The sequence below is a fragment of the Salvelinus fontinalis genome, chromosome 23, assembly GCF_029448725.1.
Source record: "Salvelinus fontinalis isolate EN_2023a chromosome 23, ASM2944872v1, whole genome shotgun sequence".
In the NCBI taxonomy this organism is placed as follows: Eukaryota; Metazoa; Chordata; class Actinopteri; order Salmoniformes; family Salmonidae; genus Salvelinus; species Salvelinus fontinalis.
Genome location: NC_074687.1, coordinates 21,260,355 through 21,328,249, shown reverse-complemented (window position 1 = coordinate 21,328,249; position 67,895 = coordinate 21,260,355). Strand labels below are relative to the sequence as shown.

The 67,895-nt window shown below is 45.5% G+C and overlaps 1 protein-coding gene across 2 annotated transcripts; it reads left to right on the top strand.

The window, feature by feature from the left end:
• The first annotated feature begins 27,290 nt into the window (after window positions 1-27,290).
• Window positions 27,291-50,574, top strand: LOC129821007 (atypical chemokine receptor 3-like). 2 transcript variants are annotated; one of them, XM_055878206.1, is made up of 2 exons: window positions 27,291-27,463; window positions 47,671-50,574. In XM_055878206.1, exon 2 carries the CDS (start codon window positions 47,721-47,723, stop codon window positions 48,855-48,857), a length of 1,137 nt encoding a protein of 378 aa, XP_055734181.1. In that variant the 5' UTR covers window positions 27,291-27,463; window positions 47,671-47,720; the 3' UTR covers window positions 48,858-50,574. The 2 variants fall into 2 exon arrangements, with proteins under 2 accessions (XP_055734181.1, XP_055734180.1); XM_055878205.1 differs by having other exon boundaries at window positions 27,291-27,489.
• The last annotated feature ends 17,321 nt before the right edge of the window (window positions 50,575-67,895 follow it).

Genomic DNA, 67,895 nt, shown 5'->3' with positions numbered 1-67,895 from the left:
AAAACACGTGTAGGTAGGAACTCTTTTCTAGGTGCGTCAGGCGCGCGGAGGACACCGACCTACTGTTTTTCCAAGCATTAGTGTAGCCAGTTATATTTCTCAGGTCATGTTTCTACTCGTTATAGGAGTTAAAAACATCATAAGGTAGTTAATTTAAAGCGTTTTATAGCAATTTATATCCGTTTAGTGCGATTTTGGGACATTTATTTCTGAGACACTGTGAATCTCTGGGCACCATTCCAGTTCATGCCGAATGCAATGTACATTTCTACATGGCAAGAGGACAGCTTTCGACCAAAAGACGATTAGACCCAAGAAAGGATTCTTTGACCAAGATTCTGATGGAAGAACAGCTCAAAGTAGGAACAATTTTTTATGATAAATCGTGTTTCTGTCGAAAAATGTTAATGGCTTAGGACGCCATCTTTTTTGACGTAGCTTCGCTTGGCGCAAACTGTATTGAAAAGTAAGGATAATTTAAAAAATGTAAATCCGCGATTGTATTAAGAATTAAATTGTCTATCAATCGCTGTCCACCCTATATTTTTTAGTCACGTTTATGAGTATTTATGTATACGACTAGATCACTGTCTAATGTGGCGCAGGACATTTTCTGACCAGCTGGGCTACTTTTCTCATTGTCTAACCATGATTTTGGTGGCTAAATATGCACATTTTCGAACAAACTGTATATGTATGTTGTAATGTGATGTTACAGGAGTGTCATCTGAAGAATTCTGAGAAGGTTAGTGAAAAAATTAATATATTTTGGCGATGTTTACGTTATCGCTCTCTTTGGCTAGAATCAATGCTGGTGTAATGTTTGCACATGTGCTATGCTAATATAACGATTTATTGTGTTTTCGCTGTAAGACACTTAGAAAATCTGAAATATTGTCTGTATTCACAGGATCTGTGTCTTTCGATTAGTGTATGCTGTGTATTTTTACGAAATGTTTGATGATTAGTAGTTAGGTAAACACGTTGCTCATTGTATTTATTCTAGTCCATTTGTGACGGTGGGTGCAATTGTAAACTATGACATCTACCTGAAATATGCACATTTTTCTAACAAAACCTATCCTATACCATAAATATGTTATCAGACTTTCATCTGATGAGCTTTTTTCTTGGTTAGTGGCTATCAATATCTTAGTTTAGCCGAATTGGTGATAGCTACTGGTGTTGGTGGACAAAGAAAAGATGGTGGATTATGCTAATGTGTTTAGCTAATAGATTTACATCTTTACATATTGTGTCTTCCCTGTAAAACATTTAAAAAATCGGACATGTTGGCTGGATTCACAAGATCTGTGTCTTTCATTAGCTGTATTGGACTTTAATGTGTGAAAGTTAAATATTTAAAAAAAATATTTTTTTTGAATTTCGCGGCTCTGCCTTTTCAGTGGGGGTGGTGGGGGTCCTAGACAGGATAACTATTGCACTCCACACTGCCCTTTCCCAGCTGGACAAAAGGAACACCTATGTGAGAATGCAATTCATTGAATACAGCTCAGCGTTCAATACCATAGTACCCTCAAAGCTCATCACTAAGCTAAGGATCCAGGGACTAAACACCTCCCTCTGCAACTGGATCCTGGACTTCCTGACGGGCCGCATCCAGGTGGTGAGGGTAGGTAGCAACACATCTGCTACGCTGATCCTCAACACTGAAGCCTCTCAGGGGTGCCTGCTCAGTCCTCTACTGTACTCCCTGTTCACCCACGACTGCGTGGACAGGTACGACTCCAACACCATCAAGTTTGCAGACAACACAACAGTGGTAGGCCTGATCACCGACAACGACAAGACAGCCTATAGGGAGGAGGTCAGAGACCTGGCCGGGTGGTGCCAGAATAACAATCTATCCCTCAACGTAACCAGGACTAGAGATGATTGTGGACTACAGGAAAAGGAGGACCGAGCACGCCCCCATTCTCATCGAGAAATACCAGCAACAGTGTGTGAAAACCTTGTGAAGACTTACAGAAAACATTTGACCTCTGTCATTGCCAACAAAGGGTATATAACAAAGTATTGAGATACACTTTTGTTATTGACCAAATACTTATTTTCCACCATCATTTGCAAATAAATTAATTAAAAATCCTACAATGTGATTTTCTGGATTTTTTTTTCTCATTTTGTCTGTCATTGTCACGATCGTCAACAGGACTGAGAGAGGACCAAGGCGCAGCGTGTTGAAAATACATCTTCTCTTTTATTTTTAAGAAGAAAAATGAAACAAAACAACAAACAGACGACCGTGAAGCTATAAATCTAGATAGTGCTGACACAACCACTACACCTAGACACAGACAATTACCCACAAAAAGCTAAAGCCTATGGTTGCCTTAAACATAGCTCCCAAGCAGAGACAACAATAACCAGCTGTCTCTAATTGAGACCCAATTCAGGTAACCATAGACTTTCCTAGACACCTACACTGAACACTAAACCATCTCCTCTACTAAACCCCCTAAAACATACAACACCCTAGACAATACAAAAAACACACAAACTTCCCCATGTCACACCCTGACCTAACTAAAATAATAATGAAAACAAAGATAACTAAGGCCAGGGTGTGACAGTAATAGTTGAAGTGTACCTATGATGAAATTTACAGGCCTCCCTCATCTTTTTAAGTGGGAGAACTTGCACAATTGGTGGCTGACTAAATGTTTTTTTGCCCCACTGTACATACCCAGCGTCCGACAGAGCTGCAGGAGTGGTCACCCATTTTTGTTCAAATCAAATGTATTTATAAAGCCCTTCTTACATCAGCTGATATCTCAAAGTGCTGTACAGAAACCTAGCCTAAAACCCCAAACAGCAAGTAATGCAGGTGTAGAAGCACGGTGGCTAGGAAAAACTCCCTAGAAAGGCCAGAACCTAGGAAGTAACCTAGAGAGGAACCAGGCTATGAGGGGTGGCCAGTCCTCTTCTGGCTGTGCCAGGTGGAGATTGTAACAGAACATGGCCAAGATGTTCAAATGTTTCTAGATGACCAGCAGGGTCAAATAATAATAATCACAGTAGTTGTCGAGGGTGCAACAGGTCAGCACCTCAGGAGTAAATGTCAGTTGGCTTTTCATAGCCGATCATACCGCTCCTGCTGTCTCTAGAGAGTTGAAAACAGCAGGTCTGGGACAGACACGGCCAAACAGGCAGGATATTCCCCAACCCACTTTGCCAAAGCACAGCCCACACACCACTAGAGGGATATCTTCAACCACCAACTTACCATCCTGAGACAAGGCCGAGTATAGCCCACAAAAATCTCCGCCAAACCAGACAGGAAGATCACGTCAGTGACTCAACCCACTCAAGTGAAGGACCCCTCCTAGGGACGGCATGGAAGAGCCATGGGTAAGCCAGTGATTCAGCCCCTGTAATAGGGTTAGAGGCAGAGAATCCCAGTGGAGAGAGGGGAGCCAGCCAGACAGAGACAGCAAAGGCGGTTCTTTGCTCCAGTGCCTTTCTGTTCACCTTCACACTCCTGGGCCAGACTACACTCAATCATAGGACCTACTGAAGAGATGAGTCTTCAATAAAGACTTAAAGGTTGAGACAGAGTCTGCGTCTCTCACATGGGTAAGCAGACCATTCCATAAAAATTGATATCTATAGGAGAAAGCCCTGCCTCCAGCTGTTTTCTTAGAAATTCTAGGGACAGTTAGGAGGCCTGCGTCTTGTGACCAAAGCGTACGTGTATGTACGACAGGACCAAATCAGAAAGATAGGTAGGAGCAAGCCCATGTAATGCTTTGTAGGTTAGCAGTAAAACCTTGAAATCAGCCCTTGCCTTAACAGGAAGCCAGTGTAGAGAGGCTAGCACTGGAGTAATATGTTACATTTTTGGGGTTCTAGTCAAGATTCAAGCAGCCGTGTTTAGCACTAACCAAAGTTTATTTAGTGCTTTATCCGGGTAGCCGGAAAGTAGAGCCTTGCAGTAGTCTAACCTAGAAGTGACAAAAGCACGGATTAATTTTTCTGCATCATTTTTGGACAGAAAGTTTCTGATTTTTGCAATGTTACATACAGTAGATGGAAAAAAGCTGTCCTTGAAACAGTCTTGATATGTTCGTCAAAAGAGAGATCAGGGTCCAGAGTAACGCCGAGGTCCTTCACACTTTTATTTGAGAAGAATGTACAACCATCAAGATTAATTGTCAGATTCAACAGAAGATCTCTTTGTTTCTTAGGACCTAGAACAAGCATCTCTGTTTTGTCCAAGTTTAAAAGTAGAACATTTGCAGCCATCCACTTCCTTATGTCTGAAACACAGGCTTCCAGCGAGGGCAATTTTGGGCCTTCACCATGTTTCATTGAAATGTACAGCTGTGTGTCATCTGCATTTATTCTACGGGACAAAACTAGGTCCAGAGTATGACTGTGGCAGTGAGTAGGTCCGGATGTCACGTTCGTCATAATGATTGGACCAAGGCGCAGCGTGGAATGTTTCCATCCTTTTATTTGGAATAGAAAACTCAAAGGGGAAAAAACAATAAAGCAAACAAACTAAACGCTCAGAGTAGTGCACACAGGCAACTATACCTAGACAAGATCCCACAAAGCACAATGGGAAAATGGCTACCTAAATATAATCCCCAATCAGAGAAAACGATAAACAGCTGCCTCAGATTGGGAACGACACCAGGCCAACATAGACATACAATTCCCCTAGATAACACACCCTTAATCACACCCCAACCTAACCAACATAGAGAATATACAGCTCTCTATGGTCAGGGCGTGACACCGGAGACATGTTGGACAAAACCCACTGAGTCGATGATTGCTCCAAAAGCCTTTTGGAGTGGGTCTGTGGACTTTCCATGTGAATATTAAAGTCACCAAAAATGTGAATATTGTCTTCCATGACTACAAGGTGGGATAGGAATTCAGGGAACTCAGTGAGGAATGCTGTATATGGCCTAGGAGGCCTGTAAACAGTATCTATAAAAAAGTGATTGAGTAGGCTGCATATATTTCATGACTAGAAGCTCAAAAGACGAAAACATATTTTTTTTGTAAATTAAAATTTGCTATCATAAATGTTACCAACACCTCTGCCCTTGCGGAATGCGCGGGGGAAATGGTCACTAGTGTAACCAGGAGGTGAGGCCTCATTTAACACAGTAAATTCATCAGGCTTAAACCATGTTTTAGTCAGGCCAATCACATCAAGATTATGATCAGTGATTAGTTCATTGACTATAACTGCCTTTGAAGTGAGGGATCTAACATTAAGTAGCCCTATTTTGAGATGGGAGGTATCACAATCTCTTTCAGTAATGTCAGGAATGGAGGTCTTTATTCCAGTGAGATTGCTAAGGCGAACGCCGCCATGTTTAGTTTTGCCCAACCTAGGTCGAGGCACAGACACGGTCTCAATGGGGATAGCTGAGCTGACTACACTGACTGCTAGTGGCAGACTCCACTAAGCTGGCAGGCTGGCTTTGTGGAGCTAGGGGAGTTAGAGCCCTGTCTATGTTCGTAGATAAGATGAGAGCACCCCTCCAGCTAGGATGGAGTCCGTCACTCCTCAACAGGTCATGCTTGGTCCTGATTGTGGGTGAGTCCCAGAAAGAGGGCCAATTATCTACAAATTCTATCTTTTGGGAGGGGCAGAAAACAGTTTTCAATCAGCGATTGAGTTGTGAGACTCTGCTGTAGAGCTCGTCACTCCCCCTAACTGGGAGGGGGCCAGAGACAATTACTTGATGCCGACACATCTTTCTAGCTGATTTACACGCTGAAGCTATGTTGCACTTGGTGACCTCTGACTGTTTCATCCTAACATCGTTGGTGCCGACGTGGATAACAATATCTCTATATTCTCTACACTCGCTAGTTTTAGCCTTAGCCAGCACCATCTTCAGATTAGCCTTAACGTCGGTAGCCCTGCCCTCTGGTAAACAGTGTATGATCGCTGGATGATTCGTTTTAAGTCTAATACTGCGGGTAATGGAGTCGCCAATGACTAGGGTTTTCAATTTGTCAGAGCTAATGGTGGGAGGCTTCGGCGTCTCAGACCCCGTAACGGGAGGAGTAGAGACCAGAGAAGGCTCGGTCTCTGACTCTGTTTCTGTCGGCTGAATGAGCGACACCGGTTGAGCATTCCTACAGCATTTCCCTCCAGAAGCCATGAGAAAATTGTCCGGCTGCGGGGACTGTGCAAGGGGATTTATACTACTGTCTGTACTTACTGGTGGCACAGACGCTGTTTCATCCTTTCCTACACTGAAATTACCCTTGCCTAACGATTGCGTCTGAAGCTGGGCTTGCAGCACGGCTATCCTCACCATAAGGCGATCGTTCTCCTGTATATTATGAGAACAGTAACTGCAATTAGAAGGCATAATGTTAATGTTACTACTTAGCTTCGGCTGGTGGAGGTCCTGTAGAATCATGTCCAGATAAAGTGTCCGGAGTGAAAACGTTGAATGAAAAAAGTTGAGCGAGGGAAAAACAAAAAATATAAACCGTAAAGTTGTCAGGTAGCAAAGTAAGGTTAGCAGCATAATGCTGGTTATGTTGGTTATGTTGTCGTAGTTGTGTCTAGGGGGGCATGTGGGGGAGGGAATGCTGTCACCTCCAGGTAGGTGTTTGTCCCCCTGTGTGCTGAGGGTGTCAGGTTCTTGTCCAGTTCTCGCATTTAGGTCCCCGCAGACTAGTACATGTCCCTGTGCCTGAAAATTGTTGATCTCTCCCTCTAGGGTGGAGAAGCTGTCATCATTAAAGTATGGGAATTCTTTGGAGGGATATAGGTAGCACCCATGAGGACATTTTTCTATGTTGAGATAATTTCCTTATTCTTTTTTAGCCAGATGTAAAATGTTCCTGTTTTGACTAATTTAATTGAGTGGGTTAGGTCTGCTCTATATCAATTTAGCATACCCCCTGAGTCTCTTCCCTGTTTCACACCCGGTAGTTTGGTGGATGGGACTACCAGCTCTCGTAACCTAGAGGGAAACCAGTGGGTCTGTCTCCTGTATACCATATTTATTGTAGGATGACAATGTCTGTCGTTCCAATTTCTTTGAAGTCTGGGTTCCTGGTCTTTAGGCCAAAGGCAGATGACCTCAGACCTTGTATATTCCAGGATGATATATTTAAAGCTTTGTGTTCCATTGTGTCTAGTGTTGTTTTAGTGTGGTTTATGCCCGGACCTCTCTCTCTCTCTCTCTCTGTCTCGTTCTCCCTGTTTATCTCTGTCTGTGTGCCAGTATCTCTCTCTCCCTGTTTCTCTCTACATGTCTGTCTCTCTTCTCTCTCCCTGTTTCTCTGTCTGTTTTTCTGTCTGTCTCTGTCTCTCTCGCTGTTGGTCGGTCTGTCAGTCTGGCTATCTTTCTCTCTCTCTGCTTATGCAGATCACAACATAGTATAAAACCACAAAACACTACGTTGTCCGTCATATCTTCTTTCTGTGAGTAATGGGTGCACGGTGGTATTACTGTATTTACAATGCAACATAAGTGAAGCGCTTTTTTATATACAAGCCCAGAGGGAGGAACGGAGAGAACAGGGAGGATGGATGGATGAATGGGAGTGTTAGCTTTCCTATCCCACACTAGGAGCTCCAGGCACACAGGGATCGACTCCAGATGGAGGTTGGGTTGCCACATCCTGGAAGTAATGCCCCCATAGCGCTGCGTTCGCCCAGTGTGGACCATAAGAGGATAAAACCATGAATGGGAACTAAATGGGATGGAGAAATAGCCATAGGTAATTTCCCATCGCGTGATGTTACCCTGGACTAGATTATTCTGAAAACTGTTATTAATATAGGTTTGGGTCCAGCTGTATGATCCGTCCCCATAGCTGGGTGTATACCAGCTGTATGATCCATCCCCATAGCTGGGTGTATGCCAGCTGTATGATCCGTCCCCATAGCTGGGTGTATACCAGCTGTATGATCCGTCCCCATAGCTGGGTGTATGCCAGCTGTATGATCCGTCCCCATAGCTGGGTGTATGCCAGCTGTATGATCCGTCCCCATAGCTGGGTGTATGCCAGCTGTATGATCCGTCCCCATAGCTGGGTGTATACATTTCTTTATGTTATTTCTTCTATCCAGCTGTTCTGAGCCATGTAGGTTTATCCTGTATATCCTATTATCCTTCAGTGTTTTTATAGTCTCTATGTTTATGTCTGCTGTTGCTAAACTTTCTGTTTGAATAAGGAATGTCCCGATTCACATCTCAAAGATGAGATGGTCTCTTTGTTTGTACTTAGACAACATTCTGTTTAGATGCCTGTGTAGATGTTCATAACTCACCAGTGACTAGTTAGTTTATCCAGGCAATGTAACACAACCTTGAGCCCTCTGGGCTATGGTGACACGGTATCTGTGGCTGTGAGCAAGGCTTATTTTGTTTCTTCTGTCACTGTCAAGACAGCACATTCCAGTTAAGTCCTGAGGTGGTTAATTTCTCATTCACTGTTTGACAGCACAAAAGAGCCACCTTATCCATGAACTCTCTCTGTCTGCAACATGGAAAGGAAAACTGTCTTTCTCAGGGGCAGACATCAGGATTAGGGAATTAGTGCCGTAAGTGTATGAGGAACGGTGTTTGAGCGTACTCCATGTCCTGTCCTGAGTCTGTCTGTTAGCGCTCACTCACTGATCCATCGTGGATACAATCTGAGTCCTCAGGGAACACCTGTCCATGCCCTATTATCTACATGGGCAGGATACTATATTGAGTTACAGATCATAAAGTTGTGTGTCTGTGTGTGCTTGTGTGTGGTGTGCATATGCGGGGGCAATAAAGGGTAGGCGGGTCATTCCACCAATTCGGTGCCTTTTGAGAAGTGTAATTTAGTCATAATTTAGTCACCTAGGGCTGTTGCGGTGATAGTATTACCGCCACACCGGCAGTCATGAGTTGTGGCTGCAGTCAAATTCCACTTGACTGTTGAGTCACAGTAATCTCCTCTTATGCACTCTGGACATGTGTTGAAAGGACCCAACTCACTAATGACCGTCCGGTCGCTAATGGCCTGGTACTCAACACTCTATTGTCCCTCTAACCACTCTGACATTAATGCAAATGAAAAAGTCATCAAAACACTACCATGCTTTTAAAACTCACCTCACTGTGATTGATCAATTTGAAGAAAGAAGTTCAAAAACAGGATGGAACTAAGTGGAAAACATGGTCGTTGAGGATGTTGTTTCAAGCCAAACAATGAAATGGACAGCACTTTCTAAGGTGATGATTCATTCAAAACACCCATACACATATTAGAGCTTAGGCCTATATATGACCCCAAGCCCAAAACCCCCCAGAATTAAAGTCATGATTGTGCCATTATACAATACATGCCTAGCACATACAGTGGCAAGAAAAAGTATGTGAGCCCTTTGGAAATACCTGGATTTCTGCATAAATTGGTCATAAAATCTGGTCTAATCTTCATCTAGGTCGCAACAATAGACAAACACAGTCTGCTTAAACTAATAGCACACAAACAATTATACATTTTCATGTCTTTATTGAACACACCGTGTAAACATTTACAGTACATGGTGGGAAAAGTATGTGAACCCTTGGATTTAATAACCTCAACCAAACGTTTTCTGTAGTTGCGGATCAGACCTGCACAACGGTCAGGAGGAATTTTGGACCATTCCTTTTTAGAAAACTGTATCAGTTCAGCAATATTCTTGGGATGTCTGGTGTGAACTGATCTCTGGAGGTCATGCCACAGCATCTCAATAGGGTTGAGGTCAGGACTCTGACTGGGCCACTCCATGGGGTTGAGGTCAGGACTCTGACTGGGCCACTCCATGGGGTTGAGGTCAGGACTCTGACTGGGCCACTCCATGGGGTTGAGGTCAGGACTCTGACTGGGCCACTCCATGGGGTTGAGGTCAGGACTCTGACTGGGCCACTCCATGGGGTTGAGGTCAGGACTCTGACTGGGCCACTCCATGGGGTTGAGGTCAGGACTCTGACTGGGCCACTCCATGGGGTTGAGGTCAGGACTCTGACTGGGCCACTCCATGGGGTTGAGGTCAGAACTCTGACTGGGCCACTCCATGGGGTTGAGGTCAGGACTCTGACTGGGCCACTCCATGGGGTTGAGGTCAGGACTCTGACTGGGCCACTCCAGAAGGTGTATTTTCTTCTGTTGAAGCCATTCTGTTGTTGATTTACTTCTGCGTTTTAGGTCGTTGTCCTGTTGCATCACCCAACGTCTGTTGAGCTTCAATTGGAGGACAGATTGGCCTAACATTCTCCGGCAAAATGTCTTGATAAACTTGGGAATTTTTCCATCGATGATAGCAAGCTGTCATGCCCTGACGCAGCAAAACAGCCCCAAACCATGATGTTCCCTCCACCATACTTTACAGTCGGAATGAGGTTTTGATGTTGGTGTGCTGTGCCTTTTTTTCTCCACACATAGTATTGTGTGTTCCTTCCAAACAACTCAACTGTAGTTTCATCTGTGCACAGAACATTTTGCCAGTAGTGCTATGGAACATCCAGGTGCACTTTTGCAAACTTCAGACATGCAGCAATGTTTTTTTTAGACAGCATTGGCTTCTACCGTAGTGACCTCCTATGAACACCATTCTTGTTTCGTGTTTTACGTATTGTAGACTCGTCAACAGAAATGTTAGCATGTTCCAGAGATTTCTGTAAGTCTTTAGCTGACACTAGGATTCTTCTTAACCTCATTAAGCATTCTGCGCTGTGCTCCTGCAGTCATCTTTGCAGGACGGCCACTCCTAGGGAGAGTAGCAACAGTGCTGAACTTTATCCATTTATAGACTATTTGTCTTACCGTGGACTGATGAACAGCAAGGCTTTTAGAGATACTTTTGTAACCCTTTCCAGCTTCATGCAAGTCAACAATTCTTAATCTTAGGTCTTCTGAGATCTCTTTTGTTCGAGGCATGGTTCACATCAGGCAATGCTTCTTGTGAATAGTAAACTCAAATTTTGCAAGTGTTTTTTATAGGGCAAGGTAGCTCTAACCAACATCTCCAATCTCGTCTCATTGATTGGACTCCAGGTTAGCTGTCTCCTGCCTCCAATTAGCTTTTGGAGAAGTCATTAGCCTAGGGTTTCACATACTTTTTCCAACCTACACTGTGAATGTTTAAATTATGTATTCAATATAGACAAGAAAAACTACGCATGGATTTAAGATGTCTTTGGTACATAATTGGTTTAGCCCATATTCCATAATTAAACAAATTCTAGTAATTACCTTTGAATGTGGACTTTATTATGCATACTGGATGGACTGGTTACCTTATGCTACGTTCTAAACTTTCTATCCATGAGTCTGTGAGAGAAAGCAGGCAATGCTGTCCTTACAACTATAGTGAATTTGTATTTGATTTTGAATAGGCTAGTAATAGGGCATTTTTTATATTTTCATAATGAATAGGCTGACAAACTTTAGCTACAGAATATCTCACCACTGTGCCTTTATATCTCCTTTCTCTCCTTCATTCCTTTTTCGAGCGTGCAGAGAGAGAGGCGGTGAATAGTTTCATGAAATATATTTTCGTGTGAGAAACAGATTTGTTCCTGAACTTTGTACCCAAACTAAACCCTGGATAGCTGCAGGAACAGGGTAGGAGAGTCCATGGCATACAACGTTTGGGCGGAATATCCAGCTAGGTCACCTGTGACACAAGAAACATGAATTAATGTCTAACTCTGCCGTGAGACTTTCAGAGCTGGTAGCAGCATCACCTGTGCGCAGTGAGGTGACATGCTCCTCTAACAATGGTTGATGCATGGTGTGAAATAAGTGTTGTTATAAGCCCAGACATTTCTATATGCAATCCTGTGTGAAGAGTTTTGATGGTTTCCACTAAAAGAGGAGGATCCCAGCCGTCTACTGCTACAATATTTATTTCTCAGCTTTTGATATTAAATCAAATCAAATGTATTTGTATAGCCCTTCTTACATGAGCTGATATCTCAAAGTGCTGTACAGAAACCCAGCCTAAAACTACAAACAGCAAGCAATGCAGGTGTAGAAGCACGGTGGCTAGGAAAAACTCCCTAGAAAGGCCAGAACCTAGGAAGAAACCTATAGAGGAACCAGGCTATGAGGGGTGGCCAGTCCTCTTCTGGCTGTGCCGGGTGGAGATTATAACAGAACATGGCCAAGATGTTCAAATGTTCATAAATGACCAGCATGGTCAAATAAAAATAATCACAGTAGTTATCGAGGGTGCAGCAAGTCAGCACCTCAGGAGTAAATGTCAGTTGGCTTTTCATAGCCGATCATTAAGAGTATCTCTACCGCTCCTGCGGTCTCAAGAGTTGAAAACAGCAGGTCTGGGACAGGTAGCACGTCCGGTGAACAGGTCAGGGTTCCATAGTCGCAGTCAGAACAGTTGAAACTGGAGCAGCAGCACGTCCAGGTGGACTGGGGACAGCAAGGAGTCATCATGCCAGGTAGTCCTGAGGCATGGTCCTAGGGCTCAGGTCCTCTGAGAGAGAATGAAAGAGAGAATTAGAGAGAGCATACTTAAATTCACACAGGACACCTTATTAAGCATTGTCCCGCTATAAAACCAGAGGAGTCTACCAGCCTCCATTCACTATTCAAGTGCATATGGATGGCGTGTATTTTTTCCCTACACCTATTCTTGCCCATTTGATAATGGGCCATTCTAAATCAAAACTAATTTTATATATTAAATAGTTAATTTGAGAATTGTTGTATGGGGAAAAATATGATCGCTTGATGAGAAAACAGCGTGTGCAGCCTGAGGAAAGAGTAACAGTATTGCTTCAAGTCTCAGAGCAAGTGATGTCCCCGATTTGAAGCGCTATTAGCGTGCACCCCGCTAACAATTTCACACCGTTTACACTCACCCCCCTTTGACCTGATCCTTTTCCGCACCAACCAGTGATCCAGGTCAACAGCATCAATGTAACAGTTTTGCTTCCGTCCCTCTCCTCGCCCCTAACTGGGCTCGAACCAGGGACCCTCTGCACACATCAACAACTGCCTCCCACGAAGCATTGTTACCCATCGCTCCACAAAAGGCACGGTTACACAAGGAACAGAGCGCAAGCCTTTTTTAAACTTTTTTTATATCAATGGCTTATAGTCACATCATGCAGCCCATATTAGTTTTGATTTCTAAGACATTCCAGAGTTTGTAGCATTCACAAATACATTTGCCAAGTAACTCTAAATCTGGAGTATAGGACCCGTTTCAAATTATGACTTTTATGCACAATATAGTTACTTCTTAATTAACCTAAACCGTAATGGACCAGTTTCAAATGATATACTTTTACGCTCAACATATAGTCTCTTCATATGCGCACTCGCTCCGGAATGGGAAAAATATTATTTATATTTTATTCAGCTATGTTCAAGTATATTCTTCATACTATAAAGTCATATAATATATTAATTAATGGCACGGGACTTATACGCATACCTTGTCTGCTAAGTAAACTAGCCTACAGCCTATGGCATGGCGCATACAGTAGCCAGCATAGCCAGCTAACATACAGTTGTCTGACTCATATTCTGTTCTTCTGGAATACATTTCTTCATATCATAATGTTTCTTTAGACCAGTGGATGCGCCTCAGAGGAGGAGGGGGAGGACCATCCTCCTCAGACAACTTCATAAAAATAAAAATGGCAAAACATTAAAAAAGTTATCCTTTTTAGATACAACTATACTAAATAAAAACATGTTATGCACTGCAGTTCTATCTAGTACTGAAAGCTTATACTTTCAGTACTAGATTAATTCTCACCTTCGACTGAGTGGACAACATGTCAGTTCATGCTACGAGAGCTCTGATAGGTTGGAGGATGTCCTCTGGAAGTTTTCATAATTACTGTGTAAATCTATGGTAGGGGTTGAGGACCATGAGCCACCTAGGTTTTGTATTATAGTCAATATAATCAGAGGGGGACGGTAGTTACAGTAGCTGTCCTCCGGTGACACAATGGTGCTACCGTATAGAGTGCTGTTGAGGCTACTGTTACCTTCATTGCGAAAGTGTGTGTTTTAATCAATTATTTGGTGACTTGATTATATTTGATTTATTTAACCAGGTAGGCTAGTTGAGAACAAGTTCTCATTTACAACTGCGACCTGGCCAAGATAAAGCACAGCAGTGCGACACAAACAACAACACAGAGTTACACATGGAATAAACAAACATACAGTCAATAATACAATAGAGAAGGTCTATATACACTGTGTGCCACTGAGGTAGGATAAGGGGGGGTGGGGGGGGTGATGCAATAAATAGGCCATAGTGGCAAAATTATTACAGTTTGTCAAATTAAACACTGGGGTGATAGATATGCAGAAGATGAGTGTGCAAGTAGCGATACTGGGGTGCAAAGGAGCAAAATAAATAACAGTATGGGGATGAGGTAGTTTGTTGGGCTATTTACAGATGGGCTATGTACAGATGCAGTGATCTGTGAGCTGCTTTGACAGCTGGTGCTTCAAGCTAGTGAGGGAGATATGAGTCTCCAGCTTCAGTGATTTTTGCAGTTCGTTCCAATCATTGGCAGCAGAGAACTGGAAGGAAAGGCGGCTGAAGGAGGAATTGGCTTTGGGGGTGACCAGTTACATATACCTGCTGGAGCGCGTGCTGCGGGTGGGTGCTGCTATGGTGATCAGTGAGCTGACGTAAGGTGGGGCTTTTCCATAGCAATGACTTATAGATGACTTGGAGCCAGTGGGTTTGGCGAACGATATGAAGCGAGGGCCAGCCAACGAGAGCATACAGTTCGCAGTGGTGGGTAGTATATGGGGCTTTGGTGACAAAACGGAAAGTCGTATGGCATTGAAGCTCGTCTGGAGGTTAGTTAACACAGTATCCAAAGAAGGGCCAAAAGGATACGGAATGGTGTCGTCTGCGTAGAGGTGGATCAGTCTGAGAAGTAGTTGGTGAACCAGGCGAGGCAGTCATTTGAGAAACCAAGGCTGTTGAGTCTGCCGATAAGAATGGTGATTGACAGAGTAGAAAGCCTTGGCCAGGTCGATGAATACAGCTGCACAGTATTGTCTCTTATCGATGGCGGTTATGATATTGTTTAGGACCTTGAGCGTTGCTAAGGTGCACCCATGACCTGCTCGGAAAACTGATTGCATACCGGAGAAGGTACGTGAGTAGTTGACTCAAAGAGAGAGAAAGACAATAGTTTAACAGTTTTGAACAAATTAATTTCTTCCAAAATGAAGGATAAGCAAGATAGAGATAGAGTAATTTTTTCCCACTTTCTGTTTCACTTACTTAGCTAGCAAATGCAGCTAGCTAGTTTAGCCTACTCAAACACCCAGCTCAAACAGAGGGATGCTATGTTAGCTAGCTGGCTATGATTATCCAACACCGGAACTCTTCCAAGTCAAGGTAAGCTTTTGGTTTTACTAATTTATTGCCACCGACATGGCTGAAGAATTGCAACATTTGCCTAGAACTAACGCTACAGATAGCAATACTGGGTGATTTGAAAAGCCATAGTCAATCAATCAATAAAATAATTATTTTAGCAAAAATGTTTATTTTTAATTTACAATCTGTAGAAGCTATGAGAATAGGAAGGTTAAATTATTTTGTGAAACAGCACAGTTGAGAAATATATGGCAAATAGAAATACGAAATGGATGATGTTGAGAGATCGATGGGAGGGGTTGAATGGAGCTGAAGGGTGGGACTAATAACAAGATAAACAATGTAAAACATACGGGATCTGTAAAATGTATATAGGTTTGGAACTTTTGTGAAATAGCACAGTTACAAATAGAAATCAAACTGGATGGACATCAGAAATAGAGAAAGGACTAAGAACAAACGAGTGAACTATTGTAAATTAGACTGTCTGTAAAATGTGTATAAGATGTATAAATTGAAGGTAAAAGCAGAAGTGTTTATTAGTTTACTCCAATTGGGGGATCGGTGGTAGGGTTTGCGGGGAATAATAATAAAGGTATATTCTTTAAAAAAAGTATGTATGTGTATGTGTATGCATTCGTGTATGGATATATTGACCAAAAAAATATGGGGGATTGGAAATGATGCAGACAATTACATTGGAAGCAACATTCTTTCCGCAATATTAAGCTGATCCACCCCTTTAAAAAAAGAAAAAAAGAAAAAAAGAAAAAAGAAAGAAAAAATAAGGAAAAATAAAGATTGTTTTTTTTTTTGCAACCGGGGCCCACCGGAGTAAGTGCTTAACTACTTACACTGTAACTTGACTGCATGATTGTAGTGGGTTTACTAATGCGTTAGTTCTATTAGCTATGTTTACTATGACGTTATTTTAGCTAATACATTTACATTTACATTTAAGTCATTTAGCAGACGCTCTTATCCAGAGCGACTTACAAACTATCTAGGCTGTGTGTAGCGGTTATGATATGGTTTGGATTGAAAGGTTTTTTCGCCTGGTCACATACAGTTGATGTAAGTCCACAATCGAAGGGAAAAAGTGAGAGGAGGAGAGTGCATAGATGCGAGAAGGCATACAACGAGGCTGCTATGAAAGTGAGCTGTGTTTACCCATGATCAGGGGTGTATTCGTTCCGCCGATTCTGTTGAAAAACGTTTCTTAAACGGAAGGAAACAATTTTTTGCAACTGTTGGAGTACTGATTACACCCTATATCAGCTAGGCGGTATTGAATGTGTGTGCAAGGCGGTATTGAATGTGTCACTGTCTGTCCATGCATCACTGTCTGTCACCTTCGTGGTGAACTTTCTTTCATAGGCTAGGTTGTAGCATGATGGGAATAAGGAAAATGTGTGTATCATGTAGTAGCCTAAACCTATCACTGTTACATTGAACTGGGTGAATGGAATATGAATGACAGTCATCCAATATGCTGTAATAGAAATAAGGCCATGCTCATGAAAAAATAAAACTGATTTAGACCTGCCTAAATAAAACAATGGATTTATGATGATGGTGTAGGGCAGGCTATATTCAATGGATTTATTATACTTTTTTAAATGAAGCTGTTCCAAAGTTCTGCATCAGCGGCTTGTGTGCATGGAGGCCTGGAGATGCTAAATGTGTTTATGCTCATTAATAGGACATTACCATGAGACCGGCAGTCATTTGCATAACAATCGCCAGCTGACAAAATGTAATGACTGCCAGAGCCATAATTTCACTTAATTTTAACATTCTGTTATAAAAAAAACTAGTTTTCCCATCTCAAGAAAATAATGAATATAGTAAGTGCCAAATAAAGTAGCTAGGTCACCATAACAGGGTTTTCTATTTCTTCTTAAATCAGCCATAAACCCCTAGCTAGTGACAGGGGAAATGGAGGCTTGCTATGTGAAAAAGAGAAGGGCAATGGAATACAAGCTTGATTAAAAAAATAAATAATGTTAAAACATTTTTAGCCTGCTATCCTCGACTTGCTCAGTTTTCCACCAGAAAACACCAGAACATTTCCAAAAAGAGTAGAACCAGCTCACCTGCTTTTATATTTTCAATGTTCTTTTTTTAAAGGAATAGTTTCACTATATTAAAATGAGAGTTCATGTTGGGGTTGACCTTAAAATGAGTGACAGACGTAAATGAATCACTAATTACATCTTCAGAAATGACTTTGTCAAAGCAACAAAATAACTAGGGCTTTACAATGATGGTGAAGCGGAGGGACAGGTCAAAATGCTGGATTTTGGCAGTTTAGCAAGCCTTTATTCGCATAAAAATGTGAATGCTGCATGTGGTCTACAGTATGTTACATCATTTAATATATAAGGCTTTTGAAATTCAATGTTGGTGCACAGTTTCTACTTAAATTATCAAAGGGATGCAAAGGCACTCTTTCCGTGGAACGATCCAGGAAAAGCCAGGTGAACCCTCATTCGTAGAGGTCATACTCAGGTGAATGAAGCTCGAGACATAATGTCTTTTCTCCAGTTATTAAACTGTGATGGTAGAATGATAGACATCCTCAGGCTGGATGAGATGTGTTCAAGATTACAGTACATATGGGCTCTGAGTGACTGAACAAGTGAGCACTACTGGAGCGGGAGAAAGAGTGAGAGAGAGAAGAGAGAGAATGCGAGATAGGGAAAGACAGAAAGAGAGAAAAAGTTGTCACTGTCTCTCTTTCGCTCTAAGACATTTCAAGCGAAAGGTAAACTGAGAAGAGGTAAGAAATAAGTATTTCACACCTGTATACCTCCATAACAAAGCGGCTTGGTAAACTCTGGCCTTTCCTGCATGTTTGACATTTAGTCATTAATCAGGATTCAACTGTGGTCTATTCATGGTCACTGTGAGGGACACAGTCAGTGTATGGAATGTCTTTATGACCGTGCTACGTGACAGGAACACACTCTCTCTGCCAAACATACACCTGCATGAGTCTGACCCAGAGACACAACATAAGATCACATGACTCTCCTCCTACACACACGCAAATCAACAACAGGAGAGTGTGTCACGTTTTCTTATGACACACACAACAACATGACATCCACAGAAATACAATTTCTACGATAACACCTGATATCTCTTCACCACACAAAAGCATGTAATTACGTATGTTGTCTCATCTCTAGGAGCTAGGAGTTGAGGAGGGTGAGAGAATATGTGGAGAGTGAGAGTGGGGGTGTGGTGAGAGGACAGAGGTAGAGAGGGGGTGAGGTTGTGTGTAGCAGGAGGGGGGGTTGTACAGTGGAGACAGGGTTGAGATGGTGAGGAGTATGGGGTTGAGGAAGGTTGGGGAGTAAAAGAGTGGCTCAGGGTGAATAGAGTACATGGGGTTGAGGAAGGTTGGGGAGTAAAAGTGGCTCAGGGTGAATAGAGTACATGGGGTTGGAGAATTGGAGAGGGACCCTCTGAATGGAGATTTGTACCTCTGTCTCAGCCCCCCTTAATAACTCTTAAGGATATTTTTTTCAATTTTCACCTAAAATGACATACTCAAATCTAACTGCCTGTACCTCAGGACCTTAAGCAAGGAAATGCATATTCTTGATAATATTTGAAAGGAAACACTTTACAGTTTGTGGAAATGTGAAATTAATGTAGGAGAATATAACACATTAGATCTGGTAAAAGATAATACAAAGACAAAAAACATGCGTTTTTTTTTTTGTATACCGTCATCTTTGAAATGCAAGAGAAAGGCCATAATGTATTGTTCCAGCCAAGGTGCAATTTAGATTTTGGCCACTAGATGGCAGCAGTGTATGTGCAAAGTTTTAGACTGCTCCAATGAACCATTGGATATCTGTTCAAAATATTATATCAAGACTGCCAAAATGTGCCTAATTGGTTTATTAATACATTTTCAAGTTCATAATTGTGCATTCTCCTCAAACAATAGCATGGTATTCTTTCACTGTAATAGCTACTGTATATTGGACAGTGCAGTTATATTAACAAGAATGTAAGCTTTCTGTCCATATCAGATCTGTCTATGTCTTGGAAAATGTTCATGTTACTTACAACCTCATGCTAATCACTTTAGCCTACATTAGCTTATTAACCGTTCCGTGGGGGGGACACGGATCCTGTAGAGCAGTGGATCCCAAACTTTTTATAGTCCCGTACCCCTTCAAACATTCAACCTCCAGCTGCGTACACCCTCTAACTCTGCAATGTTGGGTTGTATTGGAGAGTCTCAGTCTTAAATCATTTTCCACACACAGTCTGCCTGTATTTAGTTTTCATGCTAGTGAACGTGGTTGCAAAGGGCATCAGTGTCTTAACAGCGCAATTTGTCAAGGCAGGATATTCGGAGCGCAGCCCAATCCAGAAATCTGGCAGTGGCTTCTGATTAAATTCAATTATCAATGAACCGCTTGTTGCAATTTTGATGAGGCTCTCTTGTTCAGATATTGGTAAATGGACTGGCGGCAGGGCATGAAAGGGATAACAAATCCAGTTTGTGTCATCCATTTCGGGGAAGTACCTGCGTAATTGCGCACTCAACTCATTCAGGTGCTTCGCTATATCACATTTGGCATTTTCTGTAAGCTTGATTTCATTTGCACACAAAAAATCATACAATGATGGAAATACCTGTGTGTTGTCCTTGATAATGCAGGCAGAGAAGAGCTTCAACTTCTTAATCATAGCCTTAATTTTGTCCCACACATTGAATATAGTTGCGGAGAGTCCCTGTAATCCTAGATTCAGATCATTCACGCGAGACAAGGCATCATCCAGATAGGCCAGTCATGTGAGAACAAGAGTTCAGGGGCCTTGCTTTAACAGAGTTAACCATTTTCACTGTAGTGTCCAAAACATCTTTCAAGATGTCAAGCATTCCCTTGGCAGCAAGAGCCTCTCGGTGGATGCTGCAGTGTACTCAAGTGGCGTCGGGAGAAACTGCTTGCACGCACGTTACCACTCCACTATGTCTCCCTGTCATGGCTTTTGCGCCATCAGTACAGATACCAACACATCTTCACCACCAAAGTCCATTTGATGTCACAAAGCTGTCCGGTGTTTTTAAAATGTCCTGGTTTCCAGTGGTTTGCAGAAGAGGATATCTTCCTTAATTGACCCCCCATAAATGTAACGGACATATACCAGGAGCTGTGCCAGGCCCGCCACATTTGTTGACTCATCCAGCTGTAACGCATATAATTCACTGGCTTGTATGCAAAGCAGCAATTGTTTCAAAACATCTCCTGCCATGTCACTGATGCATTGTGAAACAGTGTTGTTTGATGAAGGCATTGTCTGTATAGTTTTTTGGGCCTTTTCCCCTAGCATTGTCCCAGTCATATCCGCGGCAGCAGGAATATTTAAGTCCTCCACAATAGTATAGTCCTTGCCTGTCCTAGCCACTCAGTAGCTCACCATATAAGACGCTTATAGTCCCTTTTTATGGTATCTGTTGTTTTTATACATGTCTACTACTCGAAAGTCCTCTTAATTCTCGCTCAAAAACCCACGTGGCTTATTTTTCATATTGATATGTTTTGTTCTAAATGTCTGGGCAAGAGTGAAGGTTTCATTGAGTTGTGAGATAGTACTTTTGCACATATAACACACTGTGGCTGAGGAAAGGCCCTACTCCCAATATAAGTGAACCCCAAATCAATGTAGTTCTCATCATATTTGCGCCTCTTTGATGGTCCAACGTCTCTGTCTGTTGTTCGGTGCTTTCCCGGGTAAGGGGGCAGTAGCTCTTTGGCTGCATCAGATTCACAACTTTCAGTGTCCATAATAGCTGGGCTAACAACAAATGTAGAATTACTTTTGCTAGCATTGGATGTGCTCGTGGAAGCAAAACAACTTGTGTCTTTGACAGGTGCAGGTGTAGTACTGCTGCTAGTAGTAGCACTACCAGTAGAGCTGGAATGTGTCTCTATGGACACGGTCCTTACTTTTGTAAACTATTTATCCATTTTCGAGCAAACGGAATGAGCATCAGCTACGTTTGGCTACATTTGGCAGTGAAACGAGGCTACTCAGGCACGAAAAAACCTCACCCAAATGTATAGCTCCGTTCGGAAAATATAAATGAACATTTCGAAAATGTGAAGAAAAATATAATAATATATATATATCTTTAAAAAATAAAGATTTGTATTTGGCGTACCCCCGACGGCATTGCGCGTACCCCTCTATTGTAACACTCTCTCAGCCTCCTCTACTGCACCTCTCTATCAGCCCCTCTATTGTAACTCTCTCTCAGCCTCCTCTACTGCACCGCTCTATCAGCCCCTCTATTGTAACTCTCTCTCAGCCTCTTCTACTGCACCGCTCTATCAGCCCCTCTATTGTAACTCTCTCTCAGCCTCCTCTACTGCACCGCTCTATCAGCCCCTCTATTGTAACTCTCTCTCAGCCTCCTCTACTGCACCGCTCTATCAGCCCCTCTATTGTAACTCTCTCTCAGCCTCTTCTACTGCACCTCTCTATCAGCCCCTCTATTGTAACTCTCTCTCAGCCTCCTCTACTGCACCGCTCTATCAGCCCCTCTATTGTAACTCTCTCTCAGCCTCCTCTACTGCACCACTCTATCAGCCCCTCTATTGTAACTCTCTCTCTCAGCCTCTTCTACTGCACCTCTCTATCAGCCCCTCTATTGTAACTCTCTCTCAGCCTCCTCTACTGCACCGCTCTATCAGCCCCTCTATTGTAACTCTCTCTCAGCCTCCTCTACTGCACCGCTCTATCAGCCCCTCTATTGTAACTCTCTCTCAGCCTCCTTTACTGCACCGCTCTATCAGCCCCTCTATTGTAACTCTCTCTCAGCCTCCTCTACTGCACCGCTCTATCAGCCCCTCTATTGTAACTCGCTCTCAGCCTCCTCTACTGCACCTCTCTATCAGCCCCTCTATTGTAACTCTCTCTCAGCCTCCTCTACTGCACCGCTCTATCAGCCCCTCTATTGTAACTCTCTCTCAGCCTCCTGTACTGCACCGCTCTATCAGCCCCTCTACTGTAGCTCTCTCTCAGCCCTACTGGTATACAGGGTGGGAGGACAATGCCACGCTGAAGAGGGCTTAACATGAAGGATTCTTCACTCCTTCTCTTTCTTGTTTCTTTCTCTCGCGGTCTGTCCTCCATCTCTCCCTGTCTCTGTCTCTAAACCATCATGACCTTGAGCAGTGCCATATGAGGACAGTTTACAGTGACCACCCTGTTCACTGTTGAACATTACTAAACTACAAGATTGCAGATAAAAACAGCTCCTGTTGAACAAGTGTATAAGTAAACCCAAACTGAGAGAGAATGTCTTGTATGCCAGTTGAGAAATAAACAAACCCGCAGGCCAACAGAAACAGGTACCTGGGCTTAGACTGAGACACTACTTTGGATTTCCTTCTGTCTCCTTCTGTCTAACTCTGTCTCTAACTCTAACTCGGTCTCTGTCTCTAAGGTTGCATATTTTGGGGAATATTCAGAGGTGGAAACTTTTCTTGGGAATTAACGGGACTATATGGGAATTAACGGAAATATATGCAAATTAATATTAATACCATTTAAATGTAGATGGTTTTTGCATTGGATATATTTACCATATCATATGGAAACAGAAACATAAACCTTTTACCTTATCATAAGTAGACATAATTGCAAATGATTACGAAATTAAGTTAAAGTTAAATTAGTTCACACTTCACATGGGATGATTTCATTGAACAACAAAAGAAAGGGAATATTGAATGATCCCCAGTGATCCATCGCACCTCCCAAAAACATTTTCAACATACATCTGTAAAATGATAGTCTAGAAACTAAAGCTTTGGTTGTCTTCCTCTCGGGTATCCATGTCTTCTCCCTGGACCTCTTTAATGTCCACCTCTTGGACATCAGACTGAGACCTCATCTTCACTGTCACTTTCCAACCTTGTTGAGGATGGCTCGTTGTCAGGCTGAAAAAGACCAACATTTGCCCGGATGGCTCCAATTTTTCAACCCTTGTATTGGTCACCTTGTTCCGTGTTTTGGTGTGTGTGTGTGTGTTCCCAAACAAGGACCAGTTGCACTCTGAGGCAGCTGATGTTGGTGGGATTTGGAGGATGATGGATGCAACAGGAGAAAGAGCCTCAGATCCACAAAGTCCCTTCCACCAGGTGGCTGATGAGATATGTTGGCACGACTGACATATCATATTGCATCTCCATCCCAAAGCCCTGGCTTGAAAGTGTACTTCGCCAGACTGCCAAGAACCTTGCCCTCGTCCAGTCCAAAGTGGCGAGACACGGTAGTGATGACACCATAGGCCTTGTTGATCTCTGCACCAGACAGGATGCTCTTGTCAGCATACTTGGGGTCTGTTCTATCAGACCCCTCTACTGCACCGCTCTATCAGCACCCTCTACTGCACCGCTCTATCAGCCCCCTCTACTGCACCGCTCTATCAGTCCCCTCTACTGCACCGCTCTATCAGTCCCCTCTACTGCACCGTTCTATCTGTCCCCTCTACTGCACCGTTCTATCTGTCCCCTCTACTGCACTGTTCTATCTGTCCCCTCTACTGCACCGTTCTATCTGTCCCCTCTACTGCACCGTTCTATCTGTCCCCTCTACTGCACCGTTTTTTGCCAATTTTAACCGCACACTTGTTGTTTGTGTACATGGATTTTATAATGTCGTATGTTTTACCCCCAACACCACTTTCCATCAATTTGTATAGCAGACCCTCATGCCAAATTGAGTCGAAGGCTTTTTTGAAATCAACAAAGCATGAGAGGACTTTGCCTTTGTTTTGGTTTGTTTGGTTGTCAATTAGGGTGTGCAGGGTGAATACATGGTCTGTTGTACGGTAATTTGGTAAAAAGCCAATTTGACATTTGCTCAGTACATTGTTTTCATTGAGGAAATGTACGAGTCTGCTGTTAATGATAATGCAGAGGATTTTCCCAAGGTTGCTGTTGACGCATATCCCACGGTAGTTATTGGGGTCAAATTTGTCTCCACTTTTGTGGATTGGGGTGATCAGTCCTTGGTTCCAAATATTGGGGAAGATGCCAGAGCTAAGGATGATGTTAAAGAGTTTTAGTATAGCTAATTGGAATTTGTTGTCTGTATATTTGATCATTTCATTAAGGATACCATCAACACCACATGCCTTTTGGGGTTGGAGGGTTTTTATTTTGTCCTGTAGTTCATTCAATGTAATTGGAGAATCCAGTGGGTTCTGGTAGTCTTTAATAGTTGATTCTAAGATTTGTATTTGATCCTGTATATGTTTTTGCTCTTTATTCTTTGTTATAGAGCCAAAAATATTGGAAAAGTGGTTTACCCATACATCTCCATTTTGGATAGATAATTCTTCATGTTGTTTGTTTAGTGTTTTCCAATTTTCCCAGAAGTGGTTAGAGTCTATGGATTCTTCAATTACATTGAGCTGATTTCTGACGTGCTGTTCCTCCTTTTTCCGTAGTGTATTTCTGTATTGTTTTAGTGATTCACCATAGTGAAGGTGTAGACTCAGGTTTTCTGGGTCTCTATGTTTTTGGTTTGATAGGTTTCTCAATTTCTTTCTTAGATTTTTGCATTCTTCATCAAACTATTTGTCGTTGTTGTTCATTTTCTTCGGTTTTCTATTTCAGATTTTTAGATTTGATAGGGAAGCTGAGAGGTCGAATATACTGTTAAGATTTTCTACTGCCAAGTTTACACCTTCACTATTACTTTCTAGCCAAATGTAAAATGTTCTTGTTTTGATGAATTTAATGGAGTGAGTTAGGTCTGCTCTATACCAAATTAGCATACCCATTGAGTCTCTTCCCTGTTTCACACCTGGTAGTTTGGTGGATGGGACTACCAGCTCTCTGTAACCTAGAGGGCAACCAGCGGGTCCGTCTCCTCTATACCAGGTTTCTTGTAGGATGACAATGTCTGTGCTTCCGATTTATTTGGTGAAGTCCGGGTTCCTGCTCTTTAGGCCAAAGGCAGATGACCTCAGGCCTTGGATATTCCAGGATGATATAGTGAAGGCTTTGTGTTCCATAAAGTGTCCAATGTTGTTGGTCGTGTGGTTTGGGCTCAGGACAGTAAGTGTGAGAAGAGCCTGCTGAGCATCTGGTACATGCCATTGGCTTGGGCTAGTGTAAGAGTGGGGGTTAGGCCTGTTTGCCCGCTCACTGCCTAGGCGTATGTGTGACTTCCATGTTGAGGCACTCTTTCTCTGTCTCTTTCTCTAACTCTGTCTCTTTCTCTAACTCTGTCTCTTTCTCTAGCTCTGTCTCTGTCTCTAAGTCTGTCTCTAACTCTGTCTCTAACTCTGTCTCTTACTCTGTCTCTAACACTGTCTCTGTCTCTGTGTCTGTCTCTGTGTCTGTCTCTAACTCTGTCTCTAACTCTGTCTCTAACTCTGTGTCTGTCTCTAACTCTGTGTCTGTCTCTAACTCTGTGTCTGTCTCTAACTCTGTGTCTGTCTCTAACTCTGTGTCTGTCTCTAACTCTGTGTCTGTCTCTAACTCTGTATCTAACTCTGTGTCTGTCTCTAACTCTGTATCTAACTCTGTGTCTGTCTCTAACTCTGTCTCTAACTCTGTGTCTGTCTCTGTGTCTGTCTCTGTGTCTGTCTCTAACTCTGTCTCTAACTCTGTCTCTTACTCTGTCTCTTACTCTGTCTCTTACTCTGTCTCTTACTCTGTCTCTTACTCTGTCTCTAACTCTGTCTCTAACTCTGTCTCTAACTCTGTCTCTGTCTCTAACTCTGTCTCTTACTCTGTCTCTTACTCTGTCTCTTACTCTGTCTCTTACTCTGTCTCTAACTCTGTCTCTAACTCTGTCTCTAACTCTGTCTCTAACTCTGTCTCTAACTCTGTCTCTGTATCTGTCTCTGTATCTGTCTCTGTATCTGTCTCTGTATCTGTCTCTAACTCTGTCTCTTACTCTGTCTCTAACTCTGTGTCTGTCTCTAACTCTGTATCTGTCTCTGTGTCGGTCTCTAACTTGGTCTCTAACTTGGTCTCTAACTCGGTCTTTAACTCGGTCTTTAACTCGGTCTTTAACTCGGTCTTTAACTCTTTTTGTCTCAGTCAACGTTTTTTGTCATATTTTTGCACATGATTTTGCCGGTGTTTCTTGACTATACCACATCCACTGCATTTGACATTGTGCTCAGGATGTCAGACAGACCTCAAAGTAATAGACAGTTTATAATTGCTATACATTTTTTTCAGTTGGTACATCTTTTAATCATATTGGGTGGTTTTGGTCTCACATGTCTGGAGAGGCTGGGTTGAGCCAATTTTTGTGGTTGCTCTGAGGGAGTGGAGGGCTGTGGGTGTGAGTCTATGGGTAGCTTTATGTTGTTGACCTCAGTTTCATAAATAGTCACTAACAGTTGAGAGGAACTGAGAGAAGACGGGTGTGGACTGTGAACTTTATTTGTGTGGAAGGGAACAATACATATTTTCATACTCACAATTGAATAACACATTTTAAATACAGTATTCATGGTATAGGGTACAACCACAAGCTTGAATTGGCAAATGCAATACATGTTAGATGGGTCTATCACCCAAACCACAAGAATGAAAATGCCAACAAAATGAGTCTAGTTGCTATACATTGAAATGAGGAATGTGCACACAAAAAAGTATAGATTTCTATCATAAACATATCTCAGATGATATATGACTACTATTAGCGTCTATCTTTGACAGTCTGCACACCAAAAACCCAGCTGTGTACAAAGCACAAACGTGTTTCAGTCTCTTGGGCAATTGTTTGTGGGATGTAAAGTGGCAGGAAATCTGACGCATTTTCCACTCTTGTAAGATACATCAATGAATGTGTTGCGGGACTTGCCTTGGAAGGCGTATCACTCACTACGCAGTATATTAACAAGTGCAGTGGGAGGTATGAGGCCAGGTTCACTATCGCTGGGAGTAGACGGGACACTCACCCACTCAGTCAAAGCCAGATAGCGGAGAGCTCACAACCACCATCTCTCCCCATCTCGGACAAAGCCTAACGTAACTGAACATCACTTCGCACTAGAGACACTGTGCCATTTCTTCGAAGAGGCCACAAGTAAGGGATTTTTTTCTCAATTACAAGTAAGGCATTTTACATAAATTGTAGTTTATTTTGCTAACCACTTGACAGGAGCATCTCCATAACAAGAGGCTGCGGACCAAAGAGCTGCACTCCTAAAATGTCGGTTCCAGAAACACTTTTTGTTTAACCAAATGCCCAATACGCAAGTTTTATGTTTCAGCAAACACTGCATTTGTTATGCCAATGGTGTATTGTTGCAGCGGAGTTTTGGGTAACATATTAGCCTAATGTGACTACTGGCCTCTGAAACTCCTCAAGTCATTCTAGCCATAGATAGAGACATCCTGTTTGGCAGCGGGGCGCGCGGATTAGCTGTGCCCATTCAATGAGCGCCGCCAGTTTACTACACCGAGTCCCCTGGCATTTGATAAGGAATGTGGTTTGTTGTCACGGCAGATTTTAAACCTGATTACAATGGGACTGAATTGAATGTGCACTCAGATAGGCTTCAGTTCGTGTGTAAAGGTGTCGTTTCACGAAATGAGTCCCTTTTGCGACCCGTTTATATTTTATTTTGTAGAAATTGTGCACCTATATTGCATTTTAAAACCCTGTCATATTAAATGTGAAGTTCCCGTTAATATTGACAATACATGGACAATTCTATAAATCAGATTTATAATATGAACAGAGACTTTATAAAGTGCAAAAATTGTCCCTCTGTGCAACCTTTGTGACTTCTAAGAAGATTTTAACCCACTCAACCCCAACATTTCTCCAATCATTTTAAAGCCCAATCATTTTTGTTGCTTTGTCAAAGTCATTTCTGAAGATTATTTTTTATTTCATGCAGTTAATGATTCATTTAAAACTGTCACTCATTTTGCAAACTGGTCTCAGTGCATTTTGTATTATTCTGTTCATACACACCCTTTAGTATGATATGCAGGGTTGGGGAGTAACGGATTACATCTAAGGGATTACAACAATTACACAATTTTTTAAAACTGTAATCCGGTACGTTACCAACAAAAATATTGTAATCAGATTACAGATACTTTTGAAAAGATAGATTATTACCTCGAGGATTACTTTTAAATTAAGAAAGGATGTTTGCGGATTTTTTTTTTTTTACACTTCTCTGTTTTCCCAATGACATTCAAATCAACATTGAAAAAAAGCGCAAATTTAAATTTGTTCCACCTGAGCGAGTCTGATCACACATCAGAGACCACTATGATGACACACCAAATGTGTTTGATGGATCGCGGGAAAATAGCAGGAACAGGCTTTTGTAGGCTACAGTCCAAGCTATGTCTTTCAATGATGCTGTTGGCATCCAAAGATGATCCAATTTGAATAAACGCTTGGAGGTAAGGATGACAGCAGTGGTGTAGTCTACGGCGATACAGATATCACTTATTATTGATATCTACATAGCGCATTGATGTAAATCATTGCTGCGCTCTCATTTAGATATTTGCACCTTACGGACTGTGGATGTTGTGGATAGCTGTTCACAAATCTAAATGTGTATTTGAAACCAATAGTCATTGAATTCAAGAAGTTTAAGCTGCCTATCATCATTGTTTTTGAAACCAGTGGACAGACAGTGAAAAATGCACTCTTGCAACAGCTGCACAGTGCAGATCCAAGTCTATGGAATAAAAGTGGGGCTTTTATTGCTCCATCTAATTCATGCTGATTAAATAAATAAATCCATAGGCCTAATGGACACAAGCTCAAACTCGCACACTTTTGATAGACTTAAAGAGGCAATCTGTAGTTGCTACATCCATTTTTGGACTAATAAATATCCATTGATTACTGAAGAATATAACTTATAAATGCCTCATGAGCTTAGTTCAACTGTCACACTCCACGAGAACCCAAAATATAAGCTTGTTTTCCTACAATGTTTGTAAACATTGTAAATGTAAACAAACACTGTATAGCCTCATAACATGGTTAAAACAATCATTTTGATATCATGGATGGTCAGTCCTCACATCCATAGCTCTGACTATTAATCTGAGAGTGGTTACATTTCTCCAGGTCCATCCCTCAGCTTTTTACCAAAACAGAGGCGGGCGACTGTTTTGTTACTGTTTCATCTGTGGATTTGCCCTTTAAACAGCTGCATATTATCAAGATATCAAAGTGTCAACAACAAAAAGATAAACGATAGACCTATAGCAATTGCAGCATATGGCATTCATTTTTCACATGTAAATAGCACTTTTCAGTAATGCTCAAAGCATACCGTTCCATGAGCGCAGTATTTATTTTTCAACTCGAATCAATGACCCCAATCAGTCCTTCATGACAACAAAATCATAAACAACAGAGTAGCGCTGGCTAATGTCCTTAGTTTTGGGGTCATTCTCAGGTAAAACTATTTGGCTAATCTATACTTCCATATTTCCAAGTCCTATTATTGAAGATCAAGGGGTTTAACATTTATTGGAATGACTGGAATTCTGATAGACTGGTTTTTAATGTAAAGATATCATTTAATTTTGTTATTATATGTAGTAGAAAGTGATGGGTTAGAAGAAACCTACATAACCAACCCATAAAGTAAAATGTAACATCCATATATGGGAAGCTATGTGAAGTTTAACATTGATTTATCCTGCAATAATGTTGTTCAATTGGTAACATACATTTGTCTTCTTCTAATGCCTCTTAAGGGGCACGTTTTGCAAATTCGTAACATCCTGTTATGTGAACTGAACTCTTGTTTTAATATGATGACACTAACCCTTATTAAAAGAAAAAATCTAAAGAAGCATTGAACGTCTGTTAGTCAAATGTAAATGCAGGTGAACTGGTTCAACTCTTTTTGGCCATTTTCTGGTGTTTTGTGGTGGAAACTGAGTGGGTTAAGCATAACATGTCAACCCTGTTACCCATAGATAGACGGGCTAAAAATGTTTGAACAAGAAAAAAACATTGAGGCTTGCATTCAATTACTGCTCGCTGTTGCACACAACAATCTTCCATTCCCCTAGTCACAAGGGGCACGTTCACATAGCACCTTAGCCCAGGACTAAGAGCTTCACCAGCCCTGGACTAAGGGAGATTTTAGTCCGTGGCTAATGCAAGTGTTCACACTTGCACATTCTAATGTGGGATAGCACCAACCCTAGCCCAGAAGCACGGTGCCAAAGTAGCCAGTGTGAAATGGGGTCAAGAACAACACATAAAATGTTCTCTGTATAATCACACACACATAAAATGTTCTCTGTCCAATCACACACACATAAAATGTTCTCTGTCCAATCACACACACATAAAATGTTCTCTGTCCAATCACACACACATAAAATGTTCTCTGTCCAATCACACACACATAAAATGTTCTCTGTCCAATCACACACACATAAAATGTTCTCTGTCCAATCACACACATAAAATGTACTCTGTCCAATCACACACACATCAAATGTTCTCTGTCCAATCACACACACATAAAATGTTCTCTGTCCAATCACACACACATAAAATGTTCTCTGTCCAATCACACACACATAAAATGTTCTCTGTCCAATCACACACACATAAAATGTTCTCTGTCCAATCACACACACATAAAATGTTCTCTGTCCAATCACACACACATAAAATGTTCTCTGTCCAATCACACACACATAAAATGTTCTCTGTCCAATCACACACACATAAAATGTTCTCTGTCCAATCACACACGCATAAAATGTTCTCTGTCCAATCACACACACATAAAATGTTCTCTGTCCAATCACACACACACAAAATGTTCTCTGTCCAATCACACACACATAAAATGTTCTCTGTCCAATCACACACACATAAAATGTTCTGTCCAACTACAAAAGCTGCACTTAATTTGCACATCCTGTGATGCGTTCCTCACACTATTTTAATAAGTCAATGTATACGATTTCATCTTTCCATCTGAGGACAAAAACCTGACAAAAAAACAAAATACTTTCGTCCATGCAAAAACATTGGTTGCTATGGTTAACAAAAACAGTTGCTATGGAGGCTGGCTGACGTCTTATTTTTCTAGCCAACTGCTCCACAAACTCTACAACTGAACGGGCAGAAAACGCTCAATTGTCATCAGTTTTCATAGCTTTTCTATTGATATTTAATTGGATATATGCTAGCAAACCATTATAATAATAATATTGTTGCATGATTTCGCATAGATCAGAAAAGTTAATGTCTCGTCCATGCACAGCATTCTCTGTACAGGAGCAACATCACATTTCAAAAGCGAAACATTGTTTCCGAGGTCTGACAGGCAGACAGGAAGGTTTATACAAACCATCGCTGTTGGAAATCGAAGTCTAGAAGCAAGAGGAAATAATGGGTTAATAAATGCCTTAATGCTTATAACATTGGTCGCTTGGTAGAGATAGAATGTTGGTTCCATGTGTGTTCGTCTGTTAGCCCAGGACGTTGGTATACAAGTGTGAATCCTTAGCCCAGGGCTAAAGTTTAGCCCAGGTTAACAAATGCTTATATGTACAGGTTAAGCCTGGGGCTATGAACAATGCAGTGTGAAAAGGCCTAAGGGGATTTATGGCTGATTTAAGATGAACTCCAACCCTGTTACAGTCAACAATGTTACTTTATTTGGCAATTAATAGGCACGTGTTATAGTCATTTTATTATTTAACCTCTTGAGATGGGAAAACATGTTTTTATGAAGTAAAAAAAAAAATCCACCAAGTTACACTACCCTCAAGGGACTCATGTCGTGGAATTACCCAAGACAATTGTGTGTTTTACTCAACATAAGTGTGTCTCACTGATTAAAATGTAGTAGTTCCCTTGCCTATAAACAATTATTTTCTGATAGAATTATAAGGCATTTATAAAATAATAATTGTGACACATGGATAATCTAATAGTATAGTAAAAATGTAATAAATGTGATTCGATTTGAGGTGCTTGTGTAACGGATGTGAAATGGCTAGCTAGTTAGCGGGTGCGCGCTAGTAGCATTTCAATCAGTTACGTCACTTGCTCTGAGACTTAAGTAGTGTTGCCCCTTGCTTTGCAAGGGCCGTGGCTTAGCCTCGGCCTTTGTGGAGCGATGGGTAACGACCGTGCTTCGTGGGCAACCGTTGTTGATGTGTGCAGAGGGTCCCTGGTTCGCGACCGTGTCGGGGCGAGGGGACGGCTTAAAGTTATACTGTTACATTGATGCTGTTGACCCGGATCACTGGTTGCTGCGGAAAAAGGAGGAGGTTGAAAGGGGGGTGAGTGTAACGGATGTGAAATGGCTAGCTAGTTAGCGGGTGCGCGCTAGTAGCATTTCAATCAGTTACGTCACTTGCTCTGAGACTTAAGTAGTGTTGCCCCTTGCTTTGCAAGGGCCGTGGCTTAGCCTCGGCCTTTGTGGAGCGATGGGTAACGACCGTGCTTCGTGGGCAACCGTTGTTGATGTGTGCAGAGGGTCCCTGGTTCGCGCCCGTGTCGGGGCGAGGGGACGGTTTAAAGTTATACTGTTACACTTGGGTACAAAAGGTTCCCAATATAGCAAATATATAACTAAGACTAAAGAGTTCCGCTTCCTCATCTCATTTTGCTTTAGCAGCTACACTATATATACAAAGTATGTGGACACCCCTTCAAATTAGTGGATTCGGCTATTTTACCCACATCTGTTGCTGACAGGTGTATAAAATTGAACACACAGCCATGCAATCTCCATAGACAAACATTGAATGGCCTTACTGAAGAGCTCAGTGACTTTCAACGTGGCACCTCTATAGGATGCCACCTTTCCAACAAGTTAGTTCGTCAAATTTCTGCCTCGCTAGAGCTGCCCCGGTCATCTGTATGTGCTGTTATTGTGAAGTGGAAACATCTAGGAGCAACAACAGGTCAGCCGCGAAGTGGTAGGCCACATAAGCCCAAAGAACGGGACCCCTTGAGTGCTGAAGTGCGTAGAGCGTAAAAATTGATAGTCCTTGATTGCAACACTCACTACCGAGTTCCAGTTTGCCTCTGGAAGCAACGCCAGCACAATAATTGTTAGTCGGGAGTTTCATGAGATGGATTTCCATGGCCGAGCAGCTGCAAACAAGCCTAAGATCACCATGCACAATGCCAAGCATTGGCTGGAGGGGTGTAAAGCTCGCTGGCCTGCACAGAGCCCTGACCTTAACCCCATCGAACACCTTTGGGATCAATATGGAACGCTGACTGCGAGCCAGTCCTAATCGCCCAACATCAGTGACTAACCTCACTAATGCTCTTGTGGCTGAATGGAAGGCTGTTACAGCAGCAAAGAGGGGACCAACTCCATATTAATGGCCATTATTTTGCAATGAGATGTTCGACGAGCAGATGTCCACCTACTTTGAGTAATTTAGTGCATATGGATGTTTGTGGGCCATCCCGTGATCCCTCTCCTTTGACTCCTTTCTTTTACACAAAAGCCTAAACCAACAGGAGAGAACTCTTCCAGCAAGAGAGACTGTCAATCTTTTATTGTCGCACCTGCAGCATTCTCTGGTCTTGGGTTAACACAGATAAACAGCTTTCATTGCTCCCTTTTTGTCTTGTATTGTAATGCATCATCGGCCCTGCATGCTGCTTGCCTAATGTGTAATCACCAGCGATAATAAGATACAGCCACCCTTACAGTGGTGCCAAATATAATAATATAATGCTCAAGCTCATACATACTGGCTTTGAGCAGGGCATAACATTTACTTTTTGGCCTTACTTACCGTGTCAGGTAGATTAAAAAATCTACCTGTCAATCAGATTTTTTACCAATCAAAATATTGTTTTCTGGCTAAAATTACACAAATGAAACACAAACTGATGATCATGCTTTGTAATGTCTCTAGAACAAGAACTGTGTTACTAGTAAGAAGTCATCTGGTATATTGTTTAATTTCATTAAAAACAACAACTTTTTAACCAAAATATATTTGTGTAATGTGTAACTCTGTGTTGTTGTTTTTGTCGCACTGCTTTGCTTTATCTTGGCCAGGTCGCAGTTGTAAATGAGAACTTGTTCTCAACTGGCCTACCTGGTTAAATAAAGGTGAAATAATATATATATATTTTTAAATCACAGATGAGACCAGCATGTTCACCTGCCCCCTTAACTGCGGGAGGTTACCGTGGTAGCGCGATTTGAGTCATTTTTGCACTTGTGAGATCGAGTCTGACTAGACTAGAGGCATTGTCTTCTCATCCGTAGCAGTTGAAACTCAAACATAGAAAAACAAACTAGCTTGTCAACAAAACAATGTAAATAGCCAAGAAACACAAGGACACAATCTCACTTCTATAGACTTTTGCTTCAAGTAAATTAGACCAACTGTTATGCCTGTGCACAGCGCTTCTAAAAATCGATCTTTCAATCAGCTCTTCACGTGTTCACAGCCGCCAGCCAGGCAGTTGTAGTGTGATTAATTTACCAGCTATGAAACAAAACGGCAGAAATACTTTGAAAACAGCTACTGAGGCATTTCTTTAACTATAAATAATCCTACTTGACTATACATGTGATCACACTTGACTATTTTTATTCACAAAATAATGTGAGTGAAATGCTCACAATGTGAAGCGCTGACAGACATCTTACCTGCCAGTGCTAAAATCTACCCGCATATGGCATGTGTTAATTTTAGGCCCTGCTAGCTCTCATGGTAGGTAGTCTATCTATGTTGTAACCAGCTCAGCCTTATTGGGTGTTTGGAGTGTGGCGAAACTAAAGGCTTGTGATCTGAATTTTCCCGTTTTGCTTTGGGGGGCAGATGAGAGGGGGAGGAAGGAGAAAGAGCAAGAGAAAAGTGTGTAGCTGGTACTATTAGGGAGAATGACAAAACTACTGTAGTGAAGGGCAAGAAGTCACGGACACCGACGGCTCGCTTCCAGACAAACTAAACACCTTCTTTGCCCGCTTTGAGGATAATACAGTGCCACCGACGCAGCCTGCTATCAAGAACTGTAGGCTCTCCTTCTCCGTGGCCGACGTGAGTAAGACATTTGGACGTGTTCACCCTCGCAAGGCTGCCGGCCCAGACGGCATCCCAAGCCTTAGAGCATGTGCAGACCAGCTGGCTGGAGTGTTTACGGACATATTCAATGTCTCCCTATCCCAGTCTGCTGTCCCCACATGCTTCAAGATGGCCACCATTTTTCCTATACCCAAGAAAGCAAAGCTAACTAAACTAAATGACTATCGCCCCGTAGCACTCACCTCTGTCATCATGAAGTGCTTTGAGAGACTAGTCAAGGATCATATCACCTCCACCTTACCTGTCTCCCTAGACCCACTTCAATTTGTTTACCGCCCAAATAGGTCCACAGACGATGCAATTGCCATCACACTGTACACTGGCATATCCCATCTGGACAAGAGGAATACCTACTGTATGTAAGAATGCTCTTCATTGACTATAAATCAGCATTTAACACCATAGTACCCTCCAAGCTCATCATTAAGCTTGAGGCCCTGGGTCTCAACCCTGCCCTGTGCAATTGGGTCCTGGACTTCCTGACGGGCCACCCGGTGGTGAAGGTAGGAAACAACATCTCCACTTCACTGATCCTCAACACTGGGGCCCCACAAGGGTGCGTGCTCAGCCCCCTCCTGTACTCCCTGTTCACCCATGACTGCGTGGCCATGCATGCCTCCAACTCAATCGTTACATTTGCAGATGACACAACAGTAGTAGGCTTGATTACCAACAATGACGAGACAGCCTACAGGTAGGAGGTGAGGGCTCTCGGAGTGTGGTGTCAGGAAAACAACTTCTCACTCAACGTCAACAAAACAAAGGAGATTATCGTAGACTTCAGGAAACAGCAGAGGGAGCACCCCCCTATCCACATCAACAGGACAGCAGTGGAGAAGGTGGAAAGTTTTAAGTTCCTCGGCGTAAACATCACGGACAAACTGAAATGGTCCACCCGCACAGACAGTGTGGTGAAGAAGGCGCAACAGCGCCTCTTCAACCTCGGGAGGCGGAAGAAATTTGGCTTGTCACCTAAAACCCTCACAAACTTTTACAGATGCACAGTTGAGCTGCGGAGCTGTGAGGGGAACGACACCTCAGTAGCTTCAGGCTCTGATCAGGCCCTACACCCAAACAAGGGCACTGCGTTCATCCACCTCTGGCCTGCTCGCCTCCCTACCACTGAGGAAGTACAGTTCCCGCTCAGCCCAGTCAAAACTGTTCGCTGCTCTGGCACCCCAATGGTGGAACATACTCCCTCACGACGCCAGGACAGCGGAGTCAATCACCACCTTCCGGAGACACCTGAAACCCCACCTCTTTAAGGAATACCTAGGATAGGGTAAAGCAATCCTTCTGACCCCCCCCCCTTAAAAGATTTAGATGCACTATTGTAAAGTGGCTGTTCCACTGGATGTCATAAGGTGAATGCACCAATTTGTAAGTCGCTCTGGATAAGAGCGTCTGCTAAATGACTTAAATGTAATGTAAATGTAATCCTGTCGGGCTGTATCACCACCTGATACGGCAACTGCACCGCCCACAACTGCAAGGCTCTCCAGAGGGTGGTGCAATCTGCACAATGCATCACCGGGGGCAAACTACCTGCCCCCCAGGACACCTACAGCACCCGATGTCACAGGAAGGCCAAAAAGATCATCAAGGACAACAACCACCCGAGCCACTGCCTGTTCACCCCGCTACCATCCAGAAGGCGAGGTCAGTACAGGTGCATCAAAGCTGGGACCAAGAGACTGAAATAAGCTGTTTATCTCAAGGCCATCAGACTGTTAAACAGCCATCACTAAGACAGAGAGGCTGCTGCCTACATATAGACTTGAAATCATTGGCCACTTTAATAACTGGATCACTCGTCACTTTAATAATGTTTACATATCTTGCATTACTCATCTCATATCTATATACTTTATTTTATACCATCTATTGCATCTTGCCTATGCTGCTCTATCATTGCTCATCCATATATGTATATGTTCTTATTCCATTAATTTACTTAGATTTGTGTGTATTTGGTAGTTGTTGTGGCATTGTTAGATATTGCTGCACTGTCGGAACTAGAAACACAAGCATTTCGCTACACTCGCAATAACATCTGCTAACCATGTGTATGTGACCAATACAAATTATTTGATTTGAGGTTGTGTGCCAGAGGTGAAGTGGTCAAGTGCCAAATAGCACTGAAAGGGGCTATCGATTGAATAGCGCCATGATCGCTGAAAGAATGAGCTAAAACCACAGACAGCCCTAACACAACACACACATCTACTGGCACCTGCTCCAGGTACATGCACTAACACACTCAGTCACAGATATCGCAGACAGCTTGGCGTGGGCAACGTGGTGTTCTGCGGTCACACACTCTCACACAGCTCTCACACACCCAGCTGCTCTAAGCGGTCACGTTTCAATGCACTTTAACACGCTGTGTCGCCCAGCGGCGCTGACTGTCTTTGACCGTGGCTGGACCGGGTCTAAAGTAGTTAAACCCCCTGGTAACCCAGTGTTTTCCAGAAGCCCACAGAGTAGCCAGCCAAATAGAAAAAGTAGCCAGCCAGGATCCTGAAAATGTATTCATTCAGTGTATTGTTTGTTTTTTGGGATATTTTCTAGGCTTTTATGATCAGGACTATTTTTTAGGTAAGACAACTTAAACCGTTTTTTGACAATTAACCTGTCCTCTCTTGAGATTAAAGTATTTTATAGTAAGATATGAATTGCCACAATTATGGCTCCCCAGTGGGTGGGCCTGGCTGCCAAGTGGTTGGGCCTATGCCCTCCCAGGCCCACCCATGGCTGAACCGCTGCCCAGTCATGTGAAATCCATATACTAGGGCCTAATTCATTTATTTCAATTGACTGATTTCCGTAAATGAACTGTAACTCAGTCAAATCTTTGAAATTGTTGCATATTGCGTTTATATTTTTGTTCAGTATAAGTGGAAAATGTACCCAGCTGGAAATTAGTGTGTAACCTGTTGTACAGCCGGCACTAGTGGCAAACACTGATAACCTGGCTCTGATGTCTCAGTCTGTGGACATGTGTGCCAATTAGGAGGAAAAGGAGAGGTTATATCACTCATGGTTTTGTCACGGTTGTCGTAAGAACGGGACCAAGGCGCAGTGGATGTTGAGTTCCACATATTTATTGCAACGTGAAACTTAAGCAAAAAAATAAATAAATCAGTAAACGAACAACGATGCGTGACTACGTGGTGCTACATGCACAATATCCCACAAACACAGGTGGGAGAAATAGCTACTTAAATACGATCCCCAATTAGAGACAACGATTACCAGCTGCCTCTGATTGCCCTTATGCTCATTCCATGATCGAACGTTCTAAACAAACTTCCTATCGGTTTGGCAATTTCCGGTCAGTCTAGTTATCGACGATATAACGTTACTACCACTGTCGCAGTTTTCTACTAGGTGTCTTCAGGACTTGCCTCAAATTAATATTAATGATGTACATCCAATTGTTACATCAGCCTCCGAGACTCCAGATAGCAAGAATTAAAAGGGGTTCAAGGTGTATATAGGAAGCTACATAGACAACTATGAAGGTGAGTACCAAATCAGTGACATATATAACGTTAGCTAGCTACAATCATTAGCTCGCTAATTTAACCTACTGTAGCTAGCTAGTTACTTCGTAAAATGACGTAACTTTGACAGACTCTACCTGAGAATGTGTGTATTTTCATTAGCTTGGTTATGCTTACTAGCTATATTTGCTAGCATAAAAATAATTGTTATTCATGTCTTCTACACAGTAACAAAGATACATTGACAGGGCAGATCACAGTGAGGGCTGCCTGTCACAGGTCCATGAGGAAGTGAAAAGCCGCACAGCATGAGAGTAGTGAAAGGTTGTAGATAGTTACTAGGGATCTTGTGTCACGACTCCTACCGAAGGTGGCTCCTCTTCCTGTTCCAGTTTTGTTACTGAAACACAATGTATTCCTGTATAGTTAAATGAGCCCCTAGTTAAGAAGACTAGACACTACTATGTTTATTGTTATTCATTCTCAATTCAGTCTTTCATCACACTTATCTTCACAGATGGTGTTAAAGCGGTACAAGTGATAGTGATCCAACGCCACTGCTCATGTGTTGCAGGAAGTGTTCTGTGTATGGAGATGAAGAGGGGGCTAGCCATGGAGCCAGTGGCTGTACAGGAGTACTGCACACTGAAGAATGTTAACTTCTTTCTGTGTGGCTTCGTAGTGCACCCAGATGCTCCGTGGTTAGGATCCTCTCCAGATTGAATCACATTTGATCCCAGTGTAAGACCACACTTTGGACTCTTAGAGGTCAAGTGCCCAAATGTACCAAGTTATGTTGACTGCCCTTACCTGAAGATACAGAATGGAGAGCTGAAGTTGAAGAGATCTCATGCTTAACTACTGGCAGGTGCAAGGTCAAATCCTTCTCACAGGTTGTAGCTGGTGTGACTTTGTCATCTGTGCACAGGAGGACATCCTAGTTGAAAGGATATATAAAGATCTACAGGTTTCAAAAACTGTAAGAGAGAAGGTTGACCACTTTTATTTTTACCACTACTTGCAGAAGTGTCTCTCGCACCTGAATGGATCCCCTGCATGGGTGCCAAGTTTAGTGGTTTCATGAAAAATATTTATTGATGTTCTTGTGAAGAAATCTACAGTAGAATAGATTTGTTTAAACAAATCTATTTCAGCAAATGTTCAACAGTGTCACGATCGTCTATGGGTGAGAGAGAGGACCAAGGCGCAGCGTGTGCAAAATACATTCTCTTTTATTGAGAGAAGGGAAAACACGAAACAAACACTGAATACAAACTTAACAAAACAACAAACGACCGCGAAGCTAAGTGACGCAAGTGCATAGACAAGCAACAAACGTTCAACATAGACAATTACCCACAAAACCCCAATGCCTATGACTGCCTTAAATATGGCTCTCAATCAGAGACAATGAACCACAGCTGCCTCTAATTGAGAACCAATCTAGGCAGCCATAGACATACAAACACCTAGACACTGACCCCTTTTCCATACAAAACCCCTAGACAATACAAAAACACATACCTTCCCCATGTCACACCCTGACCTAACTAAAAAACATAAAGAAAACAAATAATACTAAGGCCAGGGAGTGACAAACACTTCAGTTAATCAATTACACATCTCCAACATTGTATTCAATCTTGCATTCTGGCTATTCTGTGTTTACTTGATTTCTGTCCCCCACCCCTGTTACTCATTGCCTAATTAAAGCCAATACAAGCTCCACACCAACTGATATTCACTACAACACAAATGGTTGATACATGTCATAGATAAATAAATTATTATTTTGCTGCTAGTGTAACGGATGTGAAATGGCTAGCTAGTTAGTTAGCGGTGGTGCGCGCAAATAGCCTTTCAATCGGTTACGTCACTTGCTCTGAGACCTTGAAGTAGGGTTTCCCCTTGCTCTGCAAGGGCCGTGGCTTTTGTGGAGCGATGGGTAACGATGCTTCGGGGGTGACTGTTGTTGATGTGTGCAGAGGGTCCCTGGTTCGCGCCCGGGTCGGGGCGAGGGGACGGTCTAAAGTTATACTGTTACACTTGCAAATAAACACATGTACATTTACACTGGCTTGGCCCATGCTCTGACCAAAGGTCTGTTTTGATAGTTGACCAACAGGCACGCCACTGCAAATAACTGGTTGATGGCTCCTGAGATGGTCAGGGGGATGCCTGTGTCAAACAGCCTGCCTGAGATGGTCAGGGGGATGACTGTGTCAAACAGCTTGTGCTCCTTTACTCTGTGGATCATTCTTTCAACATGCACTCTCAGCCTGGCAATGGATTGGGTCTCCCTAACCTCATGCGTTGGCATCTGTGTGCGTCTTGACAGAAAGGCTGGTCGGTAGCCCTTGCACGGAACAATGTCATCTACGAGAAAGCCCTTATCCACCATAATGGCCATGTCAGGGGTGAGTAAGGAAATCATTCCAGACTGTTTGAAGATCTCCTTGTCACTCACAGATCCAGCATACAACGATAACACAAAAGTGACAGCTCCATGTGATGACATGCCCTTAAAGGTAAAGATGGTGTCTGGCAGTGGAGTTCAGTGCAGTCGATCACTACCTGGGTGTCTGGATAGAATACCTAGGATAGGATAAAGTAATCCTTCTGCCCCCCCCCCCCCCCTGTCATAAGGTGAACGCACCAATTTGTAAGTCGCTCTGGATAAGAGCGTCTGCTAAATTACTTAAATGTAAATGTAAATGGATAGTCCTTGAACTCAGGTGGCAGGTGGGCTTTGATGGTTTTCTTGGGGATCCATATCCGTGCTGATCCAAGCAGACAGTAGAGGAAGTTGGCCCAAGAGATGATAATCCGGCTCACTGTCGATTGGTGGATGCTGAACAGATGGGCTAAATCCTTCTGCTTCAGACCCAGCGACAGATGAGTCATAAACAAGAAGAACTCGTCGATTGATGGCAGTGTCTGAACGTAAAGAAACCCATTTTAGTACAATATTCCTTATATTCGGTCCATAACAAAAACTAAATAATGTTTAACAATTACAGTAAGATCAAATATTATACTCAAGTATTTAATGAAGTTGTCCCTTACCGGTTTTCTTCGAGTAACACTTGTTTCAGATGGATTGGTGCTTGTGACTCTTATAAACTTGGTCTCTGCTGCCCGCTCAATCAAGTGCCAGAAGGCCATCAGGTGGGTGCAGCTTGCAAATCTAAAGATGGACCCAGAGTATTTGAATACCAAAAAAGCTCATTACTGTTATTTCCCATCTTTAAGCCCTAGCACTAGACATGACCTAGCTGCTATTGTAGCCTGTTTTCTTGTTACTGCAATTCGTACTGTAATTCACAGCAGCTATCACAGCAGTGAATTTGTTTTAAATGTTCTGTTATATAACCTGGGAAGTGGACTAAGAACCAAATCTTATTTCAAGCAACGACCTGTGAGCATTTTTGGGGGTTAACTGAAAACTAATGTAAAGACAATATACACTGCTCAAAAAAATAAAGGGAACACTTAAACAACACAATGTAACTATCTCCAAGTCAATCACACTTCTGTGAAATCAAACTGTCCACTTAGGAAGCAACACTGATTGACAATAAATTTCACATGCTGTTGTGTAAATGGAATAGACAAAAGGTGGAAATTATAGGCAATTAGCAAGACACCCCCTATTAAGGAGTGGTTCTGCAGGTGGTGACCACAGACCACTTCTCAGTTCCTATGCTTCCTGGCTGATGTTTTGGTCATTTTTGAATGCTGGCGGTGCTTTCACTCTAGTGGTAGCATGAGACGGAGTCTACAACCCACACAAGTGGCTCAGGTAGTGCAGCTCATCCAGGATGGCACATCAATGCGAGCTGTGGCAAGAAGGTTTGCTGTGTCTGTCAGCGTAGTGTCCAGAGCATGGAGGCACTACCAGGAGACAGGCCAGTACATCAGGAGACTTGGAGGAGGCCGTAGGAGGGCAACAACCCAGCAGCAGGACCACTACCTCCGCCTTTGTGCAAGAAGGAGCAGAAGGAGCACTGCCAGAGCCCTGCAAAATGACCTCCAGCAGGCCACAAATGTGCATGTGTCTGCTCAAACGGTTAGAAACAGACTCCATGAGGGTGGTATGAGGGCCCGACGTCCACAGGTGGGGGTTGTGCTTACAGCCCAACACCGTGCAGGATGTTTGGCATTTGCGAGAACACCAAGATTGGCAAATTCGCCACTGGCGCCCTGTGCTCTTCACAGATGAAAGCAGGTTCACACTGAGCACATGTGACAGACGTGACAGAGTCTGGAGACGCCGTGGAGAACGTTCTGCTGCCTGCAACATCCTCCAGCATGACCGGTTTGGCGGTGGGTCAGCCATGGTGTGGGGTGGCATTTCTTTGGGGGGCCGCACAGCCCTCCATGGGCTCGCCAGAGGTAGCCTGACTCCCATTAGTTACTGAGATGAGATCCTCAGACCCCTTGTGAGACCATATGCTGGTGCGGTTGGCCCTGGGTTCCTCCTAATGCAAGACAATGCTAGACCTCATGTGGCTGGAGTGTGTCAGGAGTTCCTGCAAGAGGAAGGCATTGATGCTATGGACTGGCCCGCCCGTTCCCCAGACCTGAATCCAATTGAGCACATCTGGGACATCATGTCTCGCTCCATCCACCAACGCCACGTTGCACCACAGACTGTCCAGGAGTTGGCGGATGCTTTAGTCCAGGTCTGGGAGGAGATCCCTCAGGAGACCATCCGCCACCTCATCAGGAGCATGCCCAGGCATTGTAGGGAGGTCATACAGGCACGTGGAGGCCACACACACTACTGAGCCTCATTTTGACTTGTTTTAAGGACATTACATCAAAGTTGGATCAGCCTGTAGTGTGGTTTTCCAATTTAATTTTGAGTGTGACTCCAAATCCAAACCTCCATGGGTTGATAAATTTGATTTCCATTGATAATTTTTGTGTGATTTTGTTGTCAGCACATTCAACTATGTAAATAAAAAAGTATTTAATAAGAATATTTCATTCATTCAGATCTAGGATGTGTTATTTTAGTGTTCCCTTTATTTTTTTGAGCAGTACACATTCAATGTGCCTACTTAGGCTAAGATATGCTAGCCTAGTTTCAAATAATAATGAACATGTACTTAAAGGTAAGATGGACTTTGGGATAATAATACTAATAATTAATAGTAAATAATAAACAATAGTAATGCTGGATAATAATAAATCATTACTGTACCTTGCGTAAAAATGTATATCCTCGTAAGAACCAGCAAATCGCTGTAGACCAAAGCCGCGTTGGGTGGTCATTTTCTCCAGCTTGGCTCGAAGCTCCTCAATTTCTCTTACGTGCTCATGGTTTGCTATTAGGGCCATGTCCAGGGCTGCGGGTTCAGGGACTGCACAGTAATCATGGGTCTGGACCTAATCAGAGACGGCACAGTCCATAGGCAGCGCACCTTGTTCTTCATCCCCCTCAGTCGGAGCAGGAGGTTTCAGTCTTCTTTCCCAAACACCAGGTCTTTTTTTAATGTGCCAGTTCCAGGCGAAGACAGTAGGAACAACACCTCTTTTTAGGTATTGTCGGCCCCCCAATTCTTCCCTCAACAAAGTCACTTTCGACAAAAATGTGTACTACACACCTTTGTGTGTTTGGTGACAGTAAAGTTGTCAGGACGTAGTGCCACCAACCACCGTTTTCTGAGCTCTACATCGACGGGAAACGATGGAAGCTCACAATACCATTACATTTGGAAGAAACTGAACACAGAGGCACTGAACAATGTTCATTAGCACCTCCTTTGCGGGGCTGTAATTTAAACGTAGTCATCGCGAACTATTTCAGTCAGAAATGCATCGACGATAGCTAGTAAGCTAATCATAAAAACAATAGTAGAACTCGCTCCGGAAGTCATCAACCCTGTCAGAAGTAGATTAGAAAGTTGGAGGCAGTATAATGCATAGAGCCTATTGGGAACCATACAAAACACCAACATAGAAAATATAAACTAGAATACCCCCTAGTCACGCCCTGACCTACTACACCATAGAGAAACAAGGGCTCTCTATGGTCAGGGCGTGACAGTAACCCCCCCCCCCCCCCCCCGAAGGTGCGGACTCCGGCCGCAAAACCTGAAACCATATGGGGAGGGCAGGGGGGTGATTAGTGTCGGTGGCGGCTCCGGTGTAGGTCGTAGCCCCCGCCCAGATCCCGGATCCGACCATCGCGCCGGGCTGAATGGCGTGCCTGGACTGGGCATCGGCACAAAGGAGGGCTCCGGCCATGGAGCTGGGTTGGACGCCGTGCCTGGACTGGGCACCGGCGCAGAGGAAGGCTCCTGCCATGGAGCAGGACTGAACGCCGTGCCTGGAGGTTCCGGACAGTGGACCTCCGCCGGAGGTTCCGGACAGTGGACCGTCGCCGGAGGTTCCGGACAGTGGACCGTCGCCGGAGGTTCCGGACAGTGGACCGTCGCCGGAGGCTCCGTACCGGGGACCGTCGCCGAAAGCTCTGGACTGGGAATGCGCACTGGAGGCCTAGTGCGTGGAGCCGGTACAGGTGGCACTGGACTGGTGGCACGCACTTCAGGGTGAGTGCGGGGAGGACGCACAGGACGTACTGGGGAGGCGTACTGGAGTCCAGATGTGTGGAGCCGGCACAGGTTTCACCAGACTGCTAACTGGATCCTCTGGTCGAATGTTGAGCAGAACACACTTGCACAACATCTCTCTCATCTCTCTCTCTCCCAAATTCTCCATTGCCTCCCTGACGGTCTCTGGCTCTTTAGGGCGAATGCAGGGAAACGGCACATGACGTACTGGGCTGGGGAGGTGCACTGGAGATCTGATGTGTGGAGCCGGCACTGGTTTCACCAGACTGCTAACCGGATCCTCTGGTCGAATGTTAAGCAGAACACACTTGCACAGCATCTCTCTCATCTCTCTCTCTCCCAACTTCTCCATTGCCTCCCTGACGGTCTCTGGCTCTTCCCACGGCTCAGCCGCGAGCTCCATGTTCCCCTCCCCCCCCCAAAAAATCTTGGGGTTTCTTTGGCAACGGACTGACGACACGCTCCTCATGGCGAGTGCAAGGAACCGGCACAGGACATACCGGGCTGGGGAGGCGCACTGGAGATCTGGTGCGTGGAGCCGTCACAGATGGCACCGGACTGATGACCCGCTCTTTCACTCTCCGCTGCTCAACCGGCCACCCCTTATGCCCCCCCCCATAAGGGGTGGCCTTGGGCTTTCTGTGGCCGCGAACCCTGGCGTCGTCACTGTCCTCCATTATTACCTCCCGTCTGCCGCAAAGGAAGGGTTTTGCATCCACCCATCACTTCTTCCCATGTCCAAAACTCCTTTACCTCGTGGACACGCTGCTTGGTCCTCTTGGTGGGATATTCTGTCACGGTTATTGTAATAACGGGACCAAGGCGCAGTGGATGTTGAGTTACACATATTTATTTCAAAGTGAAACTTAAGCAAAATCAATAAACGAACAACGAAACATGACTACGTGGTGCTACATGCACAACACAAAACAATATCCCACAAACACAGGTGGGAAAAATAGCTACTTAAATATGATCCCCAATTAGAGACAACGATTACCAGCTGCCTCTAATTGGGAACCATACAAAACACCATCATAGAAAATATAAACTAGAACACAACATAGAAATTTTAAACTAGAATACCCCCTAGTCACGGCCTGACCTACTACACCATAGAGAAACAAGGGCTCTCTATGGTCAGGGCGTGACAGGTTTTCATGTTTAGGGTTTGTTCTTCAATCCCTCACATCCCTCCCGTCATGATGTGACTGTCAGGGGAAGAGAGACATCATACCTGAGTAAGAGGACCAATCATAATCAGACATACAGAGAGGTCAGAGGTTGTGCTGTAATAAAATATTGAGCTGTGTGTGCGTGTGCGTAAGTGTTCATGATGCATGTTGCATGAGTGTGTAGAATCCCTTTGCATGTGTGTGTACTGTATATGATTAGTCTCAAATGTTTTCAGATTACATAGTTGTGGTTATGACAGAGCTGTCCTTTGATCCTCTTGCGATGACAGCTCTTCTCTTTCTGGAGTTGCAGAGGCTAATGTTTCCCTTGTAACGAGCACGAAAGGGGGAGAATTATTTAAAACGGCATCGGGTTTCTCATCCCGACTGACGCTGCATCTGGGAATGCAAGGAAAGTTGAGAAAATACACAATGTTTGGGTTACAGATCCCACTTCCTCACATTTTAATCTGGATGTTGTGTTTTTTGGACAAATGGCAACATAGCTGGTGGTGCCCTCTGACTGGATGGCAAAAGACAGCTTTGGCAGTCATTCCTCAATCATCCCAAACAACAGAGCCATTATGAATTAATAAATCATTGTTTTAAGAGTTAACTACATTTAGATTTCTTCAGATCTGGTGGCGTATATAATAAAAAGCTATGTGTGTTTTTTTTGGTTAATTTCATTTGGGTGCTTATTAGATCTCATAACATACTGTAGAATGCAGGGCTCTGTGAAGAAGTGAATTGCTTTTCTGATCTAGCTCTGCCCCAGGAACGGAGTGAGGTCAGGACTGATGGGTTGAGATCTTGTTAATAAAAGTCAAAGGAACTCAGGGCAGCGCTCTCTAAATATAGTTCGAACATTTACTATGACATGGCAAACAGACAGATTGAGATCAGGACTGATGGGCTGCTGTCTTCTTGTCTCTACAGATCCCAGATCAGTGAGGTGTGCGTGATTGTTCCCAGCAAACGGCAGAAGGATGAACAGCTTCGATCTGGATGAGCTGTTGGACACGTGGGAGGACCTGAACCTCACAGGCCTCCTGGAGAACGGGACGCGCGTGGAGATGGGTGGCTGTCCCACGGCCTTCAACCGCAGCGCCCTGCTCCACTCCATGTGCATCCTCTACGTCTTCATCTTCGTGGTTGGTTTGGCCGCCAACGGCCTCGTCCTCTGGATCAACATCCGCGCCCAGCGCACCACCTCCGGCTCCTCCCCTTGCCACGAGACCCACCTATACATCGCCCACCTGGCGGCAGCTGACCTGTGCGTGTGCGTCACGTTGCCCGTGTGGGTGAGCTCCCTGGCACAGCATGGCCACTGGCCCTTCAGCGAGTTGGCGTGTAAGCTCACCCACCTGCTCTTCTCCGTTAACCTCTTCAGCTCCATCTTCTTCCTGGCCTGTATGAGCGTCGACCGCTACCTGAGCGTGACGCGGCCGGCCGACAGTGAGGATGGGGGCCGGCGCCGGAAGCTGATTCGCCATGGCGTGTGCATGGGGGTGTGGCTCCTGGCTCTGGTGGCTTCCCTGCCGGACACTTACTTCCTGCGGGCTCTGAGGTCATCACAAGGGGAGGTAGTGCTGTGCAGGCCGGTGTACCCAGAGGAACACTCTAGGGAGTGGATGGTAGGGGTCCAGCTGAGCTTCATCCTGCTTGGATTCATCATCCCCTTCCCTGTCATTGCTCTGGCCTATGCCCTCCTGGCCAAAGCACTCTCCTCCTCCTCCTTTTCCTCCTCGGCAGTGGAGCAGGAGCGTTGTGTGAGCCGCAGGGTGATCCTGGCCTACATAGTGGTGTTCCTCGGCTGCTGGGGGCCCTACCACGGGGTGCTCCTGGCCGATGCCCTCTCCCTGCTGGGCCTGGTTCCTCTGAGCTGTGGGCTGGAGAACGCCCTCTACGTGGCGCTGCACCTCACCCAGTGTCTGTCCCTGCTCCACTGCTGCTTCAACCCCTTCCTCTACAACTTCATCAACAGGAACTACCGCTATGACCTGATGAAGGCCTTCATCTTTAAGTACTCCACACGTACAGGCCTGGCCAGGCTCATAGAACAGACCCATGTCTCTGAGACAGAGTACTCTGCCGTTGCTGTGGAGAACACACCACAGATCTGAGACTGAACTCTAGAACACACTCTGGAACTCAAAAACACATCAAGAACATTTAGAACATAGTCTAGATCAGTGGTCACCAACTGGTCCATCTCCAAGGCTTTCCTAGTCGATCGCCAAACATTTCTGTAAAAAGCCCAACGATAAAGCCTTGCGTTCTTAATTGTCACGCTGTTTGTGGTAGGTGCACTTCATTCAGCTGCCCGAAGTGCCGCAAAGTGGTATGCCACACAAGCTCACAGAACGGTCTGTCCTAGCATTGCCTGTATTCGAGCTGCAGCAGTGATTGTATATAGAGTTCACCCAGTAGCTGCATTATTTTTTAAACTGCTAGAGGTGTGTGTGCGTACGCTGTGTGTGGACCTTAAAGTCCACTTTGTAAATAGTTAGAAGGGCATTGAAATACTGTACATATATTATCATTGTGAGATTGTTATTGTTCAACTTTAGATATATTATAACATATTTATGGTATGCTTCGACTTTCCAATTTTGTATTTTCTATGTTTTTAAATCATTGTGTTGTGGATTCAGAAGTCCATTTCAGTAATGTCTGTGTTCATAAAGCTGCCTCATTGTAAATGAAAGTCCCTTGCTCTGTGACACCAGTCTTGCTGTCTACTTCAATCTCATAATACTTTGAACCAGCTCCCTTTCCTCATCTCCCTCCTTCTGTGACCCCTGACCTAGAATGACTAGAGAGGTCCCGGAATTGTCTCAGAAAATGTTGAGTTTTCAGAACAGTGATCATTTAAGGAGAAGAGACAAGGAAAGGAAGCTAGGTTGGAGTGTTGACACAGCCTCGATATCTCTATCACCACATATAGCATAGCTGTAACTATACAATACGTTATGGCTAATATTAGCATTAGAGATAATAGTGAGACACGTGTGCTTCATATGGCATCAGGGACGCTGCATCAGCACACAGACCACACCACAGCACAGACAGTGAGGGCTTTATGACCAATAACCAAACACAGCTTTACTGCATCCATGTGTAGGCAGCCACAGCCACAATGCTGGACAGATGTGTATAAATGCTGCAGACTATCAACATGAAAAAGAGCAAATTAAATTAAAACAAATTAATGTTTTTGCATCTCCCCCCTTTTTTTTACAAGCAAATGATCATAATCCGTTGGATAATTTGTCAACTTTCACTTATTTTCTGTTAGTCTGCATTCCAGTTCCACCTCCGACAGCGCCAAAACCACCACTACGCGGATGTCGGTTAAAGCGGAACTGATTGAATAGAGTCCTTAAGTTAAAAAAACACAAGTATTTTCAATATCCTGATATCCAACAAAAATGTATGATACTATTCAAATATTGAACAGATGTCAAACCTCTATCCCTAGTTGGATATGTCCTAAACATTTATGTGTACAATGCTATTTCTGTGTGGTAGCAAACATATTTAGTTTGATACGTTGTCATGAGTCATCGTGTTATCTGATTGGATGCATATGTATCCTATTACATTGTAAGGGTTCCAATCCTAGCAGTGATTATTAAAAAAAGAAACAAACAAAGGCCGACATGTCTACAAGAAGAGGCATTCCATTATATTTTAGAGAGATATTTTATGTTTACTGTATGTTATGGATTTTGTTACTCATTAAATACCAACAATTTATACTATGTCTGAAGATCTTTTGCTTTGCGTTAGTACTTTAATCACAGCTTTTTAATTAAAGTAACAAATGGTGAAATGTAACCCGTGTTTATTGCATTACTGGACAGGTTTAGTATAGCAGCTCTGACTGGACACCTCCGGTGGATAAAGTAAGCTATATTTAAGCAATAAGCCTTGAGGCGGTGTGGTACAGTGCATTCGGAAAGTATTCAAACCCCTTGACTTTCTCCATATTTTGTTACTTTACATCATTATTCTACAATTGATTAAATCGTTTTTTCCCCTCAATATACACACAATACCTCATAAAGACAAAGCAAAAACAGTTTTTATTTTTTTTAAATGTTGACACATTTGTAAAATAAAAAAACCCTGGAAATATCACATTTACATAAGTATTCAGACCCTTTACTCAGTACTTTGTTGAAGCACCTTTGGCAGCGATTACAGCCTCGAGTTTTCTTGGGTATGAAGCTACAAGCTTGGCACACCTGTATTTGGGGAGTTTCTCCCATTCTTCTCTGCAGATCCTCTCAAGCTCTGTCAGGCTGGATGGAGAGTGTCACTGCACAGCTATTTTCAGGTCTCCATAGATGTTTGACCGGGTTGAAGTCCGGGCTCTGGCTGGGCCACTCAAAGACATTCAGAGACTTGTCCCGAAGCCACTTCTGCATTGTCTTGACTGTGTGCTTAGGGTCTTTGTCCTGTTGGAAGGTGAACCTTCGCCTCAGTCTGAGGTCCTGAGCGCACGAGTAGGTTTTAATCAAAGATCTCTCTGTGCTTTGCTCAGTTAATCTTTGCCTCAATTCTGACTAGTTTCCCAGTGCCTGCCACTGAAAAACATCCCCACAGCATGATGCTGCCACCACCATGCTTCACCATAAGGATGGTGCCAGGTTTCCTCCAGATGTGACACTTGGCATTCAGGCCAAAGAGTTCAATCTTTATTTCATCACACAAGAGAATCTTGTTTCCCATGGTCTGAGAGTCTTTAGGTGCCTTTTGACAAACTCCAAGCAGGCTGTCATGTGCCTTTTACTGAGGAGTGGCTACCGTCTGGCCACTCTACAATAAAGGCCTGATTGGTGGAGTGCTGCAGAGATGGTTGTCTCTCTGGAAGAATCTCCCATCTCCACAGAGGAACTCTGGAGCTGATATATAAAATGTGGAAAAATTCAAGGGATCTGATTACTTTCCATATGCCCTATATATTTAAGCATTAAGGCCCGCCAATATACCATGGTCCCGTGTGGCTCAGTTGGTAGAGCATGGCGCTTGCAACGCCAGGGTTGTGGGTTCATTCCCCACGGGGGGACCAGGATGAATATGTATGAACTTTCCAATTTGTAAGTCGCTCTGGATAAGAGCGTCTGCTAAATGACATAAAAAATACCACGGCTAAGGGCTGTATCCAAGCACTCTGCGTTGCATTGTGCATAAGAACAGCCCTTAGCCATGTTATATTGGCCATATACCACACCCACTCGGGCCTTATTGCTTAAATATACCATGGATAAGGACTATTCTTATGCACAACGCAAAGCCGAGATCCTGGATGCAACCCTTAGCTGTGGTATATTGGCTATGTAAACCCCTGAGATGCCTTATTGCTCTTATAAATTGGTTAACCACCTAAATAGAACAGTAAACAAGTATTTTTTCAGTCTGAATGATCACACCAAAACAGTAGTGAATATGATCGGGTGAAATTATGAAGTGAGTGAACAGAGAAGTAGAGCTTCACTCTATCCAATCAGAGAAGCAGGATCAACGTACAGCCCGCCCTTCTCTTTACAGACAGGCAAACTACCAAATGGAGTTATTTAGACCACCTAGCACCTCACTTGACTGACTGACATGAGAAAGATGCGTGTTGAACAAACATTTCTTTTTTTTCTATCACAGATAATTACAAAAAATACTCGGATCACAACCTCATCCAGACAATTGCCCATATCCGTTACGACTACTCGGCACAACTCTAATGGGCATTGTTCTCTGCACCACATGACATTCAATAGTCTTTCCTACCAGAGTTATGATGACAATCATAACATTTACTGTAGCTATAAAATCTAGATGGAGTGATACCTCTATGTTTTAAAAAGTTCATCAACATTAGTAGAGAACAGACAAGAGCCTCCATGTGGTTCTACAGCATGTGTTCAGACTCTCATATGGTTCTGATTCTTCAGGCAGGGCCGGAAACACACTGATTGGGCTAAACTGCAGTAACACACAGTAACACACAAACTCCTGCTGCTTCACAACTCTGACTGAAGAGCATGTGCTTTCTTTGGCTCGCACTGTGTCGAGAAGTGTTTTCGCTTCCCTTCACGATTCCTCAGTTATGATTCACTTTTGATTTTTTTGGATGTGCTTAGTGCTTACACAGGACGAGTCAAAGTTTAGTATTCCAGATCCAGCCATCATTACATAACTAAACACATTGATTCTCGGTAACATACGCAGACCGTCCACTCTGGGGCAAACTCTGTCAAGTGTCCTGTCAGAGCTGTCTACTTTAGAGACAGCACTCTCGTTTATAAGCAGGCTTCTGTTCTCACCGTTATGAAAACACACATTAAATATCTGTGAAATACTCCTCTATTCACATGTTCACACATATTCACATGGCTCGCCCACAGATATGAAGGATATACAGCACAGTCACAGTACATAAAGCACAGCAAGGAGGCTGAGTACGGTACTGTAAGTGCCACATATGGTTTGTATATGTTGAAATCATCTGTTGTTTGACTTGATGTAAGCCATTCTCTCTGTGTGTGTGTAAGACTTACAGTACAGCCTGTTTGATTTAATATGGACAGATAATGGGTCAGATAAGATATTGGTGGAGGGAGGTTTACTTTACATAGCTATGGAGCAATAGAGCTCATGGTTCATGCCCTGCTGATCCCTGCATATGTAAGGGATACTTGATTGGTTAGGATTGCCTCTTCGCTGACCCAGTCAATCAGTAAACAGAACCAAGACATTCTAAGGAAGGTCCAATAAACCTCCTTCTGTCTGGCCACTCTACCGTAAAGGACTGATTGGTGGAGTGCTGCAGAGATGGTTTTCCTTCTAGAAGGTTCTCCCATCTCCACAGAGGAACCCTGGAGCTCTGTCAGAGTGACCGTCGGGTTCTTGGTCACCTCCCTGACAAAGGCCCTTCTCCCACAATTGCTCAGTTTGGCCGGGCGGCCAGCTCTAGGAGTTTTTTTGGTGGTTCCAAACTTCTTCCATTTAAGAATGATGGAGGCCATTGTGATCTTGGGGACCTTCAATGCTGCAGACATTTTTTGGTACCATTTCCCAGATCTGTGACTCTACAAAATCCTGTCTCGGAGCTCTACGGACAATTCCACATGGCTTCCTCATGGCCTCTGACAAGCACTGTCAGAGCAAGTGTGGGACCTTATATAGACAGGTGTGTGCCTTTCCAAATGTTGTCCAATCAATTGAATTTATGTAACGGCTGTCTAATGCCTCCTCCTCGGACGAGGAGGAGGAGTAAGGGTCGGACCCAAAACGCAGCGTTTGTCAACGTCGTGTGTATAGGTGGCAGGGAAGTCAGACGCAGGAGAGTAAACGAAGTGTATATGGAGACTTTTAATAAACGTCCATGAAATGCTCCAAACACGAGTAATATACATATATCAAAATAAAATGGGTACAAGGACCCGTCGCACACCTATACACTAATAAAACAACACTTGACATACAACAATCTCTGACAAACACATGAAAAGAAACAGAGGGTTAAATACACAACAGGTAATGAACGGGATTGACAACAGGTGTGTGGAAAGACAAGACAAAACCAATGGAAAATGAAAAATGGATCGATGATGGCTAGAAGACCGGTGAAGTCGACCGCCGAACACCGCCCGGACAAGGAGAGGCAACGACTTCGGCAGAAGTCGTGACATTACCCCCCCCCTGACGCGCGGCTCCAGCAGCGCGTCAACACCGGCCTCGGGGACGACCCGGAGGGCGAGGTGCAGGGCGATCCGGATGGAGGCGGTGGAATTCTTTTAACATGGAAGGATCTAAAACGTCCTCCACCGGAACCCAGCATCTCTCCTTCGGCCCGTACCCCTCCCAGTCCACGAGGTACTGAAGGCCCCTCGCCCGACGTCTCGAATCCAAAATGGATCGAATAGCGTACGCCGGGACCCCCTCGATGTCTAGAGGAGGCGGAGGAACTTCACGCACTTCAGCCTCCTGGAGCGGGCCAGCCACCACCGGCCTGAGGAGAGACACATGGAACGAGGGGTTAATACGGTAATTAGTGGGCAGTTGTAATCTATAACATACCTCGTTCACTCTCCTCAGGACTTTAAACGGCCCCACAAACCGCGGACACAGCTTCCGACAGAGCAGGCGGAGGGGCAGGTTTCGGGTCGAGAGCCAGACCCTGTCCCCTGGTACGAACACCGGGGCCTCACTGCGGCGACGGTCTGCGCCAATTTTCTGGCGCCTTATGGCACGCTGAAGGTGGACGTGGGCTGCCTCCCAAGTTTCCTCAGCGTGCCGAAACCAATTGTCCACCGCAGGAGCTTCGGTCTGACTCTGATGCCAAGGAGCCAGAACCGGCTGATACCCTAATACACATTGAAAAGGGGTAAGGTTAGTGGAGGAGTGACGTAGCGAGTTCTGGGCTATCTCTGCCCAGGGCACGAACTTCGCCCACTCCCCTGGCCGGTCCTGGCAATAGGACCGCAGAAACCTGCCCACATCCTGGTTAACTCTCTCCACCTGTCCATTACTCTCGGGGTGAAAACCTGAGGTAAGACTAACCGAGATCCCCAGACGTTCCATGAACGCCTTCCAGACGCTTGACGTAAACTGGGGACCCCGATCAGACACTATATCCTCAGGCACCCCATAATGCCGGAAAACATGTGTAAACAGAGCCTCCGCAGTTTGTAAGGCCGTAGGGAGACCGGGCAAAGGGAGAAGACGACAGGACTTAGAGAACCGATCCACAACGACCAGGATCGTGGTGTAAGCCTGTGAAGGTGGAAGATCAGTCACAAAATCCACTGACAGGTGCGACCACGGCCGTTGAGGAACGGGTAAAGGTAAAAGCTTACCTCTAGGCAGGTGTCTAGGAGCCTTGCACTGGGCGCACACCGAACAGGAGGAAACATAAATCCTCACGTCCTTAGCTAAAGTGGGCCACCAGTACCTCCCATCAAGACAGCGCATCGTCCGACCTATCCCAGGATGACCAGAGGAGGGTGATGTGTGAGCCCAATAGATCAATCGGTCGCGGACAGCAGACGGAACGTACAGACGACCAGCTGGACACTCAGGAGGAGAGGGCTCTGCACGTGACGCCCGCTCAATGTCCGCGTCCAGCTCCCACACTACTGGCGCCACCAAACACGACTCTGGGAGTATGGGAGTGGGATCCATGGGTCGCTCCTCTGTGTCATACAGCCGAGACAATGCGTCTGCCTTGACGTTCTGGGAGCCTGGTCTGTAAGTAAGCGTAAACACAAAACGAGTGAAAAACATGGCCCACCTTGCCTGGCGAGGATTTAGTCTCTTCGCCTGCCGGATGTACTCCAGATTGCGGTGGTCAGTCCAGATGAGAAAAGGGTGATTAGCCCCCTCAAGCCAATGCCTCCACACCTTCAAGGCTTTTACGACAGCTAACAGCTCTCGGTCCCCCACATCATAGTTACGCTCCGCCGGGCTGAGCTTCTTCGAAAAGAAAGCACAGGGGCGAAGCTTCGGTGGCACACCCGAACGCTGAGAGAGCACTGCTCCTATCCCAGCTTCGGATGCGTCCACCTCTACTATGAATGGCAAAGAGGGATCCGGATGAGCCAACACAGGCGCCGAGGTAAACAGAGCCTTCAGTTTACCAAAAGCCCTATTCGCCTCGGCCGACCACTGCAAGCGCACCGGTCCCCCCTTTAGCAGTGAGGTAATGGGAGCTGCAACCTGACCAAAACCCCGGATAAATCTCCGGTAGTAATTGGCAAACCCTAAAAAACGCTGCACCTCCTTTACCGTGGTTGGAGTCGGCCAATTACGCACGGCTGTAATGCGGTCGCTCTCCATTTCCACTCCTGAAGTGGAAATCTGATGCCCTAGGAAGGAGATGGATTGTTGGAAGAACAAGCATTTCTCAGCCTTGACATATAAATCATGCTCCAACAGGCGACCAAGCACCCTGCGCACCAAGGACACATGCTCAGCGCGTGTAGCAGAGTATATCAAAATATCATCGATATACACCACTACACCCTGCCCGTTCAGGTCCCTGAAGATCTCATCTACAAACGATTGGAAGACTGATGGAGCATTCATCAACCCATATGGCATGACCAGGTACTCATAATGACCTGAGGTGGTGCTAAATGCCGTCTTCCACTCATCACCCCTCCTAATACGCACCAGATTGTACGCACTCCTGAGATCCAATTTTGTGAAGAAGCGGGCCCCGCGCATTGACTCCATTACTGTATTGATCAAAGGTAGCGGGTAACTATATTTTACCGTGATTTTATTAAGGTCTCGATAATCAATGCACGGGCGTAAACCGCCATCCTTCTTCTTCACAAAAAAGAAACTCGAAGAGGCGGGTGAAATGGATGGCTGAATGAACCCCTGACGCAGGGATTCAGAGATATAATTATCCATAGCAACTGCCTCCGCTTGCGACAGAGGATACACGTGACTCCTGGGATATGCAGCGTCTACCAGGAGATCTATCGCACAATCCCCCTGTCGATGGGGTGGTAATTGAGTCGCCTTCTTTTTACAGAAGGCGAGTGCCAAATCGGCATATTCTGGGGGAATGCGCACGGTGGAAACCTGGTCTGGACTTTCCACCGTAGTAGCACCAACGGAAACCCCTACACACCTACCTGAGCACTCTCGCGACCACCCCGTGAGAGCCCTCTGTGGCCAAGAAACAGTGGGGTTATGAGTAGTTAACCAGGGTAGGCCTAACACCACAGAATACGCAGGGGAATCAATAAGGAAAAGACTAATCTTCTCCTTGTGACCCTCCTGCGTTATCATAGACAAAGGTGCGGTGACCTCCCTGATAAACCCTGACCCTATTGGTCGACTATCTAAGGCATGAATAGGGAAAGGCATATCCACAGAAACAACAGGAATCCCTAAACTATGAGCAAAATTTTTATTAATGAAATTCCCAGCCGCGCCTGAATCTACTAGCGCCTTATACTGGGAATGCAGGGAAAAATCCGGAAAGGTGACAGAGACAAACATAAGTGCAGCAGAGGGCTCTGGATGAGTATGGTGCCTACTCACCTATGGTGATGCCAGAGTGCCCTGCCTGCCTTCTCTATTCCCAGAGGAACCAACCCGGCACCGATCAGCAGTGTGATCTCTGCGATCATAGATGGTGCTCGAGCGGGTACCCCCTCCGGTCTCCCTGCGCACCATCCCTCCCAATTCCATAGGTTCGGGAGAGAGAGTGCGGGAGGATGGAACAACCAGACCCCGATCTAGACGTCCCCGAGTAGCCAGCATGTTGTCCAGCCTGATGGACATATCCACCAGCTGGTCGAAGTTGAGGGTGGTGTCTCTACAGGCCAGCTCCCGACGGACGTCCTCGCGTAGACTACAACGGTAGTGGTCGATCAGGGCCCTGTCGCTCCATCCAGCGCCGGCAGCCAAAGTCCTAAACTCCAAAGCGAACTCCTGAGCACTCGTCGTCCCCTGCCTCAGATGATAGAGGAGCTCACCTGCTGCTCTGCCTTCGGATGGGTGGTCGAATACCTTCCGGAAATGGCAGATGAGCTCCTCAAAATGGTCCAACGCCTTATCCTCTCCACACACAGCGTTGGCCCACTCCAGGGCTTTCCCGGTAAGGCATGAGACGAGGGCGGAGCTTTTCTCACGGTCTGATGGTACTGGAGAGACCGTGGCCAGATACAAGTTCAGTTTTAGGAGAAAACCCTAGCAGCTGGCAGTATCTCCATTGTATCCCGTGGGTAGGGATAACTGGATCCTGTTCTGTTCCGGAGGAGAAAAAACGTTCAAAGGAATTCCAGGTGGTGGTGGAGGTACTGGAAAAGCTCCCTGTCTCTCCCAGCGGTCCATACTCTGGACAATGCGATCCATGGCAGCGCACATACTGTCAATCTCCTCCGCTTGTTTCAGGACGCGTTCCTCAACCTCCATTAGCGAAGTGCCTCCTCCTGCTGACTTCATTTTTTAAGGTCAGAGATTCTGTCAACGTCGTGTGTATAGGTGGCAGGGAAGTCAGACGCAGGAGAGTAAACGAAGTGTATATGGAGACTTTTAATAAACGTCCATGAAATGCTCCAAACACGAGTAATATACATATATCAAAATAAAATGGGTACAAGGACCCGTCGCACACCTATACACTAATAAAACAACACTTGACATACAACAATCTCTGACAAACACATGAAAAGAAACAGAGGGTTAAATACACAACAGGTAATGAACGGGATTGACAACAGGTGTGTGGAAAGACAAGACAAAACCAATGGAAAATGAAAAATGGATCGATGATGGCTAGAAGACCGGTGAAGTCGACCGCCGAACACCGCCCGGACAAGGAGAGGCAACGACTTCGGCAGAAGTCGTGACAGCGTTGTATGGATATTTATTAAAGAAAGACGAAACACGAAAACTCTTACACAAACTACAAAACAACAAACGACGTAGACAGACCTGAACTTGAGCACTTACATATAGACACGAAGAACGCACGAACAGGAAAGACTAGCCAAACGAACGAACAAACAAAACAGTCCCGTGTGGTGCAACAGACACAGACACAGGAACAATCACCCACAAACAAACAGTGAGAACAGCCTACCTTAATATGGTTCTCAATCAGAGGAAACGTCAAACACCTGCCTCTAATTGAGAACCATATCAGGCAACACATTTAACCCAACATAGAAACACATAACATACTCACCCCAACTCACGCCCTGACCAACTAAACACATACAAAAATAACAGAAAACAGGTCAGGAACGTGACAATTTAACACATATGGACTGCAATCAAGTTGTAGAAACATCTCAAGAATGATCAATTGAAACAGGATGCACCTGAGCTCAATTTCAAGTATCATAGCAAAGGATCTGAATACTTATGTAAATAAGGTATTTCTGTTTTTTATCTTTAATAAATTAGCAAACATCTGTAATAACCTGTTTTCGCATCGTCATTATGGGGTATTGTGTGTAGAATGATGAGGAAAACATTTAATTTAAACCGTTTTAGAATAAGGCTGTAACGTAACAACATGTGGAAAAAGTCAAGGGGTCTAGATCTATATATATATAATCCTGATATGTCACTATATATATATATTTAGATATATATATATTATACATATCAGTTTATTACCATGCATACTACCTCTTTTATTACGTGTTATTGTTATTATTGATATTGGTTATTGTATTGCAATGTTCAGGAACTAGCACACAAGCATTTCACTGCACCTTATATACCTGCTGTTAACTGTGTATGTGATGAAGCAATGATTTGATGCACGCACGCACGTACAAACCACTTTAGACCTACGTTACTTCTGGCTGAGATCCAAGAATCTCCAAGAATTTACCTTACAGTCTCAGTCAGTCAAGCCCACACTTGCTTCAGTGTGTTTGGGATGAATTCCACATGAGAATGTATGGCTGTGGAAGGTCTTGAATTATTAATGATGTTGAAGAGGATTTTGTGGTGTGAATTTGAGGAGAAGAGACTATTCCGATAAGGGATAGGGATAGTTTAGCACCCCAGGACACCTCACTCCTCCAGGAGAGCAGAGGATGGCCAGTCATACTGCCAGGCAGATGTTGGACAGATGTTCTGCAGAGAGAGACAGGGAAATGAGAGGTGAGAGACCATGAAATCCTGAGTTTGGTCAAACATCAGTAATCATGCATATTCATTTACACAGCCACGCTTCATTTAACCTCCTGATCAGGCTTTATAGCATTTGATTAGTAGTGCCTAAATGTTTTTGGCTGAGTACGCTTGGAGGTGGAGGACTGCAATACTTTTATTGAGATGACCTTGTCCACACCTTTAGACGTTGGGATTAGTGAGAGTAGACGTGTGTAATTTCCTAATTTGTATGTCAGCATGATTTACTTGGTATCCAGAGAAGGAAAGGAAAGGAAAAGGGGGATACCTAGTCAGTTGTACCACTGAATGCATTCAACTGAAATGTGTCTTCTGCATTTAACTCAACCCCTCTGAATCAGAGAGGTGCTGGGGGCTGCCTTAATCGATGCCCGGGAACAGTGGGTTTACTGCCTTGCTCAGGGGCAGAATGACAGATTGTTACCTTGTCACAACAATCCTTCAATGTTATAGTAGCTTCTTTATATGTGAGTGTACCATGGCCTCTGCCAAGTGGTACAATATGAACCTTTATGGCACTGGTGGTAGTCAGCTCATTCTGAAACTGCATGGTTGCTGGTTCAAATCCCGCTCCGGCTGCTTCGCCTCAATCGCTATATTTCTGTCAGTGGTGGGATCCACATGGTCTTTCACGTCTTTTTCTCACATTAACCACGGAACCGTAAACAACTGATTGTACCATGCTTTTTTATCCCTTTAGCTATAGCCTACCAGCTGTGCACCATACCCAGTGCTTCATCCCCTCATAGATATCGCCACGTCTCATGTCTGTGTAAAGTATGAGCTTAACCAGATCAAAAGGCTATGGCGTGGACAGGACACATGGTTTTGAAAGCCGGCGCTAATAATGTTGATATATATTGCTCATACGTGCAGAGGCTATGGATCCGGGATTTAGACATCGCTTAATTCACCCGACCCCTCCATTCCACTATATAGCTCTACCGGCACCCTCATACACTTTCTGTCACGCCCTGATCTGTTTCATCTGTCCTTGTGCTTGTCTCCACCCCCTCCAGGTGTCGCCCATCTTCCCCATTACCCCCTGTGTATTTATACCTGTGTTTTCTGTCTGCCTGTTGCCAGTTCGTCTTGTTTGTCAAGTTTACCAGCGTTGGTCCTGTCAAATCCTGTCTTTTCCCAGCCTCTCTTTTTCACATCCTCCTGGTTTTTGATCCTTGCCTGTCCTGACCCTGTACCCGCCCACCTGACTACTCTGCCTGTCCTGACCCTGTACCCGCCCACCTGACTACTCTGCCTGTCCTGACCTTGTACCCTCCCTCCTGACTACTCTGCTTGTCCTGACCCTGTACCCGCCCACCTGACTACTCTGCCTGTCCTGACCCTGTACCCTCCGGACTACTCTGCCTGTCCTGACCCTGTACCCTCCCTCCTGACTACTCTGCTTGTCCTGACCCTGTACCCGCCCACCTGACTACTCTGCCTGTCCTGACCCTGTACCCTCCGGACTACTCTGCTTGTCCTGACCCTGTACCCTCCCACCTGACTACTCTGCCTGTCCTGACCCTGTACCCTCCTGACTACTCTGCCTGTCCTGACCCTGTACCCGCCCACCTGACTACTCTGCCTGTCCTGACCCTGTACCCACCCTCCTGACTACTCTGCCTGTCCTGGCCCTGTACCCGCCCACCTGACTACTCTGCCTGTCCTGACCCTGTACCCACCCTCCTGACTACTCTGCCTGTCCTGACCCTGTACCCGCCCACCTGACTACTCTGCCTGTCCTGACCCTGTACCCACCCTCCTGACTACTCTGCTTGTCCTGACCCTGTACCCACCCACCTGACCACTCTGTCTGCCCTGCCCTGACCCTGTACCCGCCCACCTGACTACTCTGCCTGTCCTGACCCTGTACCCTCCCACCTGACTACTCTGCTTGTCCTGACGCTGTACCCACCCACCTGAATACTCTGCCTGTCCTGACCCTGTACCCTCCTGACTACTCTGCCTGTCCTGACCCTGTACCCGCCCACCTGACTACTCTGCCTGTCCTGACCTTGTACCCGCCCACCTGACTACTCTGCCTGTCCTGACCCTGTACCCACCCACCTGACTACTCTGCCTGTCCTGACCCTGTACCCTCCTGACTACTCTGCCTGTCCTGACCCTGTACCCGCCCACCTGACTACTCTGCTTGTCCTGACCCTGTACCCTCCTGACTACTCTGCCTGTCCTGACCCTGTACCCGCCCACCTGACTACTCTGCCTGTCCTGACCCTGTACCCACCCTCCTGACTACTCTGCCTGTCCTGACCCTGTACCCGCCCACCTGACTACTCTGCCTGTCCTGACACTGTACCCACCCTCCTGACTACTCTGCCTGTCCTGACCCTGTACCCGCCCACCTGACTACTCTGCCTGTCCTGACCCTGTACCCACCCTCCTGACTACTCTGCTTGTCCTGACCCTGTACCCACCCACCTGACCACTCTGTCTGCCCTGCCCTGACCCTGTACCCGCCCACCTGACTACTCTGCCTGTCCTGACCCTGTACCCTCCTGACTACTCTGCCTGTCCTGACCCTGTACCCACCCTCCTGACTACTCTGCTTGTCCTGACCCTGTACCCGCCCACCTGACTACTCTGCCTGTGCTGACCCTGTACCCTCCTGACTACTCTGCCTGTCCTGACCCTGTACCCACCCACCTGACTACTCTGCCTGCCCTGACCCTGTACCCTCCCACCTGACTACTCTGCCTGCCCTGACCCTGTACCCGCCCACCTGACTACTCTGCCTGTCCTGACCCTGTACCCTCCCACCTGACTACTCTGCTTGTCCTGACGCTGTACCCACCCACCTGACTACTCTGCCTGTCCTGACCCTGTACCCTCCTGACTACTCTGCCTGTCCTGACCCTGTACCCGCCCACCTGACTACTCTGCCTGTCCTGACCTTGTACCCGCCCACCTGACTACTCTGCCTGTCCTGACCCTGTACCCTCCTGACTACTCTGCCTGTCCTGACCCTGTACCCGCCCACCTGACTACTCTGCCTGTCCTGACCATGTACCCTCCTGACTACTCTGCCTGTCCTGACCCTGTACCCGCCCACCTGACTACTCTGCCTGTCCTGACCCTATACCCACCCACCTGACTACTCTGCCTGTCCTGACCCTGTACCCTCCTGACTACTCTGCTTGTCCTGACGCTGTACCCACCCACCTGACTACTCTGCTTGTCCTGACCTTGTACCCGCCCACCTGACTACTCTGCCTGTCCTGACCTTGTACCCGCCCACCTGACTACTCTGCCTGTCCTGACCCTGTACCCTCCTGACTACTCTGCCTGTCCTGACCCTGTACCCGCCCACCTGACTACTCTGCCTGTCCTGACCTTGTACCCGCCCACCTGACTACTCTGCCTGTCCTGACCCTGTACCCTCCTGACTACTCTGCCTGTCCTGACCCTGTACCCGCCCACCTGACTACTCTGCCTGTCCTGACCCTGTACCCTCCTGACTACTCTGCCTGTCCTGACCCTGTACCCGCCCACCTGACTACTCTGCCTGTCCTGACCCTATACCCACCCACCTGACTACTCTGCCTGTCCTGACCCTGTACCCTCCTGACTACTCTGCTTGTCCTGACGCTGTACCCACCCACCTGACTACTCTGCTTGTCCTGACCTTGTACCCGCCCACCTGACTACTCTGCCTGTCCTGACCTTGTACCCGCCCACCTGACTACTCTGCCTGTCCTGACCCTGTACCCGCCCACCTGACTACTCTGCCTGTCCTGACCCTGTACCCTCCTGACTACTCTGCCTGTCCTGACCCTGTACCCGCCCACCTGACTACTCTGCTTGTCCTGACCCTGTACCCTCCTGACTACTCTGCCTGTCCTGACCCTGTACCCTCCCACCTGACTACTCTGCCTGCCCTGACCCTGTACCCGCCCACCTGACTACTCTGCCTGTCCTGACCCTGTAACCTCCCACCTGACTACTCTGCTTGTCCTGACGCTGTACCCACCCACCTGACTACTCTGCCTGTCCTGACCCTGTACCCTCCTGACTACTCTGCCTGTCCTGACCCTGTACCCGCCCACCTGACTACTCTGCCTGTCCTGACCTTGTACCCGCCCACCTGACTACTCTGCCTGTCCTGACCCTGTACCCTCCTGACTACTCTGCCTGTCCTGACCCTGTACCCGCCCACCTGACTACTCTGCCTGTCCTGACCCTGTACCCTCCTGACTACTCTGCCTGTCCTGACCCTGTACCCGCCCACCTGACTACTCTGCCTGTCCTGACCCTATACCCACCCACCTGACTACTCTGCCTGTCCTGACCCTGTACCCTCCTGACTACTCTGCTTGTCCTGACGCTGTACCCACCTACCTGACTACTCTGCTTGTCCTGACCTTGTACCCGCCCACCTGACTACTCTGCCTGTCCTGACCTTGTACCCGCCCACCTGACTACTCTGCCTGTCCTGACCCTGTACCCGCCCACCTGACTACTCTGCCTGTCCTGACCCTGTACCCTCCTGACTACTCTGCCTGTCCTGACCCTGTACCCGCCCACCTGACTACTCTGCTTGTCCTGACCCTTTACCCTCCTGACTACTCTGCCTGTCCTGACCCTGTACCCGCCCGCCTGACTACTCTGCCTGTCCTGACCCTGTACCCACCCTCCTGACTACTCTGCCTGTCCTGACCCTGTACCCGCCCACCTGACTACTCTGCCTGTCCTGACCCTGTACCCACCCTCCTGACTACTCTGCCTGTCCTGACCCTGTACCCGCCCACCTGACTACTCTGCCTGTCCTGACCCTGCACCCACCCTCCTGACTACTCTGCTTGTCCTGACCCTGTACCCACCCACCTGACCACTCTGTCTGCCCTGCCCTGACCCTGTACCCACCCACCTGACTACTCTGCCTGTCCTGACCCTGTACCCTCCTGACTACTCTGCCTGTCCTGACCCTGTACCCACCCTCCTGACTACTCTGCTTGTCCTGACCCTGTACCCGCCCACCTGACTACTCTGCCTGTGCTGACCCTGTACCCTCCTGACTACTCTGCCTGTCCTGACCCTGTACCCACCCACCTGACTACTCTGCCTGCCCTGACCCTGTACCCTCCCACCTGACTACTCTGCCTGCCCTGACCCTGTACCCGCCCACCTGACTACTCTGCCTGTCCTGACCCTGTACCCTCCCACCTGACTACTCTGCTTGTCCTGACGCTGTACCCACCCACCTGACTACTCTGCCTGTCCTGACCCTGTACCCTCCTGACTACTCTGCCTGTCCTGACCCTGTACCCGCCCACCTGACTACTCTGCCTGTCCTGACCTTGTACCCGCCCACCTGACTACTCTGCCTGTCCTGACCCTGTACCCACCCACCTGACTACTCTGCCTGTCCTGACCCTGTACCCTCCTGACTACTCTGCCTGTCCTGACCCTGTACCCGCCCACCTGACTACTCTGCCTGTCCTGACCCTATACCCACCCACCTGACTACTCTGCCTGTCCTGACCCTGTACCCTCCTGACTACTCTGCTTGTCCTGACGCTGTACCCACCCACCTGACTACTCTGCTTGTCCTGACCTTGTACCCGCCCACCTGACTACTCTGCCTGTCCTGACCTTGTACCCGCCCACCTGACTACTCTGCCTGTCCTGACCCTGTACCCGCCCACCTGACTACTCTGCCTGTCCTGACCTTGTACCCGTTCTCACCTGACTACTCTGCTTGTCCTGACCCTGTACCCTCCCACCTGACTACTCTGCCTGTCCTGACCTTGTACCCGCCCACCTGACTACTCTGCCTGTCCTGACCCTGTACCCGCCCACCTGACTACTCTGCCTGTCCTGACCTTGTACCCGCCCACCTGACTACTCTGCCTGTCCTGACCCTGTACCCGCCCACCTCACTACTCTGCTTGTCCTGACGCTGTACCCACCCTCCTGACTACTCTGCTTGTCCTGACCCTGTACCCTCCCACCTGACTACTCTGCCTGTGCTGACCCTGTACCCTCCTGACTACTCTGTCTGTCCTGACCCTGTACCCGCCCACCTGACTACTCTGCCTGTCCTGACCCTGTACCCGCCCACCTGACTACTCTGCCTGTCCTGACCCTGTACCCGCCCACCTGACTACTCTGCCTGTCCTGACCCTGTACCCTCCCACCTGACTACTCTGCTTGTTCTGACGCTGTACCCACCCTCCTGACTACTCTGCTTGTCCTGACCCTGTACCCTCCCACCTGACTACTCTGCCTGTCTTGACCCTGTACCCGCCCACCTGACTACTCTGCTTGTCCTGACCCTGTACCCACCCACCTGACTACTCTACCTGCCCTGACCCTGTACCCGCCCACCTGACTACTCTGCCTGTCCTGACCCTGTACCCTCCCACCTGACTACTCTGCCTGTCCTGACCCTGTACCCGCCCTCCTGACTAATCTGCCTGTCCTGACCCTGTACCCTCCCACCTGACTACTCTGCCTGTCCTGACCCTGTACCCGCCCACCTGACTAATCTGCCTGTCCTGACCCTGTACCCGCCCGCCTGAACACTCTGCCCGTCCCTGAGCCTGCCTACCGTCCTGTACCTTGGCCTCTACTCTGGATTATTGACCGCTGCCTGCCTTGACCCTGATCCTGCCTGCCGTTCTGTACCTTGGCCTCTACTCTGGATTATTGACCTCTGCCTGCCTTGACCCTGATCCGGCCTGCTGTCCTGTACCTTGGCATCTACTCTGGATTATTGACCTCTGCCTGCCTTGACCCTGATCCTGCCTGCTGTCCTGTACCTTGGCCTCTACTCTGGATTATTGACCTCTGCCTGCCTTGACCCTGATCTTGCCTGCTGTCCTGTACCTTGGCCTCTACTCTGGATTATTGACCTCTGCCTGCCTTGACCCTGATCTTGCCTGCTGTCCTGTACCTTGGCCTCTACTCTGGATTATTGACCTCTGCCTGCCTTGACCCTGATCTTGCCTGCTGTCCTGTACCTTGGCCTCTACTCTGGATTATTGATCTCTGCCTGCCTTGAGCTGTCATTTGCCTGCCCCTGTTGTTACAATAAACACTGTTACTTCACACAGTCTGCACTTGGGTCTTATCTTTATTCCTGAAACTTTACCTCTTGCACACCTCACCCTATCCTGCACACCCACACATTGTCAGAGCAGCATGCTAGTGTCAGGCTTGATGACGTAACTTCAGTTTCAGCGCCTGTGAAGAGATGGTAGCTGTTTAAACCTTTAAGAAGACACAAAACTTGAGCAAAACCATTTATATGATACTCTTCCATCATATTATCAAAAACGTGATTTTGACTGTTGCCTATTTTACTCATCCAGCTTATTCCTCTTGATCTTTTATTTTAGATAGAAAGAGATCATGGGAAATATATTAAAAGTCATATCAATAAAGGGACTGTAGGGGACGGATAGAGACCGTAAGTGAACTGCCAACCAAACTCATGGTCCATATAACCCTTTTCCCTCACACCA

Bases quoted from the DNA above. Each gene is read 5' to 3' on its own strand.
- LOC129821007 (XM_055878206.1), top strand. From the start codon at position 47,721: ATGAACAGCTTCGATCTGGATGAGCTGTTGGACACGTGGGAGGACCTG.